The sequence below is a fragment of the Lathyrus oleraceus genome, chromosome 1 (assembly GCF_024323335.1).
Source record: "Lathyrus oleraceus cultivar Zhongwan6 chromosome 1, CAAS_Psat_ZW6_1.0, whole genome shotgun sequence".
NCBI lineage: Eukaryota > Viridiplantae > Streptophyta > Magnoliopsida > Fabales > Fabaceae > Lathyrus > Lathyrus oleraceus.
The window spans coordinates 132,850,081-132,922,169 of record NC_066579.1 but is presented as its reverse complement, the minus strand read 5'-3'; the positions used below and the strand labels follow the sequence as shown (position 1 = coordinate 132,922,169).

Here is a 72,089-nt window from a genome sequence, read left to right as displayed (position 1 = left end):
GACACTTATGGCATTTCTTCACATATTTGCAGTAGTCAGACTCCATTGTCAGCCAATAGTAGCCTGCTCTCAACATCTTCTTTGCCATAGCATGTCCATTGGAATGAGTATCAAATGAACCCTCATGGGCTTCAGACATCAACAGGTCTGCTTCGTGTCTATCCATGCATCTGAGCAAAACCATGTCGAAGTTCCTCTTATAAAGCACGTCACCATTGAGGTAGAAACTGCCAGATAATCTCCTCAAAGTCTTCTTATCTTTAACAGATGCCCCAGGCGGGTAAATCCGACTCTGAAGAAAGCACTTGATATCAAAATACCATGGCTTATCATCTTCCCCTCCTTCCAATGCAAATACATGAGCTGGTCTATCCAAGCGCATCACAGTGATATTGGGGACTTCATTCCAGAATTTCACCATAATCATAGAAGCAAGCGTAGCAAGAGCATCTGCCATTCGATTCTCGTCTCGAGGAATATGATGGAAATCAACCTCAGTAAAGAACGTTGAAATCCTCCTCGCATAATCTCTGTATGGGATAAGGCCAGGCTGATTCGTCTCTCATTCACCCTAAATCTGATTAACAACAAGGGCCGAATCACCATAAACATCAAGATGCTTGATCCTAAGATCAATACGCTCTTCCAATCCCATAATACAAGCCTCATACTCCGCCATATTATTCGTGCATTTGAAAGTTAGCCTTGCTATAAAAGGAAAATGTGTGCCCTGAGGAGTAATAATCACTGCCCCAATACCATTTCCATATTGATTTACAGCGCCATCAAACACCATGCTCCATCGGGAACCAGACTCTGGCCCTTCATCGAACGTAGGCTCATCGTAATCTTTCATTTTCAAATACCGAATCTCCTCATCTGGGAAGTCGTACTAAATAGACTGATAATCCTCAATTGGTTGATGTGTCAAGTGGTCAGCCAAGATACTACCTTTAATAGCTTTCTGAGCTCGATACTCAATATCATACTTAGACAACAGCATCTGCCAACGGGCAATCCTCCCAGTTAAAGCAGACTTATCAAAGATATACTTGATTGGATCCATTTTGGATATCAACCAAGTCGTATAATTCAACATATACTGGCGTAAGCGCTTTGCAGCCCAAGCCAAAGCACATCATGTCTTCTCAAGCATTGAGTATCGAGACTCACAATAAGTGAACTTCTTACTCAGATAGTAGATGGCGTACTCTTTCTTCCCTGATTCATCTTGCTGACCCAATACACAACCCATAGAGTCTTCAAGAATAGTCAAGTACATAACCAAGGGTCTCCCTTCCACAGGCGGAGACAGAATTGGAGGCTCGGACAGATACTCTTTGATACTGTCAAAGGCCTTCTGGCAATCCTAGGTCCAATCATGACGCTGATCTTTCCGGAGGAGCTTGAATATTGGCGCACGTGTGGCAGTCATGTGGGATATAAATCTGGATATATAATTCAAGCGGCCAAGAAAACCTCGGGCTTGCTTCTCAGTTTTGGGCGCAGGCGTCTCTTGTATTGCTTTGACCTTGACAGGATCAACTTCAATACCTCTTTCGCTGACAATAAAGCCCAATAACTTACCGGAACAGACTCCAAATGTACACTTGTTAGGATTCAAACGAAGTTTGTACTTCCTCAAACGCTGAAAAAGCTTCAACAAGTGCTCTACATGTTCAACTTCCGTTCTTGACTTCGCAATCATATCATCAACATATACCTCGATCTCCTTGTGCATCATATCATGAAACAAGGTAGTCATAGCTCGTTGATATGTGGCTCCGACGTTCTTCAAACCGAAGGGCATCACTCGATAACAGAATGTTCCCCAAGGTGTGATGAATGTTGTCTTCTCCATATCCTCGGGTGCCATTTTAATCTGATTATATCCGGAAAATACGTCCATAAATGAGAAGACATTGAATTTAGCTGTGTTATCTACCAACATATCAATATGTGGTAGAGGAAAATCATCTTTCGGGCTAGCTTTATTCAAGTCTCTATAGTCCACAGACATTCGGAATTTTCCATCTTTCTTAGGCACGGACACAATATTGGCCACCCATTGAGGATATGTAGAAGTCACCAGAAACCCCGCATCAATTTGCTTTTGAACTTCTTCTTTAATCTTCACTGCCATGTCAGTATGAGTTCTTCTGAGTTTCTGCTTTACAGGAACACACTCAGGCTTCAAAGGCAGGAAATGTTGCACGATATCAGTATCCAGACCAGGCATGTCTTCATATGACCAGGCAAAAACGTCGACATATTCTCGCAGAAACCCAACCAACCCATTCTTTATAGACTCTTCCAGGAGTGCCCCAATCTTTACTTCGCGAACACAATCTTCAGACCCCAAGTTGACTGTTTCCAGATTCTCAAGATGCGGTTGAATGATCTTCTCTTCGTGCTCAAGTAGACGGGTAATCTCGTCAGGAATCTCTTCAACATCATCTTCTTCGGCCTCAAATACAGGGAACTCAAAGTTGGGAGATGGTGTTGGATCATTATGTTCAATGGGTTTGATCAACCTACATAATAAATTTTAGCTATAAAAGAGATTTTAGAATTCAAACAAGGCAAATCATTATGCAGATGAAAAAATTGATTTTATTCTCTTTTTAGGGTTTTTTGGTGATCACCAATTTCATGCAAAAAGCAAAAAGTGAAAATAATTTGGAAAAACAAACATTTAACATGAATTTATTGAATGAATATCATTGTATTTATGGGCCAACAATGTCATCACTTCTCCTTTTGGCATGGGAGAAGGGTTTTTAAACAAAAATGAACATTACGTGGACTTATGGACAACTGTTGGAACATCAACAACGACCCAATTATTGCAGACTCCTCCAGGGATGACAAAGTTGCCAGAATCTTCCTCTGCATCATCCTCCACAACAGCAGTTGCCTCTTGGTCTTCGACCGTGTGGATGAAACCACCACTCTGAAACAAACCGTGCTTGTTAAAAGTGCCTGAAGAGTACCCTATGCCAGCCCGGGATTTATTGTCTTCCACCTTGATCATTTGTCCTAAACCAGTAGTTGCGCCATGCTCAATGGCCAACTTCGCATCATTGTAGGACGCAAATGAAGAAGTTCCTTTCATAGAAGGCTCAACAATAGACAAAGCTTGGAACTGCGTCCCAACCTCATCCTCAGCATCAATATAAGAAAAGGAATACAAATGGCTTACCAAGAGAGCCTTCTCTCCCCCTACCACCACCAATTTTTTGTTCTTCACGAACTTTAACTTCTGGTGTAGGATGGATGTCACAACGCCTGCCTCGTGAATCCATGGTCTGTCTAACAAACAACTATATGATGGGTGGATATCCATGACCTGAAAAGTGATCTGGAAATCACTAGGTCCTATCTTGATTGGGAGCTCAACCTCGCCAATCACAGTCTTGCACGATCTATCAAAAGCTTTAACGACCACTCCACTCTGCCTCATGGGAGGCCCCTGATAAGAAAGTTTGGCAAGAGTGGATTTTGGCAACACATTCAGCGATGACCCTGTGTCTACCAGCACTTTAGACAGGGCATCATCCTTGCAGTTCATAGAGATGTGAAGTGCCAAATTGTGGTCTTTTCCCTTCTCGGGAAGATCAACATCATAGAAACTCAAGTTGTTACAAGCAGTAATGTTTGCAACAATGCTATCAAACTCTTCTATGGTGACGTCGTGATCCACGTACGCCACGTCCAACACCTTCTGCAAAGCTTCACGATGTGGCTCAGAGTTCATCAACAAAGACAACACTGATATCTTTGAAGGCGTTTGTAGAAGCTGATCTACAACATTATACTCACTCCTCTTGATGAGCCTCAGCATCTCATCACAGTCCTCTCTCAACATGCCATTTTGGCCAGCAGGGACAGAAGTTCTAGCAACAGCGGCAGGTCTGTCAACAGCAAGTGCCGGATTCGGACAAGAAGAAGAATTCCCCAAAGGACGAGTAGCACTATCAACAACATCAGCCCTTCTGGAGTCAGCCTGGGGTTTCGACAACGCCGAAAAAACATGACCACTACGGGTTAAACCACTGACATCAGCAATATTCACAATAGAAGTGGAGGGAAAAGGCACCTCCTTCCCATCCTCTAATGCAACCGTATTATATCGATAGGGAACAACCTTGTCTGAAGAGTATGGAACAGGGCCAACTGGCTTAATAATGAGCGTAGGAGAGGCCTTATGCTTGCTTCCATCGTATCTGACAACAGCAGGCTCAGGTATCCTGAAGACAGGTGATATCACATTAACTTCATCCTCATCACGATTCTGAAGTATCTCAATCACACCCTGATCCAACATTTCTTGGATGTCTTTTCTGACTTGACGACATCCCCTCTCATTGACAGTGCACACACGACAGCTGTCGTGGTCATGCTCATAGTGACTGTATCCATACAACAGTCTGTGCATCTCGACCAGAGATTGTCGGATATGGCTGACATATCTGACCTTGTACTTGCCAGGGCAACCCTGAACCATGTTAACAGCAGATTTCCCATGCTCGGGCAATGGGTTTTTCTTGACGTTAGGACCTACGTCCTCAAAAAACAAAATACCACTTCTAACAAGGTCTTGAACCTTGGTCTTGAGAGGGTAACAATTCTCCACATCATGTCCGGGAGCACCAGAATGATAAACACAATGAAGCTCGGGCTTATACCACCACTGAGGGTTGGTCGGTATAGTACGTGGGTCACGTGGAGTAATCAACTTCCTTTCAATTAATGAAGGATATAATTCAGTGTAGGTCATTGGAATAGGATCAAAAGTGACCCTCTTCCTATCATAGCTAGTGCTGGTTTGATTGTTGTTTTGAGGCTGGTAGGCCTGCTATTGCGGACGATGTTGCGGTTGCTGATACTGTTGATGTTGCTGTTGTTGGTTCTGATGCTGACAATGTTGGTTCTCTCTGAATGCAGGTGCTATATGAGCCACCTGGTGCTGGTTACTGGCGGAACGCACAATCTTCCTCAGTTGGTCCCTATCGGGAGCCATATCAACGTTGTATTTGTACTTCTTGACGAAGGCTTCGCCAAGGTCGTTGAAGGAGCGTATGTTCGCACTATCCAGGCCCATGTACCATCTCAAAGCGGCACCAGACAGGCTGTCCTGGAAGTAGTGGATGAGGAGTTGATCATTGTCGGTCTGAGTCGACATCTTGCGTGCATACATCACAAGATGGCTGAGCGGGCAAGTGTTTCCTTTGTACTTTTCAAAGTCAGACACTTTGAATTTGACATGAATCTTGACATTAGGCACGAGACATAGCTCAGCAGCAGATTTGCCAAAGAGGTCCTTCCCTCTGAGAGTTTTGAGTTCCTTGCGCAGCTCAAGGAATTGATCGTTCATAGCATCCATTTTCTCGTACACGTCTGGGCCCTCGGACGGCTAAGAGTGATAAATGGTGTTGTCTACTCTCGACAAAGTATGCACGGCTGGAGGTGGCACAACAAGGACCGGGCTAGATGCCAGCAGAGAAGCAAAAGTAGGGGCAGGACCCTCTGGAATAAAATTAGTGGGCATCCCCTAGGGGAACCCGGATGACATAGAAGACGGTGCAAAATGAGCACTGGCAGAAGGCACGGTAGAGGAAGCAACCTCTGAGATGACCGTCCTCTGGGGAGGAGTTGAAGGCGTTGGAGAAGACTGGCTTTGGGCGGCCAAAATGACTCCATCAGGGCAGTCAATCTTGCCACTTCCTCTTTGATTTCCCTGTTCTCTTGCTCGAGGTGATCCATTAGCTTTGATGAGTTGGCTCTGGTGTAGTATCGGTGCGTCAGCTTGTCTTCAAAATAAATGAAGAACACAAAGTTAGACCACTGAACAAGAAGCCCTGGAACAAAACCTGCTTATGCACATGATGCATGCAGTGCTTGTGCATATGATTTATTTTTAATCAGAGGAACTTTAGAGTTCTACTTGCAAACATTTGGAAAAATAATCATTTAGACATATATGGAATAATCATATCAATAATATCTAGAAAAAATTTTACACCAAAGAAGTACAGTCTTGGTAACCAAAATACAATACAAGAGAGAAGGAAAATGAACATCCTATGGACCCTAGAAACAATCATCCAAAGCTCTTGAGACTGGAAGATAAGCTGCACGAAGCCTCTTCACCTCTCTCTCATAGGCTGCCTCCATATATGCCTTCTCTTTGGCGAGTCGATTGTACTTCCTCTTCCAAAACCTAGAAGACTGAGGAAGAAGAGAAGTCACCACATTATCAGGCTCGTCGATAACCCGATGCTCCAGAAACTCTATCAAAGCATCCTTATCTCTAAGCTGCTGAAGTAGCTCCTCTCGCTCACGGACCCAAGCACGCGAACGGTCTTCATCTCTCAACTCCTCTACTCCTTGGTTAGGGAGGGTTGAAGGCCCAACCATAACCATAGGTGTAGGTCTCGGGTAATCATAGGGCATGCGGTACTCAGAAGCTCTCCTCCTAACCCAAGAGGTGTAGGGTTCCAAAGCAATACAATTCTTCGGACCAAGCTCTTTCCTTCCCTTCCTATGAATCTTGCGCCAAGTGCGGACCATCCTGCCCTTCAAGTTTTGGGGATCTTTACCCTCTTGAAAGAACACACCTTCTAAAAAATGTTATTAGGTTTATCCTTTAAGGGGAACCCAAGCCGACGACGTGCCAAAACAGAGTTGTAGTTAATCCCACCATATGTACCAAGAAGAGACACATTGGAGAATTCACCACAAGAGTCAATAATCTGCACACCATCATATACACGGTTATACCAAAAGATATCATCATTAGTGAGAGACATAAGTCTCGTGGACCACCGTAGATATCCTTTGTTCTCCTTGAAGGCGAGCGTCTGTGGCAAGTGCAAAATAAACCACTTGTACAACAGAGGCAAACAGCACACAATGGTACCACCACCCTTTGCATTCCTCATATGCAAAGAGAAATAAGTGTCACCCAACAGAGTCGGAATGGGATTAAGAGTAGAGAAAATCCTAATAGCATTCACATCCACAAAATTGTCGATGTTGGGGAATAACACTAGCCCATAGATGAGAAGTACAAATATGGCCTCAAAGGCGTCCTCACTCATGGCCTTCCCATACATAGTAGCTTGAGCAATGAGGATATCAGATGGGAGACCTTGAATTCCACCTTTGGTAGTCATATGAGCACCAACAATAGATTTATCTATATGCAACAGATCAACAATCTCTTGAGAAGTAGGGACTCTCTCCAAGCCACTGAACGACAACTGATCTAGGATAAGTATACCCACAAGATAGGCATACTCCTCAAGCGTAGGCAAAAGCTGGAAATCCGAAAATGTGAAGCAACGGTACAAGGGATCATAGAACTGCACCAACACACTCATCAGACCTTCATCCACCTGAGTAGCAAGAATAGACAGAAGCTTCCCATGCCGAGCCTTGAAATCCAAGGGATCTAATACATAGGATGTCAAATTCCTTAACTCTTTCAAGTCGGGTTGTCTGAAACTGTAGTTCTTTGTGTTCCTTCTTTGTTTGTCCATGTCTGAAAATTTGAAAATAGACCTCTTAAGTTCCTTGAAAATTTTCTCATTGTTGATGATATGGATGTGTATGAATGCATGAATGCATGAATGCATGGATGCAACAATCACACTCAAGGATCAAGCAAAACACACCATACAAATCTTACACTTGAACGACCTTCGCACTACGTCCTAAAAATAGGCCAAGATGGGCTTGGTAAACTAAGGTCCTTGGCTTCTAAGGCATATATTGGAAAGAGTAATGCCTAACCACGACTACTCGTGTGACATTATTGATCCCAACATAACCTTCACCAAGTGAATGGGCTTGCAAGTCAACTTGCTAAGGAATAACTCCACACAAGTCAACAAGACTATGCTCTTCTCCTATCATAAGTGCACTCGAGTTCGGGTATAGAAATCATCTCACAAGAGACCACCAAGCACACAAGCAATTGATATATCAAGCAATTCATACATTACAAATAATACAGTCATCCCAAATTTGCACAAAAATATGACACAAATAATATAAACATACAATACAACAAAGGTAAAAAGTAGGCAAAACCCACTAGGCAAAAGATTCCCCAGCAGAGTCACCACTTTTCTGTAGCGGGGTATTCGTTACCTTTAGATTTATTGACTAAATCAAAATTAAATCATACAATTCGAGTTGCCACCGCACTTCTATTTATCCAAAGGAAAGGTTAGAAAGCGAATAAAAACCGAGAAGTTTTATCAAATCAAAAACTAATAAAAATGTCAGAGATTTGGGTAAGGGGGTTGGTTATGCAATGGGAAGGTTTTAAGCACCCAAAACATCCTTAGTACTCTAAGGGAGCCCTTTTTACAAATGTTGTAAGGTAGGTTGGTATTTGTGAAAAGATATTTGTGCAAACATGATTGGGGAGATGAGAGAAGAATATACAAATTATTTACAATTTTGTGTTTGAATGGATAAACCCATTGCCTACGTACCATCTTAAAAAGGTAGGATCTAAACCTCGTAGTTCGGGGTAAAAATCTCAAAAGAAGTTGGTGAATTGATTGGTCAAAAGCCTTAAAGGTCTTTTGTCATCAAAGGGAGAAAACTCAACCTAAAAACACAAATCCACCATGTGAGGAGAGCTTCAACATGCTAGTGAGGGGTTAACCCTATAATAAGCATGGAAGACTTATAGTCCATCACTAAGGATATAGGTGAGTATTATATCAACCTCTAGGATAACTCAAACCTAATAGCTTATGTTTATGAAAAGATTTGGCACAAATGGTCATTGGAACCATAAAAACAATTGAATGAGTTGTATTTACAAATGAAGAGTATTCACAAAATAGCGTCAAAGTTGACTTAAGATTCAATTCAAAATAAGTATTATGAAAAGAGTTTGAAAAAATCAAGGGCATAGTGCCTGGGTTTCTAATTTTGAAAACAATGTTAATGTTTGCACAAAAGTTTGGCTTGGGTTAGAATGGAGAGAAGAAGAGAAGGGCTGGGTCTTAAACATGCAAAGATGAGGGAATAGAAATAAAACCACATTGGAGTTCCCTTCTTAAGATCATAAATATGATCCAAGTTGCTCCATTCCTTTGGATTTAGCAAGCAATATGCAAATAACTCAAGCAATCAAGCAAATAATCAATCAAGCTCCTAGGAATCTTCCAATTGGCTTTTGTATCTCTCATGTTGGATGCTCATGACAATGGTTCTTCTAATTGGCTCAAGTTTTGGATCCCTAGCACACAAGAATACACAATTAAAAAGTTCCACAATGCAATAGAAAGAATGGACAAGAGTGAGTTTAGAATTAGGGGTCCTTTCAATGTCATCTTCAAGATTAAGCATTCTAAAGGCATGAGGCCTAGATGCTCTTTGACAATTTATAGCATTCTAAAGGCATGAGGCCTAGTTGCTCTTCAAACTCCATTAGCATAGTTGAGGTCCTAAATTTAAGTCCTTTCTCCATTTGCATTGGGTTCACACAAACAAAACAAAACAAGCACAATAGTATATATACAATAATGTGCTCAAGTGAGCAAAAGGCAAATTGCATTAACATAAACATGAGCTCAAGTGAGCAAAGGGCAAAGGCAAATGAATTAATGTGCAAGAAATTAAATTGCATAAAAGTAAATTGCAAGAATTAAATACTTGAATTAAAAGTTAGTAATTAGTAGTTAGTGTTAGTGTGCCATAAGGCAATTTAACGCTATGTTAAGCAATCGTAAGTGGACTAATGTAGTAGTCACACCTATCTGAGGCCGGTCAATAAAACTATAGGCAACAAACACAAGTTAGAGACCATGACTAGTAAGTCAAGCTCCTACAACTTGCCATGCCAAAAGAAATAAAGAATGATCTTGTATGGATTTAGGTTTTTTGCTTGACCAAGAAGCAACCTATCTCTAATGCAAAGAAATTCACTTGATCTTTGATCAAGATGAATTTGATTTGAATCAAAGAAGGTTAAGCCCCTCAATATGTCAAGGCTAACCACCAATCATTAACTCATTGATCAAAAAGAAGAAGAAGAAGAAGAAATGGAAATGTACATATTTGAAATTCAAATGACATAAGCAAAATACATTGACCAAATATGAAATGAATCAACATCAATCAATGGTAAACAGAAGTGAGATGAAGCTTAGAAGTCAAGAAACAATAAAAATATTTTTGCAATATTTTGGAATTAAAATAATACTTGAATTAAAATAAACAAATAAAGGTCAAACTTCAAATCCAATTCAAATCAACTTGGAAAAGTCCAATTGGATCATCATAACTTCATCATGGTCAAACAAGGTTTGACAAAAAATTTCATCATTTTTTGAAACCAGAAACTAATTTTAAACAATTAAAAATGAAGAAAAAATAACATAATTGAATTAAAATCTCAAATAAATATCAAATCAATTAAGAAATTGATGAGAATGTTTTTCATAGATTCATCATCATTCAAAGATGTGAAGAAAATATTTTTGGCATTTTTGAATATTGGAAACTATTTTAAATGAATTAAAAACAACCAGAAAAGAGAAAATTCACAAAAAATATTAAATGGACTCATTAAAAATATTAAAAATCATTTTCAGAAACTAGAATTAAAAAGGAAAATAATGTCATTGGTCCTATATTTTTTGGATTAAAAATGAAGAAGTTATGAATTTTTAAAAATAATTGAAATAAAAGAAAATAAAATCAGAAATTAAAAATGACAAAAGTCCAGAGGCGTCAGATCTGGATTCATTAATTGACGTGGCGCATCTGAGGGCAGGGAAACGCGCGCGCATGGTGTGCTTGAGTCAACAGCATCACACATGGCATTAATGAAAGTCATAACATTCAAAGGTTGGGATTAAATCTGGAAACAACATCTAATGGTCCAGAGCTCATCCACGTGGGGACGGTAGTGTACTCCACCATCTTCTCCGGCGAGATTCACTGTTCCGGCCAAAACTTGCAGGTTTTAAAAACTTCACCAAAATGCACGATCTATATATCTTTAGAAAGCTGGGATGATGTACATCACCCATGTGCCATTGGTTTCCACTCAAGATCTCTATAGAGAGAGAGAAATCTGAGATATAAATTTATGGTGTTCATACTAAACTTGTTCAATTCATGAAATTAAATGCACAAATCAATTGCCTCTCACATGAGGACTTCAGAGGTACCAACAAACATAAGAAATGATCAATATCCAAGGAGTTTCGAATCAAAATAGTTTGAGGGAAAACCTTTGAAGAGCAGCTTTCAAACACTTGATCTACTCCAATTTTTTGATGCAGTGTGTTCTTGAGATGGCAAGGAAGCAAGGTCTAGGAATTGAAGCTCAATGATCAACCAATGAAGTTGAAAATTGAACTTGAAAATTGAAAGAGAAAAGCAAAATTCCTTTTAATGGAGGTTGGGATTTTACTTCTGCAGCAATTTAGGCGCCTTGAGGTTGTTTTTTAAAGAGGAATGGAGCTTCTATTTATAGCCAAGCATGCTGCAAGCAATGAAATACTCATGTGCATGTGAAGTTGGGTCCTCCATGCATGGGCCTATACAGGCGCATGGGAGGCCCAAGTGAAATTGCAAATGCAAGCTGAAATACAAGTGAGGTGTTTTGGACGTGCAGATTTGATTGAATTAGCTTGTGCATGGAGTTTTGATATGTTATGCATAATTGAACCAAAAACTTCTCCTCTTTGAAAATACCATTTGCCAAATTGAAACATGGTCGTGTGGGTAATGGTTGGAAAGGTCTTGACATGAGGATCAAATGTTATGTTGAAAAAATCCATTTGGTGTTGGGAAATTATTGAAAATAGGCCATGAAGTTCAAGGTGCAAAACATGTATATGGGAATTTTGCCAAAATGAACCAACTTCAAGCCCTTCTGTTTCAATGATGCAAGCCTCAAATGACAAAATCTCCAACATAAAAGTTGTAAATATTTTCAATACAATAAATTTGGACTTAAATTTTGAATCATTTGGATTTTTGATGAGAAAGTTATGGGCACTTGAAGTTGGACTTTTTCACATTTCAATGAATTTGGTCCAAAGTGACCTATAATGTTTTGTATTATCACATGTGTTTCTTTTAGGATTATGAAATTTTGCCCAACATAACAATTGAAGTAGACATCTTAAACGTTCCAATTCATTTGATACCACCTCAAAATCATGAAAAATGAAGGAGTTAGGTCCTTGGGAAGTTAACCCAAAATTAGGGTTTCAGTCAAAATGACCTATAATGCTTTGAAATGAATGATGACCTTCCAAATTTCAAATAAAATTTTGATGAACATGAAAGTTGTTCATATGGTTCTTAAGAACAGTTTTCTCTGGGGGGTCATCTTCATTTGACAAACACATCAAAAGTTAGGTCTCAGTGGATTTCAAAATAGTCAGATGGATTGACTGATCAACTTCTCAAGTCCAAACTTCAAATCTTGATGAATTAATGATTGAGGACACTCACATGAGCTCATATATGCATAAAATTATGAATGAAAGAACTTCCCTTGATTGTATTTGATCATGGGTAGAGGTTGCTTCATGAGCAAGGCATAGTTGATGCACAATTGAATTAGGGTTTCCTTGGGAAACAATCCTCAAGCCCCTTGGTTTATCTTGATAAAATTGATAAATTGAGATACTTGGGAGGCATATATTATGATTGATATCTTTGGGAACCATTGTCATGTTTTCTCTCAACTTTCATCTGGTCATTCTTTGAGCATAGGGGCTTCCTAGGAGCCTTGAATCACATGATTGCTCAAGCTTCAAAACAAAACAAGTTAGTGACATATTTTTGTGCTTTTGGTTAGTAAACAAAATAAGAAAAGCAATAATATACAATTCAAGCATGCTTGGTGGTCTCAAACCAACTCACACAAGTCCCAACCCAAGGGTTAAGGAGCCAAGATGCTATGATCCTTGAGGCAAATGCTATGATGCCATGAGGGATCTTAGGATCAAAATTAGGGTCTTACAAGTATAGGTCGACACGTACGCTGCAATATTAAAGTATGTAGCTTCTGTCTTATGTGTCGAGTCTTCAGGTCGACCTATAAGTAGAACATAACCTTACAAGTCGACACGTGCTTTCAATTAGGATGACAGATGACTTGAATAGGTCAACACATGACTCGTATAGGTCTACCTATTGATAATTTGTTTTGGAAAATTGCATTTGTTTCCATTCCTTTTGCCTTCCTTTTGCATCATTCTCTAGTAAGGTTTATTGAGTGAGTAATATAACACCCCTAACTTATTTAATTTTTTATATTTAATTATATTATTTTATGAATTATTTGATAATTTATGTATGTGATGTTGGTGTGTTTTTGGGTGTTTTATGATGTTTTAGAGTATTCGAGACTATTTTAATAATTTAATATTTATTAAAATATTTTGTTAAGAACGGTAGATTTTATTTAATTATTTAAAATAACGATAATAATTATTTGAGGTTTACAATAATTATTATTTAATTATTTAATATAGTGTGACACCTTATGTTAAATATATATTTTCCTTTTAAAGTCAAATAAATATTTTGTTTAAATATTAAAGGTGTGACACTTAATTGAATAATTATTTTATTTTATTTTTAAATTAAATAAATATTTCGTTTTAGATTAAATATTTGAGAATTAATCTTAAAGTTTGATTAAACAAAATATATATCGTAAGGAGTGTCAGAGTTAGGGTAAAAATTAAGGATTGAGGCATATCTCTAAGCGGCGCATCTGACTTTGGGGAGACCGTTTTGGGAGCGATCATGAGACATTGATTTGGAGAGGGAGGAATATCAAGACCTTGAAAGCTCAATCGATAAAGTAAGGGGGAGATTGCTTACAATAGAGTGGGTTTTAGGCAGTAGAATGATGAGGGTTCCCTTACCCTCTTATCAGTGCCATGTTATTGTTATTTTCATCTCTGTGAAATATGTATCAAATCAAAATATAAATATTTTATTATACTGATTTGATCTGACCATATGAGGCTTGACCCAACCCCTTTGGTCACATATTGTATGATTATGTATGAATAATATGTTTTATATTGAAATTTTGGTTTTGGGGAGTCGATAGTTGTTACTATTTTGGATGGATAAAATTGTTTTTGGTGATTGGTTAATAAAATTAAATTTTGATGTTAAATGAGAGTATGACATGAAATTGCATGTTGGTGATAAACCCTTTTGGTCAATTCTATATGATAATATCTCAGAAGTGTTTATAGGGATAATCTTATTTGGTCACTCTTTGTCTTGTTTTTTATGGTCCTGTTAACCGTACCCCCTTTGGGGAAAATCTAAAAACTCTAAAATTAATCTTTTGGATAAAATCATAACTTTTGGGAATTTATCATTTGGAATTGTATGTGGTAAGAATTCAATATTGAGAGGCGGAAACTTGGAAAATTTGAGGTAGGAGGACCGGTTGCACGTATCGAAGGAGAAGTCGTGCTTCAGAGTGGTTCAACATGATTTTGCGCAAGTTTGACGTCCGATGTCAAAATAAGTCTTATTATATCTTTTCAGAAAGGAAATCGTCTCAGAAATCAAACACATTGTAAACAATGATTATTTGGTTTTTAAGCCATTTAAGCTCATTTAAGAAAATAACATTTTACTATTTTCTGGAATTTTAACAATTTATGTTTTATTTGTTTTATTTATTTAATTTGTTTAGGATTAAAAGCCCACAAGACTATTAGATTTTCTTTGTTTTATATATTTAAAGACCTTTGGCAATGCCATAAAGATTAATCTTTTGATTATAATAAATTTCAAAGTTTTGTTTAATATTTCTGGTGAATAATAATAATTTTTATAAATAAATGTAAAACTAACAAAATATTTGTTCTTAGTTGAAATAAGTTTTTTTTGGAAAATTAATGATGTTAGTTTTGATAACTTTAACTTTTCGTAATGAAATTAAATTAAGTAAAAACATAATATTTGATTTAATTTAATCCTTTTGAGAAATTAACGATGTTATGATGTTATTCTGGAGGCCTATGACTAGCATTTGGGTTCATACTTGGAACCTGTTATGATGATAATGATGAAATATCAATCTTTGGTGAATATACAACCGTTGATGATGTTTGGGTGATTTTCTGTAGATGTTGCTTTGAATCCTTATAACATGTCACACATTCATACTATTTCGGAGTTAGGTGAGACTTCGGTCTTTTTTTTTTTTGTGAGTCTTGATCCCATTGTGATGGATCGGGTGCGAGTAGCTAATTCCTATTATGGGGGATTAGTGAAGCGTTACCTATGGTGATGGTAGCGATTTTGGTGTGCTTCGGTTCCAAGAGGGAACCAGTCCTATGGTGGGGATCATGGAGTGAGATGAACATGAGTGTTCATATTTGGTACCACATGCATGTAGAATCGATGTTGAGTACATTGCATAATTACTGCATTTGTATTGGTTGTTGTTGATGTGTTATTGGATGAGATGATGTTGCATATGATGTTAACGATAATTGAGATGTGGTTTTATATGATGTTGAAGATAATGGAGATGTTGTCAGTGTATGATGTTTATTATGACTTGGGTGTGACAATGTGATATATTATTGAGTATGATTGTATAGATGTTGTACTATATTCTTCACATATACCGTTTATTATTAAATAAATTCTCACCCCTTCTGTTTGAATGTTGCCTTTACATGGGCATTGTGCAGATACTCAAGAGTAACATTGTTGAAGTAAGTGGAAGGTAGCTCTTGGAATGACTTCTAATAGTTTGTCATTTTCTTTAGTAGGGTCTTGCTCTGACCATGTAACATCGGGGCAGGAAACTTTTGGTTTCACTTCTTAAGTTATGTTTATGTTGAAGTATTATAACTGATGTGGTATTTAGATGATTTATTTAAACTCTTTATTTGTTATGGAAGTTGAAGTTTATACTAAATGGTATAAGTGCAATATGGTTTTTAATTGCTTTAATTATGTTTCCTCTGTGATAAAACCCTAAGTGAAGGTGAGTATACGATGACACGTGTTTATGTGAAATTTATAACCCGTGTTACAGAGCAGTATATATTTGATGTGAGTGACACCCTTTGTGGTTGCAATTTTATTAAATTATGCATTAAATTTTTATTAGGGATTTAGGGTTTACAAGTAAAACCTACATGAATTCAGGATTTTAAAGCATCTCATCATCTTCAATTCAATCTATGCATACACACAATCAAACTACACATAATCATTTCTTGATTGGGTGCCGTCTAGATTAGGATTGATAACGTCTAATTAGGTTTGTTTTATTGAGAATATTAGGTTGAGATCTTTGAGGTATTCAAATAAGAAAACTGAGGTGGGGTTTTCCTTCAAGATCTCTATGGTTTTAAGGTTTTCGATAAGATTGTGCAATTCAAATTCGATCGACTGAAAGCATTGGAACTAAGTGTGTCGTGCAAGGGAGTAGCGTGAAACAATGGATCGTGTTGACAAATCTTGGGTTCAACAAGTGTGCGCTTGGGATTAATTCAGCAAAGTGAAAGCCTTGAGACAAGGAGGTCGTGCAAGGAAGTAGCAAAACAGGTCGATTGAAGTCGCATTGTTGTCATCTTGATCAATCTTTGATCAAGCTTTTTAGAGGTGCTAGATCCAAGAACAAGCTTAGGGTTTGTGGGATTTGATTTCTCATCTATTGTATAAATACATTTGCAAAGTAAGATTTATTATAATATCTCAATTCAAATTCGAATTGAGGGAAGACGTACCCATAGCGAGGTCTATTGGGGAACTTCCTAAACAAATCCTTGTGTACTCTCTCTCTCTCTCTCTCTCTCTCTCTCTCTCTCTCTCTCTCTCTCTCTCTCTCTCTCTCTCTCTCTCTCTCTCTCTCTCTCTCTCTCTCTCTCTCTCTCTCTCTCTCTCTCTCTCTCTCTCTATATATATATATATATATATATATATATATATATCGATCTCTATCTCTATCTCTTTTATTTTTCAGTTCGCAAATTTTTTTATTACTTTGATCTCTTGATCAATATTGTTTGGATAATAATTTTTGAATCATTTATGAAATTTGTGTTTTTGTAGTAATCACATACCATTTGATAGTGATTGTATTTCTAAGAACTATAAACACTATAAAAATATCTAAACTTTGTTGATCGCACGCAATATGTTCGAGAAGTTGTTTCAACTAGTTTTTATGTGTTGTTATCATTGGAGATAGACCTTTCCTATATTAGAGTATTCAATTTGTTATTTAAAGTGTTGTTAATCAATTTATGGATTATTATCATACCATTGAAATTCTTACGCATATCCCAGTTTTTCAATAGTAGGTTCGGTTAGACGATTTTTGATCCAGAAAATATTTTAAACTTTCTTCCGTGCCATAAATTTTTCTAAATTAAAATTTCGAATAAATTTTTAATTTGTGATCTTTTAACCCCCTATAGATCTAGGCCTATCATCTAACATGTGCCTTCCTTCTCATATATTCATTAAGAATACCACCCTTAGCCATTTTCAAAGAAACAACACCTTTAGGAGAAGAACTTGTGATAGAAACCTGAAATGTCTCCCAAGACTCTGGTAAACATGGCAATAGAAATAGTGCCAAAAGTTCATCAATTTTAATACTCACTTCTGACATCTGATCAAGGAGCCCTTGAAATTCAGTCAAGTTTGTGTAATGCTACAAACTTATGAAACTATTCAACAAGAACAATTTGTTATTCCCTGATTTAGAGGCATACAACGACTCTATCTTCTCCCACAATTCTTTTGCATGTGTCTCATTAGCAATATGATTATAAACATTATCTTCTACATATTGTCGAATAAAACTACATACCTAATGATGTTCAAACTCTCATTTTTCATCAGACACAAAATCTGACTTTGAAGAACTAAAAACCGATAAATGCAATTTCTTCATTAATAGTAAGTCTTTCATCTTGCCCTTCTATAAATGGTAATTAGAACCATTCAACAATACCATCTTAATCTTTGTATTTGACTCCACCATTCAAACATGAAAAATAACCCTTAATCAAGAGCTCTGACCACCCTGATGGGAAGTTAAGACACAATACGAGACCAATAGCAACAAATATAAAATTCCTCAGACTTTTAAGAACCTTGAGGATCAACAACAAATATAAGACGACAAATAAAATAAATAAAGACACAGAAGAACACCAATATTTTTAACGTGGAAAACCTCTCAATATGAGAGTAAAAACTACAAGTCGTCGAGACCAAAGAAATAACTCCACTTTAATCAATTAAGGGTACAAGAGAGTCTTAAAGTGATTCACAAACTAGTGCTAACAACTGCAAATCATAGGGCAAACCAGCTTACAAATAAGAATAAAAAAGCTGAAAAATTTCTCAAATCTGCAGCTTCAATGCGAAGCAGATAACTCTTACGTTAGACGTTGTTTTGAAATTCTTAACGGTCAAAAGTTAGATACATGTGTTACGAATTTATCCTCCAAATTTGAACTCGATCCGAAGTTTAACAATTCGATTTAATGAGACTAGTTGCAGAGAAACAGAAATGAATTTCTCTCCTCTTTTTTATCTTTTGAATCCTTATTTTTTCTCAACCTCTCTCAATTCTAAATTGATCATCTCCATTTAACTAAGTGAGACAATCAACTAATCATATTTGAACCATTATCCATACAGGAAGAAGGGAGCCCAAATCCAACACATTTAAAATTTCCAATAATAGAAAAACAAAACGCTTATCCATTTTTCCGTCTAATAGTTGGTTTGGTAAAATAGGGACTAACTATTATATTCCTAATATATACAAGCATCGACAATAACAATTTACAACAAGGGACTTAGCAGAATCTCCCTCTGGACTAGAAAAACTAGCCTCATTTATTGTGAATGGTAAATGATAATATAGAAAGATAACATTTTCTTGCATAACTACCAAAATTTCTTGCATAACTTTACTATACCTGCAACTTCCACATGAGGTTTAGAAGAAATCCACCCCAATCAGAGATTCGCTTCCTTTAGGTTTTTCTAGATTTAGTCTCACTAAGATATAGTCTTTTTTTACTATGGTTGGGAACCAAGCTGAAAATCAAATGGAATTTTTTTTCGATTATTTATATTTTTTTAATATATTAAACTAAAAAATCTTATAAGGTTTTTAATTAACAGAATTAATTTTATATTTTAAAAACAACACTTTTATGAAAATTTATTTTCAATAAAAGTAAAATTTATGTTAATTCACTTGTTATATATTAAAAAGACTAACTTAAATATTATTCTCTTAAATAAATTGTATAAACAAAAATCAATATTTTTTTCAAAAACTTTCCAAAAAGTTATTTTATGAAAAAACTCAAAAATAATTTTAATTAAATTAAATAAAGTATTATTAAATTTATATTTATTTATATGAGATTAATAGTTGTATACTAATAGTGTAATCTCTCTCTCTCTCTCTCTCTCTCTCTCTCTCTCTCTCTCTCTCTCTCTCTCTCTCTCTCTCTCTCTCTCTCTCTCTCTCTCTCTCTCTCTCTCTCTCTCTCTCTCTCTCTCTCTCTCTCTCTCTCTCTCTCTCTCTCTCTCTCTCTCTCTCTCTCTCTCTCTCTCTCTCTCTCTCTCTATATATATATATATATATATATATATATATATATATATTATATATATATATATTATATATATATATATATATATATATATATATATATATATAATCAAATCATTAATTAAATCATCTCATTTAAATATTTATATGTGTAAATAAGATTTACAAATAGTCAATACATAGTTATTAATTCCTTGTTTTATATTGAATTAATTAAAATTTGCATTATGTTATTTTAGCTCTTTTAATGAGTTTTTATTAAATATTAAATAATAAAGTGACTTGTATGATATTCATACAGTAAATGTTTTATATTATAAAAATGATCTCTATATTAATAATGTTTTTATATTATAGAAATTATTTTTGCCGATTCTGATGTACCTTGGTTAATGTCTAATTGAAATAGATAGGCTACCGTTATGTAAATGTTGTCTAATTTAGAAAACCAAAAAGGCTACACTTTAAATGTGGTCTAAACATCTATGATTATAATTTATTGATTTCAATACTCTCTGTACTTGTACGCATTATGTCACATACTTGGTTTGGTGTTTTTAACTTATTCTTCTATAAGGATTCATAAAATTGATAATGGACATGAACTATTTATCATAAGATTTGCAATATGATATTTTGGAGTTATGTGCTTGACTGTTCGAGGTCTCGTAATTTCCACATTCTTGATTAATTTAGGAGAGAAGAGTATTAAATTATTACTTCATGATTCTTTTCTATAGCTTTGTGCGTCACAGTTGTTTAGTTGAAATATTTATTTATTGTGGTTAGTAATAATTATTATGAAGCGTACACATAACCAATACTTATTCATAAAGCAGAGTTAAGTTAAATTAAAATTAGAAAAATATATTCTTACACTACTTTCTACACTTATACTAAACGGTGAACAGTAAAATATTATAATAATATATATTTTTTTAAAAAAATATAAAAGAAATATTATTTTTTTAATATTATTTTTTATTATCTGAATGTTTATTAATCAATTTCATATTTTTTTAATCAACTTTATAATTTGTATTAATCAATTTTGATGACTATTCAAAATTATTTTTAATGTCTGGACGTTCATTAACTAATTTCAAAATTTCATTAGCAAACTTTTTACTTTTCATTAACTAACTTTGATTTATCACTAAAAAATATTTTTAATATCTGTACGTTTATTAACCAATTTCGTCACTTCATTAATCAATTTTTTACATTTAATTAACCAATTTTTTTCACTATTTTAAGTCACTGTTCATGTGCACTGTTCGTAGACACTGTTCATGTATATTGTTCATGCACTGTTCACGTACTATTCATGTACTGTTCAAAATACTGTTCATAAAATATTATTTTATTTTTAAAATACACTGTTTATCGTATAAATATGGTGAACACGGTGAACAATGTATACAGTGTAAGTATTTGGTGTAGGAAGTGGTTTAGGAATAACAATGCTGTTAAAGTTATCGATAAATGTTTGATTATGAGTCCCATTTTCAAATGGTATAAGGAGTTATAATTTGATAGTTTTACTTATGTAATGGAGTAATTACTGCTACTCTTTCTATATTATTTGTACTCCTTGTTTTGAATGTAACTTGTATAGTAGGTGTTTCTTCATAATGATACTATCTATAATGTAATTCGGCATCGTGTGTTTTTTGAATAATTGAAATTGGCAAGTAAATAAAATAATTGAAATCGTGTTGCTACTTCTGTTCGTTCAGTGCTACTAAAAATATATAAACATCATGTGTTGCTCATATAATATATTGTTTTGAGTTGGATTTGGTTTTCATCCTCTTCTATTGTATGGTTACAAGAAGAAAACATTTTGTGATGAAAATATGGAATAAGCACCGTAACAAATGACGCTTTTCATGATAAAGCCAAGACACATTATTTTTTATTATTTAAAAAAATAAAAAAAATTATGCATTCCCTCGGTTTTTCATAACACCTAGATGAAAAAATAACTCAATACAAGCTTCGATTCACAACTATCGCAGTTTATGATTTTATTTATTTATAAATTCAAACAAAATGTTCTAACCCTTTGGTTTTCTATTTAATCAAGACATAAAATAATAAGATCTTACTATAAATAATAAGAAGGAAATGCAATTAAATTTGGATATCAGCGAAGATATTCGGTAGTAAGAGCAAAGATTTATTTTAAACAATTTATTTTAATATTCTATGCAAACAATGTAATTTAAAAAAAAGAATTATGCACCTTGATTTTCATCATCATCATCATCGAGGTGAGACTTAAAAGAGAAGATAAAAACCCTCGGTTTCATAATAAAACCTAGGTGTTTAATAATCACATTTTACTATAAAAACACTTGTTAAACAGATTTTACCCTAATATTAACTTATATGTAGTAACCCCAAAGAGACAAAATATTCACCACCGTCCATTTGGTCATGAGTTGCTACTATAGATCTTTGAGATGTATTGCAATTGAAGAAAATAAAAATTCTCATTGAGAAATAAATTTCTAACATCTTGCATGGGACCTGGACACATTGGGAAACATATTTTACAATATAATTTTAATATTATCTGTAAATAATGAAATTTAAAATAAACAGCTTATTCACCTCGATTTTCTTCGTGGCCGAGGGGATAGTTAAGCATTTTTTTACTATATTAAACACCCTTAAACAAATTTTTACCGTCCATTTAATGTTTGTCAATGTTCAATAATATTACATTAGTGATCCGCATGAAACCTAAGGGACATCAATTATAAAAGCATGTTGAATATTGAAAATCTAACCTATACGTAACATGAAGCGCTTGAAACATAAAGACGTTTGGAAAAATTCTCTAAGATGGATTGCAAGAGTAGAAAATTACTTGGGTTTAAAGTTTGTTTTCTTAAATATTTATTAGAGCACAAAATCATATATTTGAATATTGATTTTATTTATCTAACCCTTATTTTATTTTGCTTCAGAATCAAATGCATGCAAAGCCTTGGATAATATATTTGCACCAAAATTTGATTTTTTATCTAGATCTATAGGGATTTGATTTTGATTTTAATATTTTGTGTAAACAATATAATATTATGGATAAACAATGTAATATTCTGGGTAAACAATGTAATATTCTAGATAAACCATATAACTATCTTCTTTAAAAAAAAAGAAATAATCATAACCCTCGGTTTTATTTATTAATCGAAAGGTAAGATAAGTTAATTTTAAAAATAATGAAAATGCAGTTGTTGGGGCTCGAAGCCATGTCCATATAACTTTACCTCTCGGTTTTATTTACACCGAAGTGATAACTAGCGAGTTTTCATGTCTTCCTTCGTTACTTCGCTCATTTAGCCGAGGTATTATGCATTTCGCGTCCGAGGTAAAAAGAAATTTTTGTAGTAGTGAAGAAAATTCATGTGTTGCTCGACATTTGACCTAAGTAAAATGGAAGAAGAAGCTACATCCTTTGTACCTTATCGTCTTTTCCATGAGGTCTACTTGCATTTTATCAATATGATTGACTATGCTCTTCATTTCTCTCACAGTTCGAGCAAAATATTCTTTGCAGTGTGTTCCGTGTGGTACAATTCAGACATGGACAAAGTTAGAAGATGAATTTCTATAAATATTTTTCACCAATGCACTGTTTGTTAAAAGAAGGGCTTAAATTTCAAATTTCTCAGAGGGTGATTCATAATCACTGTCTGGTGCATGGGAAAGATTCAAGTTCTTATTCAGAAGATGTTCGAATTACAACATGAGCAGTATAAAGGAAATCCAACATTTCACTAGAGTTCTAAAAGTCAAGAAATAATGCTTCTAGATGCCTCAGCCGGAGGTACAATCTGAATAAATAATGAAGACGAAGTAAAAGAGTTGATAGAAAAAATGTGTCAGAATGAATACTAATCGCAAATTGAAAGAGAAGTCATGCTTTCATACCCTAATTTTTAACCCTAAGATCCCACATATCATTTGCATCATTGCACACAAACAAGACCAAATTTTGGCCCTTCCCCTATCCCTTTTTGGACTTGCTTCTTGCAGGGATCACCAAGCACCTCTTTGTTGGTTTGTTTTACCTTTGTGTTTATATGATTAATTGCTTATCTAACCACTAATAAAAATATTAAAAACCATGTTTTTATTTTCCTTAAGTTTATTGTGCAAGGTAAGGGCTTTTCAATCAAGAGCATCTCAAAGTTTTGTTGCTTACTTCTCAAAGAAAGTCAAAGATTCATGTGTTTATTTCCATGTATTCTTCAACAAGCAACTTCAAGTTTTGAGAAATTTAATCAAGAGGTAATAAAGGACACCTTATTTTTAGTTCATATGATCACCCATGTGCTTTGAAATGCAAGAAAAGTCCAAGTACATAAGCTTATTCTAAGTGGTTTCACCAAAAGTCAACATTTTGAAGTCAAAGTTCCAAGGATCATAACTACTTCAATTCTCACCATTTTTGAATGCTTATTTTGGCATATGACTCTTATCAACATCCTTTACAACTTCTCTTTACATGACAAGATCCAATTATGCTTGGAGGATCATCAAAATTTCGAAGACATTATAGGTCATTTGTGGATTTAGTGAAACTTGACCTATTTTCAAGTGACTTTTCCCCAAGTTTCAAAGATCATAACTTCTTCAATTTTCAACATATGAGGCTGATTCGTTTTGCACAATGTCATTTGTGATGCTCTCTACACGTTTTATTCAAGGATCAAGGTTAGAATATGCTTGGAAAGCCATGGAATTCATTGAGACATTATAGGTCATTTCCAACCATAAAACACTCAAATTTTTCTAAGTTATATGATCAGTTTTTCATGCCAACTTCAACATGACATAACTTTATTCTCAAGCATTCAAATGCAACCATTCTTAGCACATTGTAATCTTGGCCATGATGTTAACACATTGCAAAAAGAATGAGATCAAAAAGCTTCCTGAGTAGGGTGCCCCATTGGGTTGAACATGGTGACTTGTAACTGAAGAAATTGCCATTTCCCGAGTTTTGAACTTCACTAATCTCAATTACAAGTAAAATTAGCATGTGTTTTGAACCTCAACATGTTTAAACAAGCCTCCAGAAGTTAATTGACCCTTAAAACACATCATTTGCCTGAGTTTTGATGAGTTTCAAGTCACAGTTTTCACACACTCGGATCAAATTCATTTTGCATAAATTTTGCATCATTTCACACATATCTAGATCCAATCACATTCCCTTTAAATAGAGGAAGTTATTGCATTCATTTTCAAGCTTTGGAGAGCCAAGAAATCCCTGTTGCAACTTGAAATTTTTCCTGAAAGTTCAACTATCGTGTTTTGAGTTTCAGCTTGTTTCAATCTAATTTCTTGATTCCATTAGCACCTTCGGCGTCCTCTGAAACTTTTGCAACAATTCCCAAGCTCTGAGACCTTTTGAAGTGCTCTAACCAGATTGAGCTTCATCAAGTTCTGATCATCATATGGACAAGGTAGTTCTGAGCATCATTCGAACTCAAACAAGTTACCACAATGTAGTCATTCACTCTCTGATGATTTCCCCTAACTTATATGGTTTTGATTGATCGTATTCATCATTTAATTTAATTTTTGTGACTTGCTTGTTTCTGAAACTTCTCTGAAATTCCCTTTGCTCAGTTTATGTAAATGAATTTGGAGCATAAGGTTGATTTCAGGATGAGAAGAGGATCACAATGGTGGTGGACTTGTGTCTTGAATTTAGAAAACAATGAAACTCCGGTGAGAGCTCACCTGAGAAGATGACCAGAGTTTTCTCAGATTATCTGAGTTTGATCAGACACGTTGGAGGAACGAAATGTTATGATTGGTTGGATTTAAATTGGATCTTGTGTTTGGCTTGCAACACATTCCATCGTGTTCTCTAATATATGGAGTGTTGGATCTGTCACATCAATTAATGAGGCGTGATCGAACGATACATGTTTTTTATGATTTTAATTATTTTCTTTAATTATTTTTAATTTCTTTTTCTTTAAAAATACATAGTAATTTCATTTTTCATCCAAAAAATCTCAAAATAATTTCTAAAATTCTCTTTCATTTTTCTTCATCTAATTTTTATTTTTCCATATTTGATTTCACTGATTTTCTATTTTTCATGAATTTTTTCTGTTCTCCTTTGTTTTAATTGGTTTTAAAATACTTTTCTAGTATTTTAAAATTTTTGAAAAATTATTATATGCTTCTTATTTTATTTCCAGTCTTCCCTAATTTTCTTGACTATTTATTTAGTGTTTTGAAGGAGTTTATGGATTTTCCATTTTATTTCTATTTTAAAATTCATTTAAAAATACCTTTGATGCATTTTTATTTCATTTAATTACATTTTATTTTTGTATGACCCTTGTGAACTTCTGCTGGCCTTGGATCATGATGGTTTGGACTTCAAGTCTCATCAAACTCAATGGATCTTGGGTGTTGATGGGGTGAAAACCCTAATCCACCAAAATGGATGATTGATTTTGATGATGACTTGATCAAACTTTTGGTCCAATTTGGATGTGACTTCTCTTGTTTCCTTCTTCTTCATCTTCTTCTTTTCCCTCTGATCAATTGGATGGCTTGTGTCCATCTTGTTCATGATGTATGGATTGGTACTTGATGAACTTTCATCATTTCAAATCTACCTCCTAATTGATCATGGATCATTTAAGGTACTTTGGATTGATGCATAAGTTTATCCTAAATATCATGAAGTGTGGATTGAAGTAATGGACCATACTTATAGCCTTTGTGCTTGATCATCCCCTTTTTTTGTGTGTGACATGTCTTTAGGAGAATGATTTACATATCATTTCTCTAGCATGTATTAACACAAACATTATTATTGACCGGACTCAGATAGTTATGACTTCTACATAAGTTCAATTACGATTGCTTAACATATCGTTAAATTTGTCCCAAGGAAAACAAATTCATTTTTGTAAGTGAGATTGTAAGTCTCCTATTCCTCATGGTATTGTGTGAAAATGTTGCTCCTTTTTAATTTTGTGAAAGCTAGTGGCATACTTGTTGATTTGATCTAAGTTGGAGCCCTTCTCATAAATGATGTATAGGTTCACATTTTCATGCTTGTGAGTGGATAGTTGAGTGTTCTCTAAAAAGTGACAAAAATATCTTTTCATCTTTGATTATTAACATCCTTTAATAACACTTTACTTGTATTAACTTTTATTTCCAAGTCATTTACTTTATGCTCCTTTATTTTATGTCATTTACTTTATACTTTATATTTAGCATTCCATATCATATTATTTATGATTTTTGTCATTTGTTCTTTATCCATTTGGACTTTTCTTTTATATAATTGTAAAGAAGACATTAATAAAGAAAAACCTAAAAAATAAACTTGGTTATCCTGATTTATGGACTTGTGGTTACTATCCTTGGCATCATGGTGGAGTTATGGACTTAGAATGAGGATCTTGACCTTTGCTTTGGAACTTGTGACTTGAGACCCTAGAATTCATCTGGTACCTTGTACTTGGGATTTTCTTTTGAAGACTTGGTTGAGTTACTCTGGTTTCATCTGATACATGGATTATTATTTGCTTATTTTGCTTGCTCGAGGCTTAATCTAAAGGAGGGAATTCTTGCTTGACTTATGTCATACAACTTGCTATTTTCTTGGTTAGATCTTTTCTCCCTAGCTTTTACTTTATGCTTTAGGATAGTCTCTTCTTCTCCTCACCCCTTCTTTAATTTTCAAAATCTTCTCTCTTTCTCAAAACCTTCTTGTTTTTAAACCTGGGCCACTTTCTCAATAAACCTTGACTTTTGTCAAGTGGTTTTAAAAACCTTTTTCTCAATAAACCTTGACTAAAAAATGCATAACTCATTCAAATCATTTTATGCCTTTGTGCATTTTTCCTTTTAAAACTTTTCTCAAGGTATTAGGCATAAGTCATTTCCATAGTTGAGATATAATTATCCTATCTCTATAGTATTGATGATAATTATTTTCTATTTATTAGAGCTAGTGGCATACTAGTTGATTTTATCCAAGTTGGAGCCCTTCTCATGATGATGCAAAGTTCTCATACTTGTGGGTGACTAGTTGAGTATTCTCATTAAAATGACAAAATATATTTCCCTTGAAAATGAATCAAAACAAACTCCTTTGTTATTTTTACCATGAATTACGAGGTTTTGATCCTCCATTGCACTTTGTTGGTACGTAGGCATGAGACTTCAAAAGTCTTGGGAAACACCAAAAATAAGAAAAAATATACTTCTTTATTCATCTCTCCAATCTTTTACAAACAACACTCATTTTTCAAACCAAAAGGAACATTTTCAAAGAGGTTCCCATGGAGTACCATGGATGTTTAGGGTGCTAATACCTTCCCTTTTCATAACTAACCCCCGAACCCTTATCTCTTTTTATTAGTTTTGTTTTAAAACTTCTTTGGGTTTTGTTCGTACTTTTACCCTTTTCCTTTGGAAATAATAAAAGCTCGGTGGGGACTCTTGCTTTGCGAGTTAAGTTAATTGATAGCTTAATCTCAAAATAATTACCGTTACAGAAAAATGGCGACTCTGTTGGGGAGTAGTCCCTAGTGGGTTAAGCCCATCTCTTGTTTTTATGCATATATTATATTTGTTATTGTTTGTTATTATTTGTTATGTCTGGTGCTTGGTGATCTATGTGTGGTGAGATAAGTCCTATACCTGGACTTGAGAGCTCTTACGATAGGAGGATGGTATAGTCATGTTTGGCTTACGTGGAATTAATCCCTAATAATATGACTTGAGATTCCCCGCTCAGTGGAGGCCCTTTTGGGATTACTGATGTCACACGAGTAGTCGTAGTTGACATTACTTTTTCCGACCTAGGAGCCCGGGAAGCTGAGGACATTAGAACCCTTAACCTGTCTTGGCCTTTTAGGACATAGTGTGGTGGCTATTCAGGTGTATACTTGAATTAGTTGTTATGCGATGCTACACTCGGACAAGTTTCTCTTGAGAATATTATTGGTTGACGAGTAGTTATTTAAGTCGGTAATATCCAAAAGATCGAATCATGACTCTAGGAACTTTTTAGAACCTTGTTCTACAGGTGATTATACCCTTAGTACATACATTGTGGGTTGGTTCTTACCCTTGGCTTCATGCTCGTGACTCCGAACCTTTGGACCTTGTTTGTGTGCTTTGTGTGATATTGTTTGTGGGTGTTGCATCATGCACTCATGGCATTCATAAATTTTTTTCTCAATTTTCAAGGAACTTAGTGACTCTTTTTTGTAAATGTTGTAGATATTTTGATCAAGGATATTGGAAGGAGAAATACTCGGAAATACAATTTCAGACGTCCCAATCTTATGGAATTAAGGAAGCTAACATCTTTTATGGATGATCCTAAGAGTTTAAGAGACCATTTTGGGAGAATTTTATCTGTTATATCTATTGATGTTGAGGATGGTCTTCTTTGTACTTTGGTTCAGTTCTATGATCCTGTTTACCGGTGTTTCACTTTCCCCGATTATCAGTTGTTGCCCACCATGAAGGAATATGCTTATCTTTTTGGTATGTCAATTTCTGATGGAGTTCCTTTTAAAGGGGTGGAAGGAATTCTTGAGTCTCCAGTTATTGCTGAAGCTATTCATTTGAGGAAGTCTGACATAGATGCCAATCTCACCGTCAAAGGAGGTATTAGAGAGTTGACTTTGAAATTTTTGATTGAGAAAGCCTTTTCTTTTGCTAATGCTGGTATCATGGTAGCCTTTGAAAATATTCTAGCCTTACTCATCTAGGGTTTGGTCTTGTTTCCCAACATTGACAATTTTGTTGATGTTAATGCTATGAGGATCTTCTGGATTAGGAATCTGGTTCCAACATTTCTCGGTGACACCTATTTCTACATTCATCATAGGACTTCTAAAGGAGGTGGAACTATTGTCTGTTGTGCGCCTTTAGTGTACAAGTGGTTTATTTCTCACTTGCAGCAGTCTCCTATCTTCAAAGAAAACAAGGATTGTTTAAGGTGGTCCCAAAGACTTATTTTTACCTCACCAATGATGACATAGCTTGGTATTCTTCTATTTATGATGACACTGATATTAGTGATAGTTGTGGGGAGTTCTCTAATGTGCCTTTTCTTGGTACACAAGGAGGAATCAACTACAATCCAGCTTTGGCAAGACGTCAACTCGCGTTCGCTATGAAGGACAAACCTAATAATACTTTGTTAAAATGATTATTTTTCCAGGAAGGGAAAGACACTGAAGGGTTGAAAGCTAGAATGATACGTGCATGGCACAATGTTCATAGGAAAGGAAAAAGTGAGCTTGGATTGAAGGATTGAATAGCTTTAGAGCCTTACACTGGTTGGGTGAAGAAGAGAGCAAAATAATTCAAGGTGTCATACGCTTATGAAAGACCTATGTCCTTAGTAATGGTCAAATCGCCAACTACTAAAGGCATAGATGAGTTGCAAGAGGCTTTGGATAGGATGAAGAAAGAGAGGGATGGTTGGGAAGGAAAATTTCACACATCACACCTTGAGAAAGTAGAATTGTAGAAGCAACTAAAAGGAAAGGACGACTTGATATAACTTCTCGAGCAACATGTTGTGAAGAGATCGAGGGACAATATGGTTTATTTTCCTCTAACAGTTCATCACCTAATCATCTCCCTACATCCGGCATTTGGAAAGAGATTGTAGATCAACTCGTAATAGAGAAGGATGCTATGAAAAATGGCTATGAAAGAGAGATCAAAAGGCTTCACAAGAAGTATCAGCTTGGAGTTGGGTTGTCATCGGACATGATTCCATAGATCTAGTTTCTTCCTGCTTATGATCATTGAAATTGTATTTCTAATTTTAATCCTTTACACTATTAATAAAAGAAGATTTTCAGTACATCAAAATGTGTTATTCTTATTATGATGTTTGCAATTTATGTCTTAAAGTTCCTTCGAAAATAATAATAAAAACATTCATATTTGCATTTGCATATCATGCATCATGCTGCACCTTGGTCTTACTTTGAGTAAGTTCGCCATGGGTCTTATTTCTTTCTTGGTCTTCATCCAGACAAGTTGCCTCACCGGTATAATACTCGAGCTTATCAGTTGAAGAAGATGGACCGCATAGAGCAAGAGAATCATGAAATCCATGAAGAGGTGACAACCTTGAGGGACATCTATGAGAGGCTTACTACTATGATGAAAGCTTTGGTGTTTGCTCAGAATTAGCCATCTCCTCCTCCTCAGACTCTGCTTCATAAGACCTTGGTTTTTGATATTGTCTTGATACCCATATATGTGGCTCCCGTCAGTGCTCCACAGTACCACATGCCTTCTGGTTTCCCTTGGGGCATGCCTCATAATTTTGTGCCTGAGGGGTACCAACCTGCTGTTGAAGTTTCTATGGCTCAACCTGTGATGTCAGTACCATCTCCCGTGGTTCATGTTGTTCCTTATGTTGAAGAACCTGTCTATCATGATGACCAGAGCGAGACTGTTGGTGTTTATGAAAGAATGGACGAGTTCCTAGATCAGTTTTAGGCTATGAAGAAAGAGATTCAAGCTTTGAGGGGAAATATCTGTTTGGGAAGAATGCTCATGATTCCGCATAAATTTAAGGTTCCAGATTTAAGACTCCGTATAATTTAAGGTTCCAAATCCGGAAACTCGTGTCATCTGAGTCATCTGGTGATGTACGCTCGTAAGATGTCGACTCAGACTGACAACCATCAATTGCTGATCCATTACTTTCAAGACAGTTTGACTGATGCTGCTCTGAAATGGTATATGGGGCTTGATAGTACTCAAATTCGAACATTCAATGACCTAGGTGAGGATTTTGTTCTCCAGTACAAATATAATGTTGACATGGCACTAGACAGAGATCAACTTTGTGTTATGTCCCGAAAAGATAAAGAAACTTTCAAGGATTACGTGCAGAGATAGTGCGAGATCGCTGCATAGGTTAGTTCTCTGTTGGAAGAAAAAGGAGATGACAAAGCTGTTTTTGAAGACGTTAAGTTAGGTCTAATACAATCGGATGGTTGCAAGTACGCATAGTTACTTTATTGGAATGGTAAATATGGGCTTGAGATTGGAAGAAGGTGTTCGTGAAGGACGATTGAGAGAAGGTGGTTCGGCCGAGAATTCCATAAATTATGGGAATGGGTTACCCAAGAACAAAGAACACGATGCTAACGCTATCTCGCAAGAGAAACGTATGAGACTTCCAAGGAACAATCAACCTCATTATCATGTGGAGTTTGTAACTCCAGTTATTAATTCCGCTCCAATCGTTCAAGCAGCACCGAGCTATCAGTCGTGTTTTCAGCAACGTACAAATCAACAAAATCGTGCCCAGAGGCCTACAAAATTTGACCCAATTCCAGTGACTTATACAGAGTTATTTCCTGCTTTAATTCAGAAGAATTTGGTGCAAATAAGAACTCCACCAGCTGCTCCGAAAGAGCTTTTATGGTGGTATAAGCCTGACAAACATTATGCATTCTACCAAGGAACACCTAGTCATGATATTGAGAATTGTTTCACTTTGAAAGCTGAGGTAAGAAGGTTAATACAAAGTGGTATTTTGTCATTTGAAGATTCTAGTCCCAATGTACAAGCTAATTTGTTGCCCAAACATGGCAATACAACTGTGAACATAGTCGAAGGATGTCCAAGAAAGTACATAGTTTTTGACGTCAATCTAATCATAAGATCCTTGGTTGAAATGCACGCTACTTTATGTCAATTGAGCTATTATGAGCATGACCATGCTTCTTGCCATGTTTGTTCTGGAGATCCCCGAGGATGTGTTGTTGTAAAAAACGAATTACAAGAAATGTTGGATCAAAACCTTATTCGGGTTATAAGGGATAGAAATGAAGATAAGCATGAGGTGAATGTCATAGTTCCACATTTCAATCTCCAGAAACCGACTGTGATTGCTTATGATGGTCAAAAGACTGGTGTTTCTCCGTTCGTTATTCGTTTGGCGGGTCATACGCCTTACGAGTCTGATACAGTTGTACCTTACAAGTATAATGCTACTATGATGAAAGACGACAAAGAAGTGCCTATTCCTGCTTTCTCGTCTGTTGTGAACATCGTCGATGTAAGTGGTGTGACCCGAAGTGGTCGGATATTTGCTGCTGCGGCTCCTAAGAGAACTGAAGATATGATAGAGAATTCAACTCAAGAGAAAACTTATGTTATACAAGTCATTCAATCCAGCAGTTGGAATTAGAATGCTGATTAAGATGAAGTGCTGAAATTGATCAAGAAAAGTGATTTTAATGTGGTAGACCAGTTGTTGCACACCCGTCCAAGATATTCGTATTGTCTTAATGATGAGTTCATAAGCTCGTCGAGAAGCTATGTAGAAGGTCCTAGAACAGGCCTATGTGGACCACGACGTGACGATCGATCAATTTGATGGTATTGTGGCTAATATTACCGCCTGTAACAATATGAGCTTCAATGATGACCAGTTGCCCGAGCAGGGGAGGAACCATAATTTGGATCTGTATATCTCTATGAATTGTCAGGAAGATGACATGTCCAATGTACTGGTAAACATTGGTTCTTATTTGAATGTTTTTCTTTAGACCACTCCTGTCCAAACTTGCTTATCAAGGTGCTCCAATGAGATTCAGTGGAGTTGTTGTGAAGGCCTTCGATGGCTCAAGGAAGGTTGTAATTGGGGAAGTTTATCTCCCAATAAAGATAGGTTCGTGCTTATTTCATATCACTTTTCAAGTGATGGATATTCATTCCTCCTACAGTTGTCTCTTAGAACGTTCGTGGATTCATGAGACCGGGGCAGTAACATCAACTCCACACCAGAAGCTGAAGTTTGTGAAGAATGGGAAGTTAGTGATCGTGGGTGACGAGCAGGCCATGTTGGTGAGTCATCTCTATTCATTTTCATATATTGATGCCTACTAAGTTGAGGGAACGTCGTTTCAAACCCTTTTTGTTGACAATTATTGTTAAGAAGAATGAGGAACCCATGTCATCCTTGAAGGACGCCTAACATGTCTTGAAGTATGGTCAATCTTCTAAGTGGGGACAAGTTGTTGAGCTTCCTGAGAACAAGGACAGAGTTGGTTTGGGTTTTTCACCTGGTGCAACCCAAAGAGATCTAAAGCAAATTCAAGAGGTGTTTCACAGTGCTGACTTTATTCATTCCAGAGATCAGTTTACTGCCGCAATTTTAGAAGATGATGAAGAGCAAGGAGTACCGAACTTTGTGACACGTGGATCGATGTGCCAAAATTGGATTGCTGTTGATGTTCATTATGTTATTCATTTATCGAAGTAATATGTTCTTTTGTTATTTTCAAAATCCTTTCGCTATGCCCAAGGTGAAAGTGAATCTATGTGGACTTTGTTTCAGATTTCATTATCATTAATAAAATGTTATTTCGTTTATCCATATTATGTTTTTCCTTTTTTCTCTTTCTGGAAAAAATGGTAAAATAAAAAACAAGACAAAAATCACTTTTATATCTGCATCACAATGTGCGTTTATTTGTTCATATTCTAAAATCAAGCATAAAATCATTGTGCAGATTAATTGTTAAACCCATTGAAAACTATGACTTTATACCCTCTCCCAACTTTGAATTTCCTGTGTTCGAAATGGAAGAAGATGATGATAAAGAGATTCCTGATGAGATTTCCCGGTTGCTTGAGCACAAAGTAAATACCATTCAACCTCATAAAGAGCCGTTGGAAGTGATTAATTTGGGTTCCGAAGATAACAAGAAATAGGTCAAGATTGGGGCACTACTGTGTACAGATATTAAGAAGAGGATGGTAGAGCTTCTTAGAGAATATGTGGATGTGTTTTCTTGGTCTTATCAAGATATGTCAGGTCTCGATACTGATATCGTGGAGCATCGATTACCCTTGAAGCTAGAATGTCTGCCAGTTAAACAGAAGTTAAGAAAAACTCACCCTGATATGGCTGTCAAGATTAAAGAGGTGGTGCAAAAGAAGATTGGTGATGGATTCCTTGTTACTACTGAATACCCTCAATGGATGGCTAACATTGTACTTGTTCCAAAGAATGTTGGTAAAGTTTGTATGTGTGTTTATTACAGAGACTTGAACAAAGCTAGTCCGAAAGATGATTTTTCTCTTTCACACATTGACATGTTGGTAGATAATACAATTAAGTTCAGTGTCTTCTCCTTTATGGATGGGTTCTCCGATTATAATCAGATCAAGATGGCGCTCGAGGACATGGAAAAAAACAACATTTATTACACCCTGGGGAACATTCTACTATAGAGTGAAGCCTTTCATTTTTAAGAATGTTGGTGCAATGTACCGGAGAGCCATGACAACTCTTTTCTATAACATGATGCACAAAGAAATAGAAGTTATAGTTGATGATATGATTGCTAAGTCGAAGACTGAACAAGATCATGTTGAGTATTTGTTGAAGCTATTTCAGCGGTTGAGAAATGTAGTGGGGTATTCTTTACCTTTATATTTATTGACTAAATCAAAAGTAAACCATACAAGTCGAGTCGCCGCCGCACTTATATTTATCCAAAGGAAAGGTTAGAAAGCGAACAAAAACTGAGAAGTTTTATCGAATCAAAAACTAATAAAAATGTCAGAGATCGGGGTAAGGGGGTTGGTTATGCAATGGGAAGGTTTTAAGCACCCAAAATATCCTAGGTACTCATAGGGAGCCCTTTTCACACTTGTTGTAAGGTTGGTATTTTTGTGAAAAATTGTTTGTGCAAACATGATTGGGGAGATGAGAGAAGAATGTACAAATTATTTACAATTTTGTGTTTGAATGGATAAACCCATTGCCTACGTACCATCTTAAAAAAGATTAGGATCAAAACCTCGTAGTTCGGGGTAAAAATCTCAAAACAAGTTGGTGAATTGATTGGTCCAAAAGCCTTAAGGTCTTTCTAATCCATCTTCAACATTAAGGCCTTTTTACTCCATTTTTGCATAGGGAAAGTCCTAGAATCTAAGTCCATTTGTCCATTTTGCATTTGGTCCACAATAATCAAACAAAAGCACAAGCACAATAATATATACACAATTATGTGCTCAAGTGAGCAAAAGACAAATTCCATTAACATAAATGTCATACCCTGAAATTCGCCTCACCCGTCACATTGATCTTATAGGTCACTAATCCCAAATATTTGCATATCATTCTCATCCATACATTTCATTTGAATAAGCATGGTTCAATTCGATTCACGAGTCGTGTTGGTTGGATTCAATAATCCATGGCATGGCCAGTCATCATCTCGTAATCATGGCGATAATTGCAAATTAATTCTAATTTCATATCGATTCTAATTTCAAGTTAATTTTTGGAGTTTGGATTGATTTTTGAGGTTAAGTTTGTTTGTGGACTTTTAATTGATCGATGAGTTCCTGAGTAATTCATTGCGTCATTTTAAAAGTCGATATTTCGCTGTCGATGATTTCAGATTGTTAACTTTTTAAAGCCCATTAACCATTATTTTTATATCCATATTTCATTTGTCCATATTTCATCTTGACAGACCATTTTCAAAAGCCCATTAACCATTTTCCAAATAATTCCATTTTATTATCCAATCCATATCCATAATCCACATTAATCCATTTTAACACAAAATCCAAAAATCCATTTTTATTCTTAAGCCCATATCCAGATTTTGCAATTCCATTACCAAATAAACTTTCATAATCCACTTTCAAAATTCATTTATCCATTTAAACCAATTAATCCAATTCCTAATATCCAAATTCATTGAATTGTCCAAATCCATGTACATACCCATTTATAGTTTACAGTATCCAATATCCAATAAGCCAAATGGAAAAATAATAATAGGAAAAGCAATTTGAAAAAAGCTGCTACAAAGAGGAAGGAAAATAATAACGCAGGCCAAAGCTGCTACACAAAGTGCTTCCAAACGCTCCACAATGCTACGAGCTTCGCTCCAAACGCTGCACAATACTCCAACAGAAGCAACACGCCAAGCCAAAACGCGATGCAATTCCAACTACAAGCCAAGCTACTTCCAAGCACCAAATAAGCTACAGTTACAATTAAGCCGGTAAACCGCAGCTAAACGCGAGCCAGCACAAGCCAATACCAAAACCTGCATGATTTCACAGAAAAAATAACAAATCTAACAATTTTTCTAACAAACTCCAAATCACACTCACCACTCTATAAAAACCTCTTCCGGATTCTTCTTCTTCTTCCTCCATCACCTAATCTTCTTCAACCTCTAACAACTGGACCAAGCCTCTCTTCAATTCCTTCAACAACCGTAACAAACTCACAAAACCGTTAACCACCATTGCAACCTCTCTTCAATCCCTAACCACCACCTTCACTCATTCCGTTTCTCACCAATACTCCCTCGCGAGTTCCATTCCTTCACCTTCATTCTTCACGCTTCATCAACCTGTCCACAACGAATCTACCATCATCGATTCCTCAAAGCATTGCAAGCAGAAGCACGGAAGCCACCATTGCATTCTTCCTCTTCTTCACTGCATAACAAGATTCACCGCCATCTTCTTCGCCGTACATCGTCACCAATAGCTATCGCACCTGTGTCAATCCAATATCCACTGCAACCACGTCAACTCACACATCATTGCAAGCGGTAACAGAAGAATAAAGAAGGAGAAGAAGATTAAAATGCGGAAAGGAGAGAAGATCGAAACCGAAAAGTAGATCGAAGAATCAAAGGCGTCACCTGCAGTCACCGATTGAGTCCGCCTTTCGATTTCGAAGCTGCATCAATGGCAGACGCATTCTTCTCCTTCTTCGTCCTCCTTCCTCTCATCCTCCTCCCAATCCTCTACTTCATAGTCCGCCCCGTCCCGTCAAGATCCCAATCGTCAACCGTCACGTCTTCATCACTGGCGGATCCAGCGGAATCGGCCTCGCCCTCGCCCACCGTGCAGCCGCGGACGGCGCTCGCGTCTCCATCATGGCGCGATCCTTGACGAAGCTGGAGGAAGCTAAGAGCTCCATCAGTCACGCTACGGGAATCGAGGTGGCGGTATTTGCGGCGGATGTGTGGGACTATGATGCGGTGAAGAAGGCTGTTGATGAAGCGGGGCCTATTGATGTGTTCTTGTTGAACCATGGAGTGTTCTCTGCACTGGAGCTGGAGAAAATGGAGTTGAGTGAGGTGAAGTCTACGTTGGATATTAATTTGATGGGTTGTTTCAATATGATTAAAGCTGCTTTGCCCAACCAAGTCACCAGGGCCCATTTCTTGTTAATGGTGTGTTAATTACATGTTAACTAGTTTTTAGGAATAATGTCAATCAGTTATAGGATTAGTTAGTAATAAGTAGTTTAATTAGGGCTCAACAGCATAATTAGAATTAATTTGAAGCTTAGGATTAATTAGAATAATTAGGAATTTAGGTTTATTAAATTTTTAGATTTAGGTTAATTAGATGAATTTTAGGATATATTAGAAATTGTTAGAAATATTAAACTTTGATTAGAATGTTTGATTAAATATTACAAATATTAGAAATATTCTTAGAAATAAATGTTAGAATTCTAGAGTTTAATTAGGAGTATTAAATTTAGATTTAATTTAGGATTTAGAATAATTAGAATTACTTAGATTTTAATTGTCTTTAATTAGAATTTCGTAAATAGAAGTTTAATTCAATTAGTCCATAATGATAAAATGACGATTGTACCCCTAGTGTTAGAAATATGATAATTTTGCATGCTTTCTAGTTTAGGACACAATTGCACACACAAAGCTTTCTCTTGGGCTACCTGAGAATGAGACCTTTTATTTCCTGCAATCCCTTGTACTTTACATGTACCCCCTCCCCATTTCGATGTACGCATTTATTTGCTTCCTTTTATTGCTTGATTAGATACTCCTTAGGCATTAGGAACGTTCACCATTTCGCAACCGATAATCAAACCCTTGATCCAACGTCAAGCGGTCCATTTTTCAAATCAAACAATAAACAAACCCTTGATCCAACGTCAAGCGGTCTTTTCCAAATCAAACTAAAAAAAGCATAAAAGGCGATTAGGATCGTACGTCACGAGCCTTAAGCGATAAAGAAGGGATGAGACTGGAGCTTTCCTACACTCATTCTGAATGCTTCGAACACAAGACGTTTGACTTGACCGTTTGAGGTATTCACCTTTATCCATAGTCTTTAGTGCAATCCGAAATCAATAACAATTTCTTCAAAACTTAAAAACAATTCAACACATTCAAATCTTTTGTTTGAGCCTTAGGGCGACACCATTCGAAAACCCTTCTTCAAGGTAAATAAAATCAACAAAACAAACACAAACAATTTCAAAACTACGAACGCTCTGATTTCTCACTTCAACAAGTGGGCATACGTAGACACGAGGATCCATTCCTTGGCGAGCACACTAATTTAAAATCTACTTCCACTCCGCAAACCTTGGCAAGCAAACATGCAATAAACAATACACACGTAAGCGCAAACATCCTAGATGGTTCCCATGGAGTACCATGGATGTGAGGGGTGCTAATACCTTCCCCTTGCATAACCGACTTCCGAACCTGTTCATGGTTGCGACGACCACTCTTTGGGGTTTTCTCGATATTTTCCCTTTCCTTTGGAATAAATAAAAACCGATGGCGACTCTGTATTTTTCGCGTAGCGACAATAAACATGTGCTCAAATGAGCAAAGGGCAAAAGCAAATGAATAATATGTACAAGAATAGTAAATTGCATAAATGTAAAGTGCAAGAATTAAATGTTAATGGTTAATGGTTAGTGTTAGTATTAGTGTGCCATAAGGCAATTTAGCACTATGTTAAGCAATCGTAATTGGACTTATGTAAAAGTCACAACTATCTGAGGTCGGTCAATAATAATGTAGGCAACAACACAAGTTAGAGATTTTGATTAGTGAATCAAACTCCTACAACTTGCCATGCCAAAAAGAAGATGAGAAATGATCTTGTATTGATTTAGGTTCTTTGCTTGATTAGGAAACAACCTATCCTTAATGCAAAATCATTCACTTGATTCATGATCAAGATGAATTAGATTTGAATCAAGGAAGGTTAAACCTCCCATGTATCAAGGCTAACCACCAATCTTTAACTCATTGATTAAAAAAAAGAAAAAGAAGAAGAAGAAGATGAAGATGAATAATAAAGTGCATTAATGGAAATGAAATGAGATAATCAACAAGCATTGACCAAAGATAGAGGAGATCAAGGTCAAACAATAGTAAACAGAAGCAAAATGAAGATTAGAAGTCAAGAAACAAATAAAATACTTTTGGTATTTTTCAAAAGTAAAATAATACTTGAATTAAAATAATAAAGAAAGGTCAAACTTCAAATTCACTTCAAATCAACTTTGAAAAGTCCAAGTGAATTATCCTAAGTTCAACAAGGTCAAACAAAGTTTGACAAAATATTTCAGCATTTTTAGAAGTCAGAAACTATTTTTAATCAATTAAAAATGCATAAAAATAACCTAATTGAATTAAAATCTCAAATAAATCTTAAATCAATTAATAAATTGATGAGAATATTTTTCATACATCTATCATCATTCAAAGAGGTTGGAAAAATATTTTTGTATTTTTTGAATATCAATAACTATTTTAAATGAATTAAAAATAACCAGAAAAGAGAAAATTCCTAAAAAATATCAAATGATAAAATAAAAAATATTAAAAATCATTTTTAGAAACTAGAAATTAAAAGGAGAAAAATGCAATTGGTCTCACATTTTTTGGACCAATAATGAAAGAGATATGATTTTTTGAAATAAAATGGAATTAAAGAAATAAAAAGAAAATTAAAATCAGAAATTAAAATGTTAAAAAACGTGGAGCGTTGGATGAAGAGCTCATTAATTGAGCTGGCAAATCCTTTGGACCACACGTGCGCGTCTACCATGCGCTTCAGTCAATGCATCACACACAACCATTAATTAAGTCATAACATGGGACGGCTTGGATCAAATATGGAAATAGAAATGCACGGTTGTGACTCAATCTGGAGACCAGACGGTGGTGTACACCACCGTCTTCTCCGGTCAACTTCCGGCGCCGGCCAAAAGTTGCAGAGATTAAAAGTTCATCAAATGCCACGATCCAGGTATCAAATGAAAGCTAGGGTGATGTACATCACCCCTGTACCAACCAAATTCACTCTAGACTTTCATGGAGAAAGAAATCAGAGGTTGAATTTTATGGTGTTCAACTGGAACTTGTTGGATTTTGAAAATTCAAAGCTCAAAATGATTGCCTATATGTAGAGGACTTCAGACAACCCAACAACAACAAGAAATATGCAATATATAAGTAGATTCGAAGAAAACAAATTCTGAGGTAAACCTCTGAAATGAAGAACTTGAGATCACGATCTCTTGATGCTTAAGCTTGCAGTGTGTTCTATGGATCAAGGTGAGCAAGGCTTAGGAACTGTAGATCTAAAAATCAATCAAGGAAATTGAATTTTAAATCTGAAAAAATTGAAAGAAAAGGTGAGTTCCTTTGAGTACGGTTAAGGTGTGATTCGTGCAGCATAACAGGTGCCCTTAGGTTGTGAAAATGAGAAGCATGAGGCACTTATTTATAGCAAGAGAATGGCTGAGTGCATGATCATTTCATGTGCATGGATGGAAAAGGCCTCCATGCATGGGCCTATACAGGCGCATGGAGGGCCCAATTCCACTTGGAATTGCAAGCTTATCATCAGCAGATCTAATTTGGACGTGCATATGGTGTGTAATCAAATCGTGCAATGCATTTTCAAATGGTTTCCAAAATTGTACCAACTTGTTCATCTCTTCAAATATGGCATTTTCAAAACTGAAACATAGCCTTACGAGTAATGGTTGGAAAGCTTTTGGCATGAGGATCATTTGTTATGTTGACCAAAACTTCATTTGAAACTTGGAAACTAGTGAAACTTGATCATGAAGTGTAGGGTGCAAAACATGTATATGTGAAAATTTCAAAAATGGCCAAACTTCAAGCCCTTCTATTTCAATGATTCAGGCGCCAAATGACAAAACCTTCAACATCAAAGTTGCATATCATTTCAATACAATCAATTTGGACTTACGTTTTACATCATTTGGATTTTAGATGAAGAAGTTATGGGCACTTGAAGTTGGACTTTTTCACATTTCAATGCCTTTGGTCCAAAGTGACCTATAATGTTTTGCATTATCACATGTATTTCTTTTAGGATTTTGAAAATTTGTTCAACATAACAAATGAATTAGACATCTTACAATTTCCAATACATTTGATACCACCTCAAAATCATGAAAAATGAATGAGTTATGTCCTTGCGAAGTTGACCCAAAATTAGGGTTTCAGTCAAAATGACCTATAATGTTTTGAAATGGATGATGACCTTCCAAGCTTCAAATCAATTTTTGATGAACATGAAAGTTGTTCATATGGTTCTTAAGAACATTTTTTCTCCCGGGGTCATCTCCATTTGACAAACACATCAAAAGTTAGGTCTCAGTGTACTTCAAAATAGTCAGATGAATTGACTGATCAACTTCTCAAGTTCATGCCTCATATCTTGATGAATTGATGATTGAGGACACTCAAATAAGCTCAAATATGCATGAAATGATGAATTAAAGAACTTACCTTGGTTGTATTTGATCATGGGTTGAGGTTGCTTCAAGAGCAAGGCACAACCAATGCATAGTTGAATTAGGGTTTCCTTGGGAAACAATCCTCAAGCCCTTTGGTTTGCTTTGATCAAAATGATGAATTTAGATACTTGGGAGGCATATTTGATGAATGGGAGCTTTGTGAACCATTGTCATGCTTGCTTTCATTTTCACCTAGCCACATCAATGAGCATAGGGGCCTCTAGAAGCTTTGGATCTTGTGACTGCTCAAGCTACAAAAGATGTTAGTGACATATTTTTGTGCTTTTGGTTAGTAAATAAAGTAAGAAAAGCAATAATATATAATTCAAGCATGCTTGGTGATCTCAAACCAACTCACAAAAGTTCCCACCCTAGGATTAAGGAGCCAAGATGCTATGATCCTTGAGGCAAGATGCAAATGCAATGGTATGATGCCATGAGGGATCTTAAGGTCAAAATTGGGGTCTTACAGATGCCCCTATTTAAGGTCATTCTAGCCGGAGAAGTGAAGGTTAAAATCTTTGTCTCGACGAGGTAGAATGGGCTTAAATAATAACAAAGAGACGAATTTTGGTCCCTAAGAGACCTCATGATGCAAATGTGTGTATGCAAAAAGGTAATACTCTGTGGAGATATGTGTCCACAAAGAAGAAAAGAAATCAGAAGAAACTGAAAATCCATATGAGTAATACACTCAAAGGGACAGAGACTCTAGGGACTCTTATGGGGATAAGAAAGGGAGTAAAATGCGTGAGCAGGTCACGACTTGAAACTTGCTGAGAGACACGAGGGAAATTTCATGAAAATAAATCAGTGGAAAGACTCGAGCTGACTCAAAGATGAATGTATTAGGGAATATGCCAATACAGCGAAATTATCCACAAAGGATACTTCGGATAAAACTCCAGACTCAGATGGGGAAAATCCACTAAGGGACTTCACTGGGGGGTGTCCAAAGAGGACTCACCCGAGGAAACGACAGAATGAGGTATTACCGGTTACTGGGTAATAAGCTCAAGGAGACATGTGATCGAAACACCGGTATGAGGGTGTGAGAACAACACGCTCAGGGAGAATGAATATCTAAGACCGATATAAGGGTGAGAGATATTAATCATCCAAACATCTGAGGAAGACCTAAAAGGTATATTTCGACTCAGGAAATCTGACTCCACAGGGGACAAAAAGTCATAATAGGGAGTAGTAGAGGAGGAACACCAGGGATACTGGTTACTGTGGCATATAATAGGTGACCAACCAGGCGTAAATTGGGGAATATTTCCAAGACACTCATCATCCGAAAGGAGGGCTGAAAAAGCAAACTCAATTACAGGATGGACATTCGATTCCGTAAGGAAATACAAATCTTACTCGACTGGGGAAGAACAAAAGACTTCGACTGAAGAACGCATGAGATATATTATCTATTACTTTCAGAACGTAGATAATATACTCGTATGGAAGATTACCCACAACCGGTTACTGGGTTAATAAAGGATAAATCGACCGAAAGTAAAGGGCATCGGGATACCGAATACTAGGTATAAAATGATGACCAATCAAAGGGAGAAACAATCGTTACCAATCAAAGGTAAAGGAAAGATGACTCGCTGGGGATAAATTGCTTTATCAGAGCAATTATCCAAGAGATATATCACCGGTTTTTGGGAGATATACTCGAAAAGTGAAGGAATATCAATACCGAATATTGGATAAAGATAACCAACAAAGAGGGGATTACATCTACCGGATACTAGGTAGAAAACCACAGAAGAGTAACCGCCATCGGTTAGGATGAACAAAATAAGGTTAACTCTGCAAAGGGGATAAAATGGGGTTTACAAATACCGGTATGAGGGTAGAAAACCACAAAGAAATAGGACTTACAACTACCAGTTACCGGGTAGGAGGCCACAAACTCCACTGGGAAAAGATGGACAATTAACTGGTTACTGAGCAGTCATTCATCTAAACTGCGGGGAAGTGCAAGGGAAATAGCAAAAGGAGTCAATCTAGGAACAAGCTAGAGAGACACAAAGAAACGAGACTCAACCCAATGAGGATATAACTCAGGGGAGCAACTCCATCCCAATACATGTTTTGGGAGGAAACTAAAATAACAATCATCCACGAGGACACAACTCAGTGGGGAGTATGGAAGAAAGGGTAGACACTTTCTGCCTATGGGGCTGACTCTATATGGAGAGATCAGACACAAACATACGCTTGGGGAAACATGTATCACCAAATAGCAGGAGACATCAAACAAAGATATATGGCAAAGAGTGCAACATAAATATTTAAATGTCAAAATTATGCATGTATATGTGTGGTTCATGTATGATTGATGCTGACAAACAGACATATCTAACACAAACAGGTCCAAAAATCGATGGACAAACATCCGGTACTACATCTCAAAAGAGAAAGCCAGGCCCACTGGAGAACATCCAATCTGATGGGGGCAATAGATACCAGGAAACAAAAATCTCTGCAGGGAAAGGAGACCAAGTTACTCCAGTGGGAAGGTATCAACACATCTTCCTTAGAAGTTCCAACGCCACTCTGTAATCAGACAAAGTCTTGGCTGGGGAATCTCACCACGGATAAAATCCTCTATAGAAGCAACTCTACTGGGGAAATTATCAAAGAGAGAAATGAAATTCTGTGGGGAATAACCATCAATCAGAAGGTTCCAATACCAACACATTCCTTGCACTGCTGGAGAAATCATATCTTCCGAGGAGAAAGGGAACACTACTTCGCTGGGGATGGAAAGATAAACATCTTCATTAACCACTCTGCTCGGGAAGAAACAACAAACGGGCTTTGATCAGATAATTCCACTAGGGAAACACTATTGACGACCGATCCGGGGATTATCTGCAGGCAATCCATTAGGGATACCCTGTTGGTGACCATACTGGGGAGTAAAAGGTGAGATCAACCCTGCTGAGGATGGTCGAGGAGAAAATCTGCTGGAGATCACAGTAGACAAGTCCACAGGGGAAAAGCTACAAACCAAACTTGATGATAACTTCGCTTATGCTGGGGATTTCCTGCTTACTATGGCGGAGAGATTTCTAACTTGAAGTGGGGGAAGACCAACTTCTTCGAAAAGATCAGCATATTCAATTTATCAATCTATAAGGGATTTTAGGTCAATCCACGCAAGGGATGACAACCATATAATTGATAACACGAATGCTAAATCCAGCCTCACTGGGGAGCTAGGAGATTAGGACCAGACTCCCAAACTCTCTGGGGATTTGGTGATGCATAATCTTCTTCTGCACTTGCGGAGGAGACAATCCTGGAAGATAATGAAGAGGATACAAGTATGCTGGGAATATGAACAAATGACTTACCCTTTTGGAGATCATACCATCCTTGGGAAAGCACTGAAGACATCACAAGTATCCTTTTTGTCATTGTGAATGTTCACTTTGTTTAAAACAATTTATGAAAATTTTAAAACAATGATATTTATCAATTAAAACATGCAAAACATTTGTTGAACAAAAACAAATAAGAGTGCAAAAAAATGGATAAAGGCTCAAATTTATTGGATGGAATGGTAGTCTGCAAATGGCAAGACTCCGTGGATCTTTACAAATTTGAAATTGGTGATATATATTGGAAAAAGGCTACATTGAACATAATGACCATTTCTCCACCAACTCTGAATCCAATGTATTTGAAGCTTCAGTTAACAACGACTGAGTGAGAATCTTTGACAGATGACAGTTGTAGAACAAAGTCTTGTCAGGATGCAGTTACTTGCCAAATCCCTAATTTTTGCCTAGATTGCCCCAGGGTGAGGTACTCAATCTAGCGGGATACATATTCATTTTTTATGTCTCTAACTTTTGCCTGGATCGCCCTTTCATGTTTTCGATCCATCGAGACGCTCATTTTTGCTTAAGCCGCCCTTTCGGGTTTTAAACTTAGCGAGCTATTCTGTTTTTATTTTAGGCGAAGTATTTCTTGATTGCATCTGAATTCACAGGACGAGTGAAATCCTCCCCATCCATAGTTGTAAGTATCAAAGCACCGCCTGAAAATGCCCTCTTAACAACATATGGACCTTCATAGTTTGGAGTCCACTTGCCCCTGGAATCGGGCGCGAAAGACAGGAATTTCTTGAGCACGAGGTCGCCTTCTCGGAACACACGAGGCTTGACCTTCTTATCAAAGGCTTTCTTCATCCTTTACTGATATAACTGACCATGGCACATGGCAGTTAATCTCTTCTCTTCTATCAAATTCAGTTGGTCATAACGACTCTAAACCCATTCAACATCAGTTAACTTGGCTTCCATCAAGACTCTCATTGATGGGATCTCCAGCTCTACTGGGAGCACAACCTCCATGCCATACACAAGGGAGAATGGGGTTGCCCCTGTTGAAGTGCAGACAGATGTACGATAACCATGCAAAGCAAATGGCAACATCTCATGCCAATCTTTGTACGTAACAACCATCTTCTGGACAATCTTCTTGATATTCTTATTAGCAGCTTCAACAGCCCCATTCATCTTGGGTCTATAAGGAGAAGAATTATGATGTGCAATCTTGAACTCGCTACATAGCTCTTTCATCATCTTGTTGTTCAAGTTAGATCCATTATCAGTAATGATCTTGTCTGGCACACCATATCGGCATATGAGTTGATTCTTGATAAACTTCACCACCACCTGCCTGGTCAAATTTGCATATGACGCGGCTTCAACCCACTTGGTGAAGTAATCAATTGCTACAAAAATAAACATGTGACCGTTGGACGCTTTCGGCTTTATCATGCCAATCATGTTAATTCCCCACATAGAGAAAGGCCATGGTGATGAAATCACATTCAGAAGTGTCGGGGGAATATGAATCTTATCCGCATGAATCTGACACTTATGGCATTTCTTCACATATTTACGGCAATCAGACTCCATTGTCAGCCAATAGTAGTCTGCTCTCAACATCTTCCTAGCCATGGCATGTCCATTAGAATGAGTACCAAATGAACCCTCATGGACTTCATTCATTAACAGGTATGCTTCGTGTCTATCCATGCATCTGAGCAGAACCATGTCAAAATTCCTCTTATAAAGCACATCGCCATTGAGGTAGAAACTGCATGATAATCTCCTCAAAGTCTTTCTATCTTTCACAGATGCCCCAGGCGGGTAAATCTGACTCTGAAGAAAACATTTGATATCATAATACCATGGCTTATCATCCTTCACTTCTTCAACTGCAAATACATGAGTTGGTCTATCCAAGCGCATCACAGTGATATTGGGGACTTTATTCCAGAGTCTTACCACGACCATCGAAGCAAGTGTAGCAAGTGCATCTGCCATCCGATTCTCATCTCGAGGAATATGATGGAAGTCAACCTCAGTAAAGAATGTTGAAATCCTCCTCGCATAGTCTCTATATGGGATGATACCAGACTGATTTGTCTCCCATTCACCCTTGATCTGATTAACAACAAGGGCCGAATCACCATAAACATCAAGATGCTTGATCTGAAGATTAATACACTCTTCTAATCCCATAATGCATGCCTCATACTTCGCCATATTATTCGTGCATTTGAAAATTAGCCTTGCTGTAAAAGGAAAATGTGTGCCCTGAGGAGTAATAATCACTGCCCCAATACCATTTCCATATTGATTTACAGCGCCATCAAACACCATGCTCCATCAGGAACCAGGCTCTGGTCCTTCATCGAGTGTAGGCTCATCGCAATCTTTCATTTTCAAATACAGAATCTCCTCGTCCGGGAAATCATACTGAACTGACTGATAATCCTCAATTGGTTGATGTGCCAAGTGGTCAGCCAAAATACTACCTTTAATAGCTTTCTAAGCTCGATACTCAATATCATACTCAGACAACATCATCTGCCAACAGGCAATCCTCCCAGTTAAAGCAGACTTCTCAAAGATATACTTGATTGGATCCATTTTGGATATCAACCAAGTCATATGATTCAGCATATACTGGCGTAAGCGCTTAGCAGCCCAAGCCAAAGCACAACATGTTTTCTCAAGCGTTGAGTATCGAGACTCACAATCAGTGAACTTCTTACTCAGATAGTAGATAACATATTCTTTCTTCCCTGATTCGTCTTGCTGACCAAGGACACAACCCATTGAGTCTTCAAGAACTGTCAGATACATAATCAATGGTCTCCCTTCCACAGGCGGAGACAGAATCGGAGGCTCGGACAGATATTCTTTGATACTGTCAAAAGCTTTTTGGCAATCCTCGATCCAATCATGACGCTGATCTTTCCGGAGGAGCTTGAATATCGGCGCACATATGGCAGTCATGTGGGATATAAATCTGGAAATATAATTCAAGCGGCCAAGAAAACCTCAGACTTGCTTCTCAGTTTTGGGCGCAGGCATCTCTTGTATTGCTTTGACCTTTGCAGGATCAACCTCAATACCTCTTTCACTGACAATAAAGCCCAATAACTTGCCGGAACGGACTCCAAATGTACACTTGTTAGGATTCAGACGAAGCTTATACTTTCTTAAATGCTGAAAAAGCTTCAACAAGTGCTCTACATGTTCAACTTCCATTCTCGACTTTGCAATCATATCATCAACATACACCTCGATCTTCTTGTGCATCATGTCGTGAAACAAGGTAGTCATAGCTCGTTGATACGTGGCTCCGGCGTTCTTCAAACCGAAGGGCATCACTCGATAACAGAATGTTCCCCAAGGTGTGATGAATGTTGTCCTCTCCATATCCTCGGGTGCCATTTTAATCTGATTATATCCGGAAAATCCGTTCATAAACGAGAAGACATTGAATTTAGCTGTATTATCTACCAACATATCAATGTGTGGTAGAGGAAAATCGCCTTTCGGACTAGCTTTATTCAAGTCTCTATAGTCCACACACATTCGGACTTTTCCATCTTTCTTAGGTATGGGCACAATATTGGCCACCCATTGAGGATACATAGAAGTCACCAGAAACCCCGCATCAATTTGCTTCTGAGCTTCTTCTTTAATCTTCACTGCCATATCAGGATGAGTCATTCTGAGCTTCTACTTCACAGGCACGCACTCAGGCTTTAAAGGCAGGAAATGTTGCACGATATCAGTATCCAAACCAGGCATGTCTTCATATGACCAAGCAAAGACGTCGGCGTATTCTCGTAGCAACTCAATCAACCCCTTCTTAACAGATTCTTCCAGGAGTGCCCCAATCTTCACTTCTCACACACAATCCTCGGACCCCAAGTTGACTGTTTCCAGATTATCAAGATGCGGTTGAATGATCTTTTCTTCGTGCTCGAGTAGACGGGTAATCTCATCAGGAATCTCTTCAATATCATCTTCTTCGGCCTCAAATACAGGGAACTCAACATTGGGATATGGTGTTGGATCATTATGTTCAATGGGTTTGATCAACCTGCATAATGATTTTGGATATAAAAGAGATTTTAGAATTCAAACAAGGAAAATCATTATGCAGATGAAAAGATTGATTTTATTCTATTTTTAAGGTTTTATGTGATCACCAATTTCATGCAAAAAGCAAAAAGTGAAAATAATTGGAAAAACAAACATTTAACATGAATTTACTGAATGAAAATATCATTGTACTTATGAGCCAACAATGTTATCACTTCTCCCTTTGCCATGGGAGAAGGGTTTTTAAACAAAATGAACATTATGTTGACTTATGGACAACTGTTGGAACATCAACAACGACCTAATTATTGCAGACCCCTCCAGGGATGACAAAGTTGCCAGAATCTTCCTCTGCATCCTCTTCCACAATAGCAGTAGCTTCCTCGTCTTGGACAGTGTGGATGAACCCACCACTCTGAAACAGCCCATGCTTGTTGAAAGTGCCAGAATAATACCCTATGCCAGCCCGGGATTTGTTGTCTTCCAGCTTGATCATTTGTCCTAAACTGGTAGTTGTGCCATGCTCAATGGCCAACTTAGCATCATTGTAGGACTCAAATGAAGAAGTTCCTTTCTTAGTAGGCTCAGCAATAGATAAAGCTTGGAACGACGTTCCAACTTCATCCTCAAGATCTATATAAGAAAAGGAAGACAAATGGCTAACCAGGAGAGCCTTCTCTCCCCCTACCACCACTAGCTTCTTGTTCTTGACAAATTTCAATTTCTAGTGTAGGGTGGATGTCACGGCGCCTGCCTCGTGAATCCATGGTCTGCCCAACAGACAACTATATGATGGATGGATATCTATGACCTGAAAAGTGATCTTGAAATCACTCGGTCACATCTTGACTGGGAGTTCAACCTCTCCAATCACCGTTTTGCGGGATCCATCAAAAGCTTTAACAACCACTCCACTCTGCCTCATGGGAGGCCCCTGGTATGACAATCTAGCCAGAGTGGATTTTGGCAACACATTCAGTGATGATCCAGTGTCTACCAGCACATTAGACATGGCATCGTCCTTGCAGCTCATAGATATGTGAAGTGCCAAATTATGGTCTCTTCCCTCCTCAGGGAGATCAGCATCACAAAAACTCAAATTGTTACAAGCGGTAATGTTTGCAACAATACTATCGAATTATTCTATTGTGACGTCATGATCTACATACGCCACATCCAACACCTTCTGCAGAGCTTCAGGGTGTGAAGCAAAGATAGCACAAAGATCTTTGACGGCGTTTGTAGAAGCTGATCTACAACGTTGTACTCACTCCTCTTGATGAGCCTTAGCATCTCATCATAGTCGTCTTTCATGGTTCCATTCTGGCCAGCAGAGACAGGAGTTCTTACAATGGTGGCAGGTTTATTAGCAACAAATGCCGGATTCGGAGCAATAACAGCATTTCCAACTGGGCGCACAACATAGTCAGCAACATCAGCCCTTCTGATGTCAGCCTGGGGTTTCGACGGAGTCAAGAAAACACGACCACTACGGGTCAGGCCGCTGACATCGGCAATATTAACAACAGAAGTAGAGGGCAGGGGAACCTCCTTCCCATCTTCCAATGCCACAACATTTTAACGATAGGGGACAGCTTTATCAGAAGAATATGGCACAGGGCTGTTGCACCCCAAAATTTGCCCTCTATTTTTAACTCTAACCAATTTTTTTGTTTCACATTCATTTGCATCATCTTCATAGCATAACATTTTTTTTCTGTCTTAATATTAGCCGGAATAATTTCTCGGAATTTACAAACAGACTGGTCAAATTAACTTTTTAACTGTGCCTAAAATTAGTCAACAAAAAGATATCAAGTTTAAGTTTGCAAATGTCGGTAACATTAATCTGCGGTTCACGTGGTTTAATTTGACATGCTAAAAATATTTTTACGACTATTTTTGGTCATATGTTGATCAGTCTGAGCAGTTTAAACGGTCATAATTTTTATTTCAAAATCCGACCAAACGCTGTATTTTTCCGAGTCATTTATTTCGCGCTGATTATTTTGACGTGTTCATTTTATTTTTTCGAGCATTTTGGTGCCCGACTTTTATTTTTTTTGAGTCTATTTATTTTTATATTGGGTCTAGAATAAATAAATAGGTTAATTATTTTTTATTTTAATTTTAACTATTTTAATTATTTAACTTTATTCAGTTTTTAATTTAATATTGGGTTTCAAAATAAACTTAGGCCCATTATCATTAACCTAATTTGTTCCTATATATATTTACTAGCATGACTGATAGAGAGAGGCAAAAAGGCAGAACAAAAAAGAGAAACTGAGAGTGGCTGATCTATACTATCGTACACACAGTTTGGTAATAGTTTATATATGATATATACTTTATCTATTTTGTTGATATATTTGTTACTGTGTTTCAAATACATGTTCATATGTGTGACTGTGTTATGTATTCCAGATACATGCGGTTTGGTTAAATATATATATATTTCTATTTTATGTTATAATTTGATTATGTTTTCGGATCGGATCGTGTCGATACGCCGTTTTCACATATACGTGTATGAGGCGTGACATTTGTGTTATCCGATCCAGTTGCGATGATCGCAATTTTGCGCTAGCAACGCCGTTGTTTTTTTTAATTCATATATTTTTTTATATACATATATTTAGATCTGCACATTTTTTTCATAACTAACTACCCTGATTTTTCCTAAACCCTGACAATTTCGCCACAAACTCTAAATTTCAAACCTAAAACTTTAACCGTGTTATTTCCTTTAAACCATAAACCTTTTCTTAAACCTTAACAAACCTTATTATTATTTCCTATTTTCACTCTTATTTATGTTATTCATACACTGTAACTGCTTCGCCCTTGTAATATTTTAAGTTTTAACTTGTAATATTTTCAGTTTTACTTTTCGCCATCTTTATTATGTAACTGCACCAAAGCGTTGTAATAATTAGGGTTTTATTTTCTGCCATTTTATTTTTCTGCCATTTAAATTCCTGCCATTGATCCTATATTAACTGCGTGGTTTAGTAATGTAGGGCGTGAAAACCTACTAAATTAATTATTCAATATTTTTCTATAACCTTTATATTTTTTGTAAATAAATAATAAATACTAACTATTTTAATAACTTTGTTTTATTACTTACTTATAATAATAAATCCTTATATATTTTGTAAATAAAATCTAATTGACCATTTTTCTAATTGAATAATAATAATAAACCTATTAATCTAATAATTTGATATTTTCTATAATCTTTATTTATTTTGTAAATAACTAACTTAATATTTTTCATATAACTCTTTTATTTTATAATTTGTACATTAATGTATTTTAAATTCTTTTATTATTACTAATTTATTTTAAACTCATATTTTTCTAATAACTTCTAAAAAAATCTAACTTGTTTAACCTAAAATAATTTCTTTTAAAATTCTAACCTTTTTATTATCACTTTATTATTATTGTTATTTTATTATTGCTTTATTACCATTGTTTATTTATTATTTTATTATTATTTGCTTTTATCTATTCTATTTTTGCTTCATTATTTTCCTTATTTTAATTTTGTTTTATTTATAATATTAGGAACAAATGTATAGGTTGTAAATTTATTCTTTCTCGCCTGATTATTATGTATCTGTCCCATAGCCATGTAATAGTTTAGGAAATTATTTTTCTTGCTTTTATTTTTGTAAATATTTATTGCGTGGTTAGTAATTTAGGGAGTGCAAAAAACTAACTGTAAATAATTGAACTTAGAAAATTAAATTCAAGACAAATATCTGAAAAATAACACTCACACACGTAAGTCGATCTTTGATCGCCATCTGTACTTCCTAGGGTATTCCTCTTGGTTGCCTTCTTTAAACGGTCATGTCCCGCGAATGTGGGGATACACTTAGCAAAGACCCTTCGATTAAATCATCATGTCCCTATAAAATAAATCATTGTCCCTCGGATGTTGCCTGCGAATATACGATTTTGTCCCTCGATGACCCTTCGTTGTAGCCTACGGTTAAATGATGATCGTCCCTTCGAATGCTAAGGTGTCCTTACAAATGTTGCCTTCAATGACCAATTGATGACCCTACGATGACCCTTTTACATCCAAAGGGATAAGACTACTTACTTCTCAATAGTAAGGACAGTTTTACCCTCATAAGGATAGGAAATGCCCATAAAGACCTTGGGTAGGTATAACTCCTAAATGCTTGCTCACAGCTTAAACTACTTTTCACACCTCACACTTTTCAAAACCTCTATTAGAAAATCACCACTTGGCATACATTCGTACTAGAATCATTGTCAAGTTATATTTTTCTAAACAGCTTTCAAAATTAAACGAGATAAATACTTTGTATACATTCGTACAAGAATCATTACAAAGTTAAACTCTCTTTTCAAAACATTTTCTAAACAGCTCTCACACACTTTTTCAGACAAGAAAAACATAAGTGATCAAGCAATTAAGAGTCCATGGATAACCATGGATACAAAGGGTGCTAACACCTTCCCTTTGTATAATGTACCTCCCGAACCCAAAATCTAATTAAGGTCTTTCTTGTTCTTTTCCACCTTTCCTTATTGGATAAAAGAAAAGTCGGTGGCGACTCTTGCTAACCGCGACATTTGCTTTCCAAAGCAAAAACACACAAAGTCAGTTCACCGTATGACAGAACTGGCGACTCTGCTGGGGACTTAATAAAAGAGGGGTACCCTTAGGAATTAGATCACTTTAAAATTGTTTGCCTTGTTTGCTTTATACTTATCTGTTGGGTGCTCTTATGTGTGAAAGACCCTAACCCGGATCTAGTGTACCTTAGGTAAATGGCAATAGACCAAGGAAACTGTACGACGTATATCGATATGGTTGATCTGGTGGCCATAGTTAGTGTGACTTCTTGGTTGGTGCTTATGTTCCTTAAGCAAGTTGAGGATAATATGAGGCTGCCATATGTTGTCAATACACTAACTGACTTTTAGAACCCTAGTCATCCCATCTTGGCCTTTAGAAAGTAGTGAGATAACCGGCTTTGGTGAAGACTGAAGTTGGTTGATACTCGATACTACACTCATTGAGATCCTAAACTTGGAGGGTTTTGGTTGGCAAGTAAGTTGCCTACTGAACAACCACCCTTGTGAAGGATCAATGATTTTGAGATCCCTTAGAACCTGGTTACTTTTGTAGGACAGGATGAATCAACTAAACTTCAGGGGAGGGTACTTACCTTTAAACCTCATGCAAGCCTTCAAACCTAGGGCTATTGTGTGACTTGTTTGTGTGTGCCACATGTTTGTGATTGAGCATAACATCATAGCACCATCATGCATCATAAGCATAGCATTTTCACTAACCATTTCAAGGACCAAAGGATTTATCTTTATTGCAGGTCATGGCTTCTGCTCGTAGGAATACTATCCGGATCAACTTTGTAGGAATACCTCCTAAGCTTAAGGAATTGGTCTCTCAAGTTTCTGAAAACTCCCAGTTCATCAAGAGGCATGGTCACCTACTGGATCTAGTCACTTCAGGGTTCAATGAAGACATGATGAGTGTCCTGTTTCAGTTCTTTGACCGTAAACATCATTGCTTCACATTTCCCGACTATCAGCTGGTTCCTACAATGGAAGAGTTCTCCAAGCTTCTGGGTATACCTATTCTTGATCAGAAACCCTTCACAGGCTTGGAAAAAGAGCCTAAACCTGAAGTCATTGCTGCAGCCTTACATTTAAAGAAATCAGACATTGTCCTAGAAACAAGGAGTGGAGTTAAGGGTATTCTTGCTAAGGTATTGGTGGAGAAAGCTCAAGTATTCCTGAAGGCTATGAGTTATGATGCTTTTGAGGAGATCTTAGCCCTATTGATTTATGGCTTAGTACTGTTCCCCAATCCAGACCAGTTCATAGACGTACACGCCATCAACATATTTCTGACTCGCAATCCAGTGCCTACATTACTTGGAGACATCTTACACTCTCTTCATACCCGTACTACGAAGGCACGAGGAACTCTGATGTGTTGCATACCTCTATTATCTAGGTGGTTTATTTCTCACCTTCCTCGATCAGTGATGAAGAATGAACAAGGGTTCAGGTGGTCCAAGAGGATTATGTCACTTTCTCATTCAAATATTCATTGGTGCTCTAGATCTATGGAGAATGTTACCATCATTGACCGTTGTGGGGAGTTCCCTAATGTGCCACTCCTTGGCATAATAGGGGGCATTACCTACAACCCTTCTTTAGCTCTACGTCAATTTGGTTACGCTCGGACTGATGGTCTTCATGACATACTTATTCAGGGTATTATGTTCGACTACGACAACGATCTTCAAGGTTACCGTCAAAGGTTCATACGAGCATGGGGTAAAGTGAACAAGGTTGACAGCAAGACTCTGGAACCCAAGTACACTATTCCTATGGAACCATATCTCAGATGGGTACGATCTCGTGCTCAGACTCTTATGATGCCATATCCTGCTATCCTTCCAGTTACCATGGAGCCTGTTGCTGAAGGAGATACTTCTTACATCATTCTTCATCCAGACATGCCCACTGACATGGAAGAGTTACAGAGGTCCTGGATCCAGTTGAAGGAGCAAAGAGATACTCTTGAGACTCATTACAAGGCAAGTCAGGAAAGAATCCTGGAGCTAACAAAACAACTTCACGAGGAGCGGAATCTCAACTCATACCTCAACACAAAGAGGAAACGTCCATGGGAGACTTAAAACCCCATTTTTTGTATTCATTTCATTTTTATTGTAAGCCCAAGGGGCAAACAAGTTTATTACTAATAAAAGTTTACTTTTTGGTGGTTTAAACAAATTTAAATCCTACGGTCCTTGAAAATATTGCATAAGCATCTACATACCATATTATTGCATCACAGGTTTCTTATGAACAAGTATCTTATCTTCTCGCTGTTTATTTCAGCAAAAATGGCTCTTGAACAGACTGTCAAAGATCTCCAGGCTCAGAATGCACAATTCCAAGAGTTGATTCTGAACTTGTCCAAGGGGCAAGATGAGTTGAAGACATTGCTGGCTAAGAAGAAGAAGAAGACTAGAAGATCAGGAGGCCTTATCAATCTGGGAAGAAGATTCAGAGGCCCTATCAAGACAAAGGAACAGGTTGATGATTATGAGCCTGAAAATTCTGAGAAAGAGGGAGGTAGTCTCCATGATACTGTGGGAGATTCTGATTCTGAAGCAAATTATTATCATAACCCTAATGAAGATAAGTACAAGATGCTGGTGGATAGAATGAATGCTATGGAGTTACAAAAATCTTCTGGGCTGGATTTTGAAGATCTGAGTTTAATATCTGGAGTGGTTATACCTATTGGTTTCAAGGTTCCTGCTTTTATGGTGTATGATGGTGTCTCATGTCCCAAGCTGCATTTAAGATCCTATGCCCGGAGGATTCAACCACATACTGCTGATAAGAAGTTATGGATTCATTTCTTCCAAGAGAGCTTGTCTGGAGCTCAATTGGAATGGTACTATCAATTGGAGAGTGTCAATATCCGTGATTGGAATGATCTTGCTGAGGCCTTCTACAGGAAATACCAATACAATGCTGATTTAGCACCTACTCGCATGCAGCTACAAAGCATGTCAATGGGTGCTAAGGAGAATTTCAAGGAGTATGCCCAGAAATGGAGAGACCTGGCTGGCAGAGTTCAACCTCCTCTGACTGACAGGGAGCTAGTGGATATGTTTATGAGTACGCTGAATAGTCCTTTCTATAGTCACCTCATTGGAGGCTCATCATCTGGTTTCACTGAGCTGATAATGACTGGAGAGCATGTGGAAAGTGGCATAAGAAGTGGTAAGATACAGGTGGGTGCCTCTTCATCAAGCACTGCAAGGAAGCCCCCTAGTGGAAAGAAGGAGTCTAATGTTGTGTATGGTCAACCTGGCCGTAACAGAAGTCACCAATCCGTAGGAGCAGTTCACATTTCTAATCCTACTCCTGCAACACCAGAGCTACCACAGAGCAATCAACAGAAGCCTAGAAGACAATTCACCAAGATCAACATGTCACTGGCCCAAGCCTTGCAACACATGTTGAAAGGGGAACTCATTACTTTGAAGGACCCTCCTCAGAATCCTAATACTTCCTCTCCTCGGTACAATCCTAATGCACGATGTGCCTATCATTCTAATTGTCCGGGACATGACACCAACAATTGCTGGGTGCTGAAAAATAAGATTCAAGATATGATTGAAGCTGGGGAGATTGAATTTGACCCTCCTGGGACTCCAAATGTGATTACTGCTCCCATGCTCAATCATGAGAAGACTGTTAATGCTGTTGATGAAGTTTCATATGTTTCCTCAGTAGCAGATGTGACTACTCCCTTATCTATTATCAAGAAGAAGCTGGTGCAGGCTGGATTCTTTCCAGGTTGCAACGAAGACTGTTTTTATTGTGCCTACAAACCTGATAGCTGCTGGAAGTTGAAAGATGGTATTCAACGCCTCATGGACAATTACACTATATTGTTTGAGAAAACTCCTTCTGTGGAAAGTATGTGTGAACACCTAACTCGAGGTAAGAAGTTTAAAGATGTGGATATGGTTGATAAAGTGCCAGTGAAGATTACCCTCCAAAGGCCCTGTCAAGATCACTTCCAAGGGTCCTATCAAAATTACTGCTGAAGGCCTGGTGAAGACTGTTGCTGAAGTTAGAGTGCCTCCCATGATTATTACCACTCCTGGCCCTATTCCTTATACTTCTGATAAAGTTATACCCTGGAATTACGGTTCTGATGTTTATATCCATGGTGTTAAGCAGGAACCTTTGACTGATACACCTGTTACTGATGATAACCTTGATGTTGATAATATTGCTGGATCTAGTAAGATCACCAGAAGTGGAAGAATTTTCTCTCCTCCAGCTACCTCAAAAAATACAGTTCTTCCAACTACTACCTCCACTTCTGAGCCAAGTACTGATGCTCGAGGCAAAGGTCCTGTGGTTGAACCTGTGCAAGCTGAAGCACCGACTGCTGAAAATCTCTCTAAACAAATGGAAGAAGTGTTGAAGATCATTCGTAAGAGTGATTATGATATTGTTGACCAGTTGGGGCATACTCCCTCCAAAATTTCCATGTTGTCTTTGTTGCTGTGTTCTGAGGCTCATGCTAAAGCCTTGATCAAATTCTTAAGGACTGCTCATGTACCAAATGAAATTTCTGTGGATCAATTTGAAAATTGTGTTGCACATCTGACTTATGATAATGGGTTAGGTTTTTCTGATGCTGACTTGACTCCTGCCAAAAGAAACCATAACAGAGCTTTACATGTCTCCATTGAATGTAGGGGCACTACCTTGTCTCATGTGTTGATAGACAATGGCTCTTCATTGAATGTACTTCCCAAAGAGGTTCTGAACAAGCTCAGTCCTGAAGATGCTGTGTTAAGATCAAGTAATATAGTGGTGAGGGCCTTTGATGGTTCAAGAAGAGTGGTGCATGGAGAAATAGATCTCCCGATCAAAGTAGGCTCTCAAGTCTTCGATTCTACCTTCTATGTAATGGATATTCGTCCTGCGTACTCTTGTTTGCTTGGGCGCCCCTGGATCCACGGGGCAGGTGCTGTGACCTCCACTCTACATCAGAAGTTGAGATATCCAGTGAAGGGAAAGATCGTAACTGTTTATGGAGAGGAAGAATATATGGTCAGTCATGTGAATACATTTAAGTATGTTGAAGTGGAAGGTGAATATGTTGAGACTCCTTGCCAGACATTTGAAGTAGTTCCTTGGGTCGTTCCCGCTACTGAAGCTCCTCCTGTGGTTAAAAGAGTTCCTGTGTGTCATACCCCAATTTTGTCCGGGCATATTTAAATTTTCACAGAATTGATTTCATTTTATTTTTGCATCATATGCATAGCATGACATACATTTGCATCATGAATAATACCTAAGATGTCAGTCAGGATGAATTTATTTGAGAATACAGAAAAATCGGTTGAATCGTTAAAATTTGAGGAAAGACTGTATTTTTTTTTTAATAAGTACATTTTGTCCTGACAATTTTAGTATGGCCGATTTAGTTTCCCAAGCAAATTTGTACTCGATTTCCCGTCCTAATCGGTTCATATTTTTGGGTGTAGTTATTTATTTAAAATAATTAAAATTTATTCAAATTAAATATTAGTTAGAAATTTTATGAGTTTATCTTTTTTAAAATAAAATAATTAAGTGTAAAAAATATATATATATATATATATATATATATATATATATATATATATTATATATATATATATATATATATATATATATATATATATATATATATATAATATATATATATATATATATATATATATATATATATATATATATATATATATATATATATTCTTACATTGGATTCCAAAAATAAATAAATAAAAGAAACGGAGACTCCAACGTCTCTCTTATACGCGTCCCTCACACCTCTCCACTCACAACAAACTCACGTTGCAAAATCCTCACAAGATCTCTCACAAAAATCTCTCAGCATCTCTCAAATACCTATCTTTTATCCACTCAATAGCGGACTCCCTCACTCACACACAGATCTCTCTAACGGACATTCCCACGCGTCCCCACTCTCAGATCACTCACAAACCTTCTTCCACACATCTCTCACACTCCCAAAACCCTCACCGTGCGCCGCCACCACCTTCAACATCACCCTAACCTAAATCGCTCAATCCGTCTTCATCGCGACCCATTCACCTTCAACCCATTCCGGTTTCAACATCATCAATGCCATGCAAAACCACCGGTGAAACCCCAAATCCGTCACCGCACCACACTCCTCCGCAACCCTTCATCTCTTCTTCCGTCAAAACCCCAAATCTCTCTTCAAAACCCTCGCCGCCGTTCCCATCATCTTCACACAAATCCGCCGGCGAATCCTCCCTTTCTATCACCACCGAAAACCCTCCATGACACTTTGCATTTAGTTGGATTGCGAATCATCCTCGTTTCCGCTGTCTCAAACGACGCTATTTCCGAAGATCCAGATCCGCACGCTCTGGTGAACAGGGAGTTTAAGGTGTTTACAACGAATCTACAGCAAAGAGCCTACCCTAATTGTGAAACTGGGCCTTGTGAGTAGGTTGGATATCGTTTTTTGGAGGCTTACGGACAGAGATCCCATCGTCAAACCGCACCATCCGCTTCGCCAACAGTTTTCTTTGCCGGCAAATATGCAACATCAACGGACAACTTGGTTTCAACATCATTCAAGTACCACAAACTTCCGGCAATAATTGTGTTTCGTTTTGGTAATATTTTCGATCTAACGACTTCATGTTACGTCCTGTTATGAGTTTTTCGATTCAGTCCTGTTATGAGATTTCAAGTTCGTCCTGTTATGAGTTTTCGAGTCCAAATCATCTGCTGCTTGTTGCTTTAGTGTGTGTCCTAAAACTTTGTTTGGTTTTTACATTGTTCTGTTTTAAAAAAATATTAAGTAAAATTTGTTCTTGAATAAGCGGATTGATTGATACATCTCTGGGATATATCAGTAGTTTTTATTTCTAAGTTGTGGCTATTCTGCTTTGTTTCGATAATGATCAAGTCAGAAGGGTAATTGTTGTAGAGATGGATTTTGATCATGTAGATTTTCTTCTATTCTGTTTCGGGTCGTATAAGCGATTTATGTGTGAAACTGTGTGCTATTGGTGATAACGGTTAAGATCTTCAACCTGATTTTGAGCTGTAGCAAATGATTTCATCATTCTGTCATGTTGTTTCTTAAACTGTTTTGAGTTTAAAAGTAGTTTCTACAGGATAAATCTTAAAGCTTATTCCCATTTTTTTTGGTTGTCCTAATTTTGTGATTATTATTGGCGTTGTAGTTAAACTGTCAATTTATGGATTAGAATGGTGTTTATATTGATAAATGAATGTTAAAAGCTGTAACGATAAAGCATATATAAATGTTGAAATATGAATTTTGTAAATATAATTGGTTTCTATTGCTTTATCAATAAAGTCAAAATCCATTCGCGGATCCGGTAACTTCATGCCGATATACCGCCAAAATTCCGAATACATCAATTGTACATTTTCACCGAGTTTCGAATTTGCGGATAATATCCATCATTGTTATTACGCTCAAATCGGTTTCGAGTACATATTCATATACACATACCGATTAAATCAATGTCAATACCCACTTTCTTTCTCTTTTGATTTAATTAATTGATTAAAATATTTAATTAGTTTAATTTCTATTAATTCATTGTAATTAACTTAATTATTTGATTTAATTAAATAGTTTTGATAATTAATTTTAATTAATTTAATTAATCAATTTAATCAAATTTTAATAAATTAATTTTGTTAAAAAGAACTTTGATTAACTTCTTCCAATCACATACTTCACATTATTTCAAACTAAATAACTTCACAAATCATCTTTTCATAAATCATTTTCAATTTCAATTTTATTTCAATTCATTATCCAACACAAACCAATTTCAAAAGCACATCATACGATTCTCGATTAATATCGAGCCCATTTCAAATAAACCCCTTGTAAGTCGATCGCTCCTAAGCATCGCCATCAACCTCACATAGCTTACTCTTGGGCTTTCTTACAATGAAACCTACTTGATTATTGATTAATCGAGTAGATGAAATAATACACAAATAACTTCATTTCATTTAAAACACAAATCCAAATCATAGTTCCAAACCAACTCAATTTCGAAAGGATTTTCTCTCTTAACATAAACTTGGGATGAAAAGGAGATAGGAGGCGTACGCCTTACTATTTCTCAATTACTCGAATAATTGGCGTACGCCATATTGCGCGAGTTCTTGTCACCCGATTAAATCTTAAACCACACAATTTCAAAATCAAATATAATTTCCAAATTCAAATCATTCAAACCATAACACTTCAAATCATAATATTTCAAATCATTCCTACCAATTCCAAACCTTTTAATTCCATATTTTGGATGAAAAGGAGAATAGTGAGCATCCGCTTCATTATCTCTCGATTATACGAATAATTGGCGTACGCCATATTGCTCGGATTTTCGTCATTCAAATAAAACCCTAATAATCATACACATTCAAATCACATCTTCTAAATCAACTACAAACCCTAAATCCTTTTAATTCCACATTTCAGATGAAAAGAGGATAGGAGGCGTACGCCTCACTATCTTTCGATTATTCGAATAATTGGCGTACGCCACATTGCTCGAATCTTCGTCATCAATTCAAAACCACAATCGAATAAACTCAAATCATACCAAATCCAAACCTACCAATCCAAAATACAAATCAAATACGATATCTAAAACATATCTTTTACAACTTAAACTTCGGATGATAAAAGATGAGAGGCGTACGCCTCGCCATCTCTCGATTATTTGAATAATTGGCGAACGCCATATTGCATAAATTATCGACTTCCGACTAAAACACGCTAAATAAACTTGGATAAAGGAATAAGTGGCGTATGCCTCATTATCCTTTGAATAAGCAAGTAGGAGGTGTACGCCTCACTACCGTGCATATTCAACATCCACAAACAAACTTTCAAAATAATCTGAATGAAAAAGGAATAGAAGGCGGACGCCTTATTACTCCTCGAAAGAATTGGACGATTGGTGAACACCACATTGCTCAATCTTTCGTCGTTCTTCAAAAACATCTCAAAACAAATCAAAACCTAACTTCTCGCCCTCGAGCGATCGAAACCATCAAACATCAAACACATCAATTCAACTTGTCACCCCCGCGTGACCAAAACCCTTTTTAAAAGAACGCTGTCAATCCTTTCTAATGCGCACAACAAACCAGTGCTTAAGCCTCCGCCGAGAGTAGACAAGCCAAGCGTTTAGCCGTTAGAACGCCGACCTACACGGTCGTTCATCGAAACAAAACACACCAAAACCGTAGTCCCCGAACTACGAATGCTCTGATTTCCTTATTACACCATAAGGATACGTAGGCACGAGATTGCGAAATCTTGGCGAGCACACTAATAAAAAACCTCCCATTTCCCCCTCCTGAGGTCTTCATCCATATCTATCATCAATTCTAATCACTCGAAGAAAGCGGATAACATTTAACTAACATTCAAATAGCAAAATTAGACTAAAAGGTTCCCGTTGAGTACAACGGACGTGAGGGGTGCTAATACCTTCCCCTTGCATAATCGACTCCCGAACCCGAATATGGTTGCGACGACCATTATTCTATTTTCTAAAAGGTTTTATCGATATTTCCCTATTCCTTCATTGGGATAAATAAAGTTCGGTGGCGACTCTGTTCGAACTAATTTTTCCGCGACCATCGCGAGGAATCGCATTTTTCGAGGTGCGACAGATGGCGACTCTGCTGGGGACTCATGCTCCAAGTTAGAGAGAGTCAAGCCTAACTTAGTCAATTTGCTATGAATGTTAAAATAATGTTTTTCTTCATTGTGTGCTTCTTTATAGCTTGATGTATTACTTATGCTCTGTGATTTATTATGCTATTATATTGGGTGATCTTTGGTGTTTGACACATGTTGTGAGATAAGCTCCGTACCCGAGCTTTGAGAGGAACTTAGAACCCGGAGTTGTGTAGTATTGAACCGAGGGGTGTACACCTCATTGGGACAATACGAAAACTCCACCTAGAGTAGATCTGTTCAGAATTTCCATCATAATATGGCTAGCCCATTATTACGAGGAAACGTTGAACATGGTCCATGACTCTGGGAACCTCGTCTTAAACTGAAGTTCGTCTTCATGATTGGCGATCGTGTAGTATTGAACCGAAGGGTCTACACCTTGTTCGAACAATACGAGGATCCCACTTAGAATAGATTGATTCAGAACTCTCATCACGATGTGGCTAGCCCATTATTGCGATGGGATGCTGAACACAATCCATGACTCTAAGTTATGTCTTGGAAAGGAACAACCTTAGGAGCCATCCTTTGTGTGTGGGGTAGAGAACATAGAACCTCCTTATAGGGTGTAGCATATGATACTCATGATGTCCTGGATCCTAGTTATACCTGGATTACATTTCCTTTGCATACCTAAATACAAAATTTCATGCATTCTCATCTCATCAGCATGAATTGCATATCATTTCCATAAACAAAAAAACTCATCCCATCCTTTGTCCATAACCCGCAGTTGAATTCCCGACATTCGTATCAGACTTGAAGTAGTTCTGGAAAGATTATGGATCCGTTGGAGCAAAGTCACATTGCTTTGAGAGGAGATGTGGACTCAATAAAAAACCAGGTAGACCAACTTGTAGAGGCTATGATAGCTTTAGCAAAGAGGGAGGACAACATTCAGCAGACTGCAGTTATTGGGAATGTAGTTCCGCCTCCAGTAAATGATCTTACCCAACCTCGGCCTGTGCAAACCCCAGTTAATAACTCGGTTATACAAGAACGTCATATTGTTCAAGATAAGGGTTCCTCATATCATGATGATGTTGAGTATCATAGCTTTGCATTCTCCGTGCCAGATTCCCATAGGACAAGCCTTGTGGTTAATACTGAACAACTACAAGATGATGAGATTGCTAAAAGATGCTGCGTGCTAGAGAAAAGACTCAAGGCCATAGAAGGACAAGATACTGTTGAACAGAGTGCCTTAGACATGTGTTTGGTACCTGGCCTAGTTATACCTGCAAAATTCAAAGTACCCGAATTTGAAAACTACAAAGGGGATAGCTGTCCAAAGCACCATTTGGTGATGTTTTGCCGCAAAATGACTTCTCATGCCCATAATGATAAGTTAATGATTCACTGTTTTCAGGACAGTTTGACTGGGGCATCATTGAGTTGGTATATGAAGTTAGAAAGGAATCATGTTCGGTCATGGATAGACCTAGCTAATGCCTTTTTGAAGCAGTACAAATACAATTTGGACATGGCTCCCGATCGCATGCAGTTGAGAGCCTTATCTCAGGAAAGCAACGAATCCTTCAGAGGGTATGCCCAAAGATGGAAAGAGTTAGCGGCTCGTGTTGAACCACCACTCTTAGACAAAGAAGTGATGGAATTATTCAGGGATACCTTGCAAAGTCCTTACTTCGAAAGGATGATTAGCAGTGCAGCATCAGACTTCGCTCACTTGGTGTCAATTGGAGAACGCATCGAGAATGGCCTCAAAAGTGGAAAAATCCAATGCGCCTCAAATAGCCAGAGCATGGAGAGTGAATCTATTCCTAGTTCCCAAAAGGAAGAAGAAGTTGAAATTAACACAGTCTGGGAAGCTCCACAAGCTTCACACCAGACATCATTCTCTCCACATGGTCAGTATCCTACAACTCAAGGACCTCCTCAAAATCAACGATGGATTCCACCTCAGCAGCCATACAAACGCAGAATACTCCGCATCAGCATTGTCAGCATGCTCAACAAAGGCCAAGGAAGCCAGAGAGACACATCGATCCGCTTCCAATGCCATACAGTTAATTACTTCCGTATTTGATCAAGAGAGGACTGATAGTGCCAAAAGAGATACAACCAGTAAGTCCTCCATATCCCCAAGGTTTTGACGCCAACTCCCGATGTGACTTCCATGCTGGGGCACAAGGGCATTCAACTGAAGACTGCAAAGTGCTTAAGAGTAAAGTACAAACCCTGCTTGATTCTAAGATGTTCTCATTTGCGCCTCAAAGCTTGCAAATCAATAATACTTCTTCGCTTAGCTATGCGGGTCCATCAGTCCAAACTGAGGAAGAGATTTCCGAGAATAGATCTGAGGATGATTGTTATACTAGTCTCAACGAGCAGAACTACCACCACTATGAAGAAGGATAGCCCAACAGTGAACCAAACACGAGAGAGTTTCCTCTACACTGGCAACCATTTGGCTACTCCTCGCATTTCATTTGTATTTTTTTTTGCATGTTAAGTACTTATCTGCTTTCAAGTATTGTTGATTTCCTTTAATGGTAATATTAATGAAATGATTATGCATGTTTTGAACGAATCCTTTCGTATTCACTCGTTTTTTCCATTGATATAAAAATATTTCTCCCATTCACTTATCAAACTGTTGTTTTAGCAAAATTGAAGGGAGAATGACGAAGACGAAATACCCATAATTGTTGATTGTATGCTTTCGGATAAAACCTTGCTGATGATGTACAGGCATTGTTTCAAATCCCCAAACACTGGAGAGATAAGGAGTTAATCCCTAGTCAACCACTTCGAGCCTAAAAGTAGGAGTTTCTTTCGGATTTACAAACCCTTACATTTAACCTGGGGCAAGGTAGTGTTCAGTTAATTTGACTACGCATTTAAATTACAAGATGAGACATCCCATATGAGGATCAACCACATGCCATTCTTCGCACACATCCTGAAGTGTCGAAGGAACCTAAATACAAAAGTTATGTAAGGTTGTTCTTCAATAACCAATGACTTGGCAATCATAATCTTCCCAAAAAAAAAAAAATCAAAGAAAGAGCCCGCTAAGTTGAACACCCAAAAGGAGACTTAGGCAAAAATTAGGGCAATCCCGGTGGACTAAGAAAGCTTTAAAAAAGCAGTCCAGGCAAAAGTTAGGGATCAAAGCAAAAATCAAAAGAGGTCATGAAAACCTCAACAAAATAAACAAGATTTAGTGACCACCATGTCAAGAATCAAAGGGTCACTAATATTCATGAAGAGCAAAATAAGGTGACTGCCATTTCAAGCGAATCTTGAACCCTCATCTTTACACTGCCAAACTCTCTTAAAAGATTGGATGCGTGTGTTGACTTAACTGAATGTAGGATTGGAGATCATCATGAAGAAGGGGTGGGTTAAAACAAATTTGAGCCTTACATCCTTTGTTTCAATAACCATTAACCAGGCCACGTTACGACCCTTAAAAGACCTAATTGAAGTAGGGTTTATTCTGAAAGCGTACTACAGCAAGGTTGCGTAAACTGACTCCTAAATATTTGCTAAATCACCTGTATTGGTATCATATTCTCGTTGTATCTTTCACACACTAGCTAAATCAGCAATGTGTTTGAACTAATGGTTCATTCGTCACACACTATCATTACCACTTCAATACATGATTTTTCAAACCTGCATGAATGTCGCATTAAAATTACCATTGATTAAATAAACAATTTTAACTGCAAGTAAGCACTTGACATCGAGGAACTTCAAAGAAGCAGTCAGAAAAGAACTTGATCATTCGTCGGTGCTGACCCGAATCAAGACTACTTCCTAACCCTATGGATCAGGGGCATGGCATCCAATGACTATGAATTGGTCGGTCAAAAACTCCCCAAGCATCAGTGGACCAAGAAGGAAAATACTTCAGCCCGTTTGAGGCAAGCCTTTCAAATCCCAATCAGGGGAAAATTACTAAAAGACTCATACACTAGGGCAAATTTGGTTCAGGCCATGGTATAATCCTTCACAAGGTTTCCTTTCAAAAGAGAATTCCTTCAAAGACCCTACAGGCTGGGGAAGACAAGGTCGCAAAGAGCCTTAGGGCAGAGCAAGAGCATAATCATCATGCATTAATTATGTCGCTACGCTCATTAAATCATTTGCAAGCCGTCATGGCATATCAGTCAAAGAAGTTGAGGTTCTCTCAAGAACAAATACACAGTCTATCAGCAAATGATCAAACTTGGGGCACCAAAAGCATCCACATCTATCTTCTGATCATCGCATCGTCAAAATACAGAATGTCGGGAAGTCAAAACCTTTCACCAACCAAAGTCCAATCCAAATTGGCAACTACCAAAAATAAAAGTCCAGTCCATATTGGCAGCTACCAAAAATAAAAGTCCACTTTATTGGCACCTCCAAAATCAAAGTCCAATCCATATTGGCAACCACTGAAAGTCCACTTTGCTGGCATCTTCATAAACTCAAATCCAATCAACATTGGTACCCAGAAAGTCTCACCTTCAAAAAAGGGAGATCAATCCAGAAATAACCAATATTCATTTTGCATTACCACATGCACTGCATACAATAAACACACATGACTTCCAAATAAGTGAGTTGCATATCAAAGACCTTTCTCACAAAAATAAGAAATTTTCATTAACATGCAACATACGCATGCAAAACATCATAATTCTTTCCCATCAACCCTTTGATGGACATAACCTGATCCCTCTTTTCCATCAGCCCTCTGATGATGACATTTCACAACAAAATTTTTCCACCAACCCTTTGGTGATGCCACTCCATAGTGAAGTCTCTTTTCCGTCAACCCTTTGACGATGACCATACTTTTCCACCAACCCTTTGGTGATGCCAATCCATAGTGAAGTTTCTTTCCGTCAACCCTTTGACGATGATACTACGTATACAATCTTTTCCACCAACCCTTTGGTGATGCCACTCTATAGTGAAGTTTCTTTCCGTCAACCCATTGACGATGACAACTACCTTTCCATCAGCCCTCTGATGATGACAATCTTTTCCGTCAACCCTTTGACGATGACGAATTATTTTCCACCAACCCTTTGGTGATGACTTCTTTTAATTACTTCCATCAACCCTTTGATGATGCCACTCCATAGTGAAGTTTTTTCCACCAACCCTTTGGTGATGCCACTCCATAGTGAGGTTTCTTTTCCACCAACCCTTTGGTGATGCCACTCCATAGTGAGGTTTCTTTTCCACCAACCCTTTGGTGATGCCACTCCCTAGTGAGGTTTCTTTTCCACCAACCCTTTGGTGATGCCACTCCCTAGTGAGGTTTTCTTTCCACCAACCCTTTGGTGATGCCACTCCCTAGTGAGGTTTCTTTTCCACCAACCCTTTGGTGATGCCACTCCCTAGTGAGGTTTCTTTTCCACCAACCCTTTGGTGACGACATCCTTTAGTTCCTTTCCGTCAACCCTTTGACGATGACAGTTGCCTTTCCATCAACTCTTTGGTGATGATATTCCCCAATAATCTAAAAATAAAACCCTACAAAACATCCAACTACCCAATTGCATTCCCACATGCATCACATGCATCATTCCATGCATAATTTTCCTGCCAATTAGGAAGATTCATCAAACACAATCCTATCAATCATCAGCATACCCATGCATAAGCACTCCCGTCAAAACGGAAATTTCATAAAAAATGAATAAAATTACTCGCATTCATACATACACATCCTAAATATCCCCAACAATTGCATCCCTTCATGCATCTAATGCATCATCCCATGCACGGCATTGCCACCCAAAGTGAAACATCATACAAACATAAAATATCAAGATCCAGGGTCGTCCATATGTATCCCGGACTTTTCTCATTTAATTCAATAAAGTTATTATCTTGCATGTGCTTGTGGAATTATTTCCCAGCCAGTCATTCTTCAAATTTGTGATTAATAATGATATTCCCCAACATCTTTGCTATCATTGCTACCCAAGCATAGGTTACCTTAAAAAGTCTCTTATGAGCTTTTCCATTGCAGAGCATTTATAGTAAATCTCCTCCAAAAAGAGTCTTGTCTAAAATATTTCCCCAACAGATAAACATCTGAGATACTACTTCATTTATATGGAGAATCTCAGTTGTCTGTTTGAGATGCTGCTTCATCAATATGAAGAGTCTCATTCAGTTTTTAGAGATACTGCTCTAGTATCCTCGAAGAGTCTTAGATTTAATTAAGGTATCATTCCCTTATTCGGAATATCTTAATTCTATCGTATAAGATGCTGCTTCGACTCGATACAGAGAATCTCATTTCTGCTGTTTGAGATGCTGCTTCATCAATATGAAGAGTCTCATTCCTTTTTAGAGATACTGCTCTAGGTATCCTCGGAGAATCTTAGATACGGTTGAGGTATCATTCCCTTGTCGGAATATCTCAATTATATCATATAAGGTACTGCTTCGTTGATCCTCAGAGAATCTCGTGCATTCAAATCGAGACACTGATCTGCTAATTATCAGAAAGTCTTAGATACAGTTGAGGTATCATTCCATTATTGGAATATCTCGATTATGACATCCAAGATACTGTTCTGACAATTCCCAGAGAGTCTTGACTGTTTCATTTTACCTTCTAATAACTTTTCTTACTGTATTTCTCACTGCATTTTTCTTTCTGCATTTCTCCATTGCATTTCGAAGGACAAAATTCGGGTCTTTTCGTATTTAATTATCTTCCACCACGAATGTACAAAGACTACTGTCATTTATACTTTCTGGTTCAAGGTAATTAAATAGGGGCAGCTGTCATACCCCAATTTTGTCCGGGCATATTTAAATTTTCACATAATTGATTTCATTTTATTTTTGCATCATATGCATAGCATGACATACATTTGCATCATGAATAATACCTAAGATGTCAGTCAGGATGAATTTATTTGAGAATACAGAAAAATCGGTTGAATCGTTAAAATTTGAGGAAAGACTGTATTTTTTTTTAATAAGTACATTTTGTCCTGACAATTTTAGTATGGCCGATTTAGTTTCCCAAGCAAATTTGTACTCGATTTCCCGTCCTAATCGGTTCATATTTTTGGGTGTAATTATTTATTTAAAATAATTAAAATTTATTCAAATTAAATATTAGTTAGAAATTTTATGAGTTTATCTTTTTTTAAAATAAAATAATTAAGTGTAAAAAATATATATATATATATATATATATATATATATATATATAAATATATATATATATATATATATATATATAGATATATATATATATATATATATATATATATATATATATATATATATATATATATATATATATATATAGATATATATATATATATATATATATAGATATATATATATATATATATATATATAGATATATCTTACATTGGATTCCAAAAATAAATAAATAAAAGAAACGGAGACTCCAACGTCTCTCTTACACGCGTCCCTCACACCTCTCCACTCACAACAAACTCATGTTGCAAAATCCTCACAAGATCTCTCACAAAAATCTCTCAGCATCTCTCAAATACCTATCTTTTATCCACTCAATAGCGGACTCCCTCACTCACACACAGATCTCTCTAACGGACATTCCCACGCGTCCCCACTCTCAGATCACTCACAAACCTTCTTCCACACATCTCTCACACTCCCAAAACCCTCACCGTGCGCCGCCACCACCTTCAACATCACCCTAACCTAAATCGCTCAATCCGTCTTCATCGCGACCCATTCACCTTCAACCCATTCCGGTTTCAACATCATCAATGCCATGCAAAACCACCGGTGAAACCCCAAATCCGTCACCGCACCACACTCCTCTGCAACCCTTCATCTCTTCTTCCGTCAAAACCCCAAATCTCTCTTCAAAACCCTCGCCGCCGTTCCCATCATCTTCACACAAATCCGCCGGCGAATCCTCCCTTTCTATCACCACCGAAAACC

At 37.0% G+C, this 72,089-nt stretch overlaps 1 protein-coding gene and 1 long non-coding RNA gene across 2 annotated transcripts; one reads left to right on the top strand and one right to left on the bottom strand.

Moving 5' to 3' along the window:
- The first annotated feature begins 31,727 nt into the window (after positions 1–31,727).
- On the top strand, positions 31,728–32,891 carry LOC127095683 (uncharacterized). Its single transcript, XM_051034338.1, has one exon. It carries the CDS (start codon positions 31,728–31,730, stop codon positions 32,889–32,891), a length of 1,164 nt encoding a protein of 387 aa, XP_050890295.1.
- A 3,510-nt stretch (positions 32,892–36,401) lies between these two features.
- LOC127122140 (uncharacterized) lies at positions 36,402–37,951 on the bottom strand. The gene is made up of 2 exons (XR_007803508.1): positions 37,390–37,951; positions 36,402–37,241 (listed from the first exon to the last, which is right to left on the bottom strand). It is a non-coding gene; the product is annotated as an uncharacterized LOC127122140 (long non-coding RNA).
- Between the last annotated feature and the right edge of the window lie 34,138 nt (positions 37,952–72,089).

What these genes read in the sequence shown, in the direction of transcription:
- LOC127095683 (XM_051034338.1), top strand. Translation starts at nt 31,728, where the DNA reads ATGGGCTTGAGATTGGAAGAAGGTGTTCGTGAAGGACGATTGAGAGAA.